At 54.9% G+C, this 69,550-nt stretch overlaps 1 protein-coding gene and 1 long non-coding RNA gene across 6 annotated transcripts; one reads left to right on the top strand and one right to left on the bottom strand.

Moving 5' to 3' along the window:
* Window positions 1-11,114: 11,114 nt before the first annotated feature.
* H6PD (hexose-6-phosphate dehydrogenase/glucose 1-dehydrogenase) lies at window positions 11,115-42,259 on the bottom strand. Of its 5 annotated transcripts, XM_040645750.1 has the most exons (8): window positions 41,568-42,259; window positions 40,935-41,086; window positions 36,113-36,346; window positions 31,708-32,344; window positions 30,533-30,650; window positions 18,562-18,831; window positions 16,088-17,420; window positions 11,115-15,124 (listed from the first exon to the last, which is right to left on the bottom strand). In XM_040645750.1, exons 3-8 carry the CDS (start codon window positions 36,136-36,138, stop codon window positions 15,034-15,036), a joined length of 2,475 nt encoding a protein of 824 aa, XP_040501684.1. In that variant the 5' UTR covers window positions 36,139-36,346; window positions 40,935-41,086; window positions 41,568-42,259; the 3' UTR covers window positions 11,115-15,033. The 5 variants fall into 5 exon arrangements, with proteins under 5 accessions (XP_040501684.1, XP_040501685.1, XP_008692981.2 ...); XM_040645751.1 differs by lacking the exon at window positions 36,113-36,346 and having other exon boundaries at window positions 41,568-42,258; XM_008694759.2 differs by lacking the exon at window positions 41,568-42,259 and having other exon boundaries at window positions 40,935-41,561.
* A 1,788-nt stretch (window positions 42,260-44,047) lies between these two features.
* Window positions 44,048-46,120, top strand: LOC121106402. The gene is made up of 2 exons (XR_005839018.1): window positions 44,048-44,109; window positions 45,617-46,120. It is a non-coding gene; the product is annotated as an uncharacterized LOC121106402 (long non-coding RNA).
* The last annotated feature ends 23,430 nt before the right edge of the window (window positions 46,121-69,550 follow it).

Raw genomic sequence — 69,550 nt, 5'->3', positions numbered from 1 at the left:
AAGCCAGCTGCCACACCCTGCAGGGCTGGGGGCTCAGGGGGCTCAGGAACTGCGATCAGGTCCCTCCCTCTGCAAGCGGCAGGAGGCAGGAGAGAAGGGGGATCCCTGGTTGAAAGTGCACGTGAAGGACCTGGATTCACAAATCCCTCCTGACGGGCAGCAGCCAGGCTGTTTCCCCACCCACCCTGGGTGTCCTGGGTTCCGTTCACCAGGGAGAGTGCAGGGGTGTGGGCGAGGGGCGTGCCTCCGGAAAACTACCAGCCTAAGTCTGCCCTTTGAACAGAGACCTCAACCCCACCCCCTTCCCCACTTCCCAGGGCTGCCTCTCCCCCCACAGACAAGAGACCGCCCCCCCCCCCAGGGAACTGTCTTGGGAAACGGACCTGTCCAAGAGATTTGGAGGGAAGGGGCACCTGGGTGGGTTGGTCGGTTAAGTTTCTGCCTTGGGCTCAGGTCATGATCTCAGGGTCCTGGATGGATCCCTGCATCAGACTCCCTGCTCAGTGGGAGCCTGCTTCTCTCTCTCCCTCTGCCCCTCCCCCTGCTCATGCTCTCTCTCTCTCTCTTTCTCTCAAATAAATAAAATCTTTTAAAAGAGAGAGATTTGGAGGGAAGAATTATTAATTGGAAATGAAAAGACAAGGTAGTACTTAACTACAGAAAATACACACACGCACACATGCAAATACCGGAAAGGAAATATAACCACAGTACACTACAGGGCTGAGCTGTAAACATGGTTAGAGAACCATAATACTGGAGGCAATGACTACCTGGCTCACTCCAACACTGTGGTTTAACTCTATTCTGAAGCTGGGAGGAGAATGCGGGTTCTCATCAGAACGGGGTTATAATATTAATGGCCAGCACTTACTGAGAGCCTGCGTGCCAGGCCCCAAGTGCACGCACGTGCTGGGCTCACGTGGGCCCGGGGGAGGGGGGAGGACTACTGCCCACACTCCAGATAAGGAAACTGAGGCAAAGAACTTGGTTGGGGGTTGCACGTCGTAAGTGACGGAGTCTGTTTTGGACCCCGGTGATCTGGCCCAAAAGTCTGCATCTTAACCATTATTCTGTGTAGTTTCTTAGACTTGAGATATTTAGCTAAGGTCAAAAATGAAAAAAAAAATGAAACAGGAGTATAGGCAGGGTATTGAGAAATATGGCAATAAATATTCAAAATCATGGCTAAAAAGAGTTGCAAGTAGTCACCTCTTGGGTGTTACCACTGGGCGTGGGGGGTGGGGCAGGAAATTGCTGGGGTGTTTGGTTTTACTTGTAGCCTTCTGGTATTTTAAAAACTATTTGCATGTATTATTTGGATTCAAATACAAATGAAATCAAGAAAAGGAGCTTCAAATGGCACAAAAGGGACCTCCAGTCTCCCCCACCTTCCCCCAGAGACAAGCCCAGACCTGGCTGGCTTCCTGGGTGTCCTCCAGACCTGCCTTCTGCTAACATGGGGCCGGCACGCCACACGCACCCAGGTCCCCCTCCTGCATCTCTCTCCTTGTCTGTCTTGGAGATGGCTCTCATCCGGGCACCAGGGTCTCTCCAGCGTCCCACTGTATGGTCGTGGCTGCACATCTAGCCAGGTCTGCCAGCCGCAGGGGGCCCTGGTGCCTGAGGACGTGTATGGAGTCAGCCACCAAGTCGGGAGCAGAGCCATCAAGCCCGGTGGCCTTTTGTCCCAGGCAGAGTTCAGACCCAGGGAGAGTGCTATCCAGCCACCGGCCACTGTTGGCACAAGCCCACGATGGGGTCTAAGTCAGTAAACCAGGTGTCCCTGACCATCAGAGCTTCCCTGCCCCCTTCTTGTTTTATGGGTCATCTGGCTGCCCTTGTCCTGGGATTTCTGTGTGCTACGGATGCCCAGCGCCTCTCTGGATGAGTGGTGCTCTGGGATATTGGGTCAGCCAAATGCCAGTCTGGTCCTCCCAGCCGCCCCCAGGACTCCCCTCAGGAGCGAGGGAGTCCCCTCCCTGTCCTCTGCCCTGTCATTGCTCCATCCCCCCCGGAGAGAGCGAGGGAGCTGCATCTGCTCAGGATCCAGGAAGTCTGGGTAAGGTCCCCAGAGTGCCCACTCAGAACCCAGAAGGAGGAGGACCGGGGTGGAGTGAGCTGAATTTCCTTTCTATTTAAAGAAAAAAACCCAAGTCAATATTTTTAGGTGCCAGCTAAGAAATAGCTTCCTTTGCACAGGGTCTTCCTCTGTGGCGTGGCCGGGTGGTAGCTGACCCAGCCTGCAGAGTTTGGCGGGGGAGAGGGAGGGAGCAGGCGGGGGTGGGGGTTTCCGTCTCCCTGAGCGGTTCAGGACAGATGCTGACATCTGGTTTTAAGTGAGGGCTCTGTTTTTTCCTCACTCCACCAGTGGGTTTGCCTGGAGCTCCAGAAGAAACCTTCAGGAAATTGGTGGCAATTTCGAACCCAGGCTCCTTCTAGCCTCTGGATTTCGTTCAGATACCAGACCACCCAGGCGGCTGGCACTTAGCGAGAGTGGGCTGAGCCCTGTCTGGAAGCCACATCTGGGAGACACTCCGCAGCGGATGCCTAAATCCAGGGCCATCTGTAGGATTGTCAACCTGTGTTTTTCCGTGCCCAGCGGGGCTGGCTGCAAGAAGGTGCTTATGTGTGTTTGTGGGGGTGGGGGGTGAGGTGAGCTCTGTCTCCCAGGGCAGCTGAGAAGGACACAGGGATAGCGAAGACCCAGAGAGAAGCACTGTGCCCCCCCTCCCCAGAAGGTTCTGGGCTTTGGGACAGCAGATAGGGAGGCAGAGCCTCAGTTGTGCTGAGGGAAGGCCCGTGGGCAAAGCGAGGGCAGGGGAGAGGCTGAGTGGCCTGCCCGGGCTGGGCTGCCGGATGGACAACTTTGCTGCTGAACCGGGTCCATGGCTACTACTGTGGCCGTTATGGGGACAATGAGAAGACTGTGTCCTCCAAGGGCCCAACACATGCTGTGGGTAATGTGAAATCCAAACAGCTGATTGGTGGCCACTGGGCCCCCTGTCCCTGGAGCCCTGCGGTCCCCTGCCCCACCCACAGCACCCAAGAACACTCTGTTCAGGGGGTCCGAGTCTCCTGAATGCAGGGCCACGTCCCAGTCGCCCCCGTGGGAGATGAATCCCTGCACGAGGGAGATCTGCAAGCATTAGAGGAACAGTCTTGGTGTGTGGGCACGTGGCCTCCGCTTTCCTGTGGCCGTGCCTCTGGCCCCCCAGACATACTGTGGGTCTTTTGTGGTGAGGGCCCCACGGGGGGAAAGCCGTCTCTGCGCCTCCTTCCCGGAAAGCAGGGCTTGTCGTCCTGGCTAACAGAGGAGGACACCGGGCTCACAGTGGTCCAGTTAGCCCCATGGCTCCACAGCCGAACAGCAGGGCCCGCATTTGAACCCAAATCTTTCTGACTCCAGGGGCCAATCCTTTACCTCCCAATGTGCTGTCTTCCTCCCAGGCGTCTTGGCCAAGGACAGTGGGAATCCCGTGTGCTCGCTCCCAACATCCTACTGAGGGGGCAGAGATGAGCGCAGGCAGCATGGAGCCTCTCTGGCTGCCAGGTGCAGCCTCGGGTCTGAAAGGAAACCGTTGTTGGCAGCAGCCCCTCTGAGAGCGGGAGCCGGCGGTGTGGACAGAGCCGCGAACACTGGCCTCTACCGCTGATACAAACACACGGCCACACGGCCTGACGACCTGCTACCGATCCAGTCACTGACAGAGTCAACAAGCACCTACTGGGCGCCAACTGTGTACCAGGCATGGGGGGCCATAGCGATGAGGAGTTGGCCCTTGCTGGGCTGATGGGGAGGGAGCCAAGTGACAGATGACAGCTTGGTGTGGAAAGGGAGGCCCGGCCACCTCCTTCCCAGCCAAGTCCCGACACCCATCGCTATTTGTGGAATGAATGACTCCGGGGGTGAGCTGGTTTGGCAGCTGGGCCGACCCTCTTCTTGCTGAGCCCTCACACCACAGCCAGACCTGGCGGGACCCCTTCCGAGTGAGAAGCTCCTCGATGAGCCCCACTGCCCGGGAAGTGATGCTCAAACTTTCCCCCCAAACCACTCCCACCCACCTCTGGTGGGAATATTTTTGAAGTCTTGTGTTTTATATTGGAAATGGACGGGACTTTGCTTTTTGCCCAGGGTTGGTTGTTTTAGCGTAAAAATAATATTTTTGTTCAACTCTTGCTGCAGGTCTGTTGTTGTTTGTCCCCTAGGACACAGTGCTTTGTTGGTCCTGTGTCTTCGAGTCCTCCCAACTCTGGTGGTGACCCAGTCGGAGAAGCTGGGACCGATCTGGGACAATGTCCATGCTCCTTGGCTGGCTTCAAGGCCTGAGGTCTGGCCTCTGTCACCTCTGCTGTCCGTATGCACCACTGGGACGGTCCTCTCCCGCAGCACAGGACCACATGCGGCCCCTCACCCAATTCAGGCTGCTTTAGGCCCCCTGCCTGGGGTTCCCCGGATGGCCCCCCACCTCCTCTCCAGGCCAATGTCTACTCATCCTTCAAGTCTCAACTCAGCATCCCCTCCTGCAGGAAGCCCTCTCAACCCCCAGGTAGGGCTCAGTGTGCTGCCTGTATCTTCCATAATGCCCTCTAGTATTGGGCTTGTTTACAATGATGTTCCTATCTGTCCACACTGTATTATCCAGGACTCTTTCATTGCAAATGACGAAAATCCAATCCAAGTAGTTCAAGCTGGAAAAAAGATGAGATCCGATGGCTCGCAAAACTGGGGAAGGCATGGGAGGAACAAGCCTCAGGGCAACAGGGATGTTAGGACCCTTCTGTGCCTCTTGTCTAACTGGCTTCTTTCTCTGGGCCAGCAGCCCTGGCTGCCTGTTCCCCAGGCAGACAGACAAACAGCTCCTAGTCACAGGAGAAAACACTATTTCTACCGGCTCCAGGTAGAAAAATTCCAGGGACGGTGTCTCGGCCCAGGGGCCAGGCTTTGGGTGCACGCACATTCGGGTAATCTGAGCAGGGCTGTGAAAGAAGGTCTGGGCCCATCGTTCAAACCTCGGGGGCTGGGGCAGGCCTGGGCTGTGGGTGGGGGAGGAGGGCTGTTCCCACCCCCCAGGCCTGAAGGGGAGGGACACACAGGGAGCCCTTGCTGCACCAGCACCGGGACCTTCCTTCAAGGGCGAGGCCACCCTTCGCAGCTGGGGTGACAAATGACCCACCCCTCTCTTGTCCTATGAATGGACCCGGCTGGAGCCAGAGCTGCGGCCTGTGCAGACCAACCTCTCAGGGCCTGGATTGGGTGGGAGGAGGCCAGGAAGCCAATGGAGGTGGGAGCAAACAGGTGGAGGGTGGGGGAGCAAAAGGCACCCTGCTGCACCAGCCTCCCCTCGGGGCCTCCCTGGGGCTGCCAAGGGGGCCTGCTGGGCCCAGCCTCCGACATGTGCCCTCCTTCTGGAGCACGGGGGAAGGGGCGCTGGGAAGGTCGACGCCACAGTCCCACAGCCCCTTGGCACACACTGGGCCGCTGGGGTCAGGGCCTGTGGGTGGCCCGCCTCCCTTCGGGCTTTAGCACAGATAAACACACCGTGGGCGAGGCTACAGCAAAGCCTGGCAGCGGGGGCAGAGCTGAGCGCGGACATGTCCGGCTGCCTCGTGGGAGGCCTTTCCCCAGGGTGTGGGGCAGGCCCCGGTGTCGCTCTGCTGGGCTGGGCCGAGCCACCTGGGGGACCTGCCTCCCGGAGATGAGCTGCTGAGTGAATTCTGGAATGGGAGCGGGAGGACAGGACGGCCTGGAGCCCGCTGAGAGAGGAGGGAGGGCAACAAAGGAGTCCCTTGTCCGGACGAAGGAAGCCTATTTCTGGAAGACTCACCTGAGCACTGGTTCTCGGGAAGCTTTCCACCAAGCGGCCCTCGGCCGTGGCCCTCAGAGGGGAGGCCGCAGCCCCAGCCCAGCCCATGGCTGCCTCCGTGTCCCCTGAGGTCCAGCCCAGGGAGCTCCCCGCCTCAGGGGACCGGCTGTCCGAGCCGGGAATGTCACCCGGTTCAAGAGACAGCAGCTGCACCTCCTGGGTCCTGGCCCCCTCGCCGCGTCTCGGGCTTTGTGAAAATCGCGCACGGGGTCCCGACGTCTGCAAGGATCAAGCCGCGGCCGAGAAGGGAGAGGCAGCGGGGGCGCGTGTTGGAGGCACTGAGGGTAATTTTAGCAGTTGGCTGGGGGGAGCCGTGTCTGTGTGGGAGACCGGAGGCCACTCCCAGGTGTCGGCCGGTAACTCTGCTCTCAGCGCCGGTGGGCGTCAGGGCAGGCCGCCCGCGGGACTGGGCCTCTAGACACGGCCCTCGGTTTGGGTTTCTCGGGGGATGACGGCTTCTGAAATAACTTTATAATTAGAAAACCTTTCGGGGAACTGTTTCCTTCTCTGGAACATGGAAAAACTGCTGAAATTATTATTTCTATTAACCAGACTGCCCTGATTTCTAAGGACCGACAGGTACTGAGTGAGACGTGGAAAGCTTTCCAGCACGTGACAGATCCATGTGGGTCTGGGGCCACCCCCCCCACCCCCATCCAGCCGGCTGTTCAGAGAGGGGCCCGACTCAAAGCCCCGTTAGGAGAGACGGGGCAGGAATCTGACCGGGAGAGGGAGCGTGGGCCTTGCCTTGAAGCTACGTCCACGCAGGACGTGACAAAGACTGAGAAAGTCTCAACTCATCACATCCAAGAGGGGGTGCAGGGGGGAGGCTGACGATGGGGTCGGGGGAGTGAGAGCGTTCTCCAGGCACCTCCGGGTGGGGCCACCGCGATGACCCACGCTAGACACACTGAAGTCGTCCCCGGGCCCCCAGGCAGAGCCATGAGCCCCACACCCTCTCTTCCTCTGGCGTCGCAGGCCGTCCAGATGTTGTGACAGGCAGGCAGCCACCTGCCCTCCCAGGACAACCTCCCAGGCACACACAGGAGGGTTGGCCAGGTTAGACCCAAGACACCCAGGTAACTTAGAATTTCAAATAAACAACAGATAATGCTTTAGTATACTGTGTCCCAAATGTTGCATGGGACATGTCTACTAAAACTGTATTTTCGTTCTTTATCTGAAACTCCAATTGGCCTGCATGTCCTGTAGATGTCCCTGCTAACTCTGACGACCTTAATGAAAGCAAGCTGAGCTCGGTGGGCTTCTGGGAGACACGGCCCCGGCTTCCCTGAATCGGTCGTGCTGAGGCTGCTCCCGCTCCGGGGCCTTCCACGGACAGGAGCCGGGCACTTCCTTGTTCTTTCGGATCTGGTCTGAGTTGGGAGCAGTGCCGGCGGACGTAGCGAGGAGGCCACTAAGGAATCTGCTAGTGCGGAGGGCATTCGTGCACAACAGTCTCGGTGTTCGGATGGTGGGAACTGGCAGAGGGGACCGAGGAGGAGAAGGCGCTTCCCGAAGATGGGGTGGGAACTGCAAATAAAGGAGAGACTCGAGAGTACACGGAGCACGGGCTCCATGAAGACAGGGTCTTTGGTCCCTGCGGGATGCCCTGGGCTGGAACAGAGCCTGGCCTTGAGCCAGCAGCTGCTCAGTATCTAAGCCGAGCGCCCCTTCTCAGGGGCCTGGCCCCCTGAGGCTGGGCGGTGCAGGGCTGCGTGGTCAGCCTGCGCCCCCCCAAAAGTGCAGGTGGAGGGTTGCATGCAGCCAGCACACCGTGGAGCCCTGGCCTCGATGAGAGGGGGCACAGAGAGGGAGGGTGCGCATTCAGGAGACAAAGGAGACACAGTTATGCCTCCATATTCCTGGATGGACGGGAGAAGGGGAGTTTGGGTGTCAGAAGTGTGGCATAGCTTGGGAAGGAGCCCACAGGAGGCAACATCAGACAGGAGCCAACTGGGAGAAACAGAGACCCTGGACCATAGCAAGATAAGAATCATAGAGCTACCAAAATCCAGAGCTGGGGGGGTGGGGGGCAGGCGATGGGAAGCTGTGTGAGAGCCGGTGTCTCTACCTGTCGAAGTCAGCAGACCCCCAAATTGAAATTGGGGCACGGAGTTAAAAAGCCACATTAAAACCCAATGAGGACTCCAGCGTCTTAATGTTTTCAGAAACTTTTCGTGTTCAAGAGATGTTTTTGGAAACAGTACGTCTCGTGACGGAGCATTTATGTGGAGTTCAGCAACGCCTTCAATTTCAAGTAAAATTATTAATGCGCTAATGAAATTGAAACGAGCTTTAAGAGAAGGATCCTATCTTTACAAAATATTTTTATCTCTTCTATCAGTGTCCATGTCTTGCAAGAAGTTCACCTAGTGCCACTGTTGCTCATTTCCAGGGGACTGAACCACAAGGAATTCTTAAAAATGTTTTTTTACATTTCTTTGTGTACTTTTGGGCGCTGTTTTAGAATTCAGTTATAATAAGCATGCGTCATTTTTACAAAAACATGTGTGATTTTGTTTTTCTCTCCAAAAAAAGCCAATATGCGAAGACCTTACAGTGGTAAATGCTGAGTGGAGGTGATCTGCGTGGATGAGTCTTCTTACCTCTGCTTCTCTCTATTATTTTTTTCTTTCAGTTAAAAATAAATGCATACGGAGCAGCAGGGAAGGCATAACTGGTAGCATGAACCTAGTTTTGGGACTTTTATTTCCAACGATGCCTCTTCAAACAAAAATGTGATGACAGTGTCCACAGGGCCGCCAGGGCTCGGGACTAGAGAGGGGAGGGGAGTCCTAGCAGGGGTGTCACACATGCCAACGTCCAGTTGCCACACTGACCTCCTGGCCTTGCTCTCCGCCTGCAGTAAGCGACAAAGGCCCAGGCGTGGGGGACAGACCTTGCCTCGCTTCTGTCCTGCCCCCATCCCTGTCATCCCAACACGAGTGCTGGGCCCTGTTGCAGCCGCTCCAGCCCGCTGTGAACATGGGAGAGATGCAGTCTCCCCTGGAGGGGATGACACGTGCCACGCTCCCCTCAGCCACGCCTGCCTTGTCCTCTACCCAGCAGGCCTCTCGCATCGGCTGCCCTGGCTTCGAGAAAGTCTGCCAACCGTGCCCTGGGGAAGCCTTGTGGTCCCAGGTGCCGGCCCTGTTCTCCTCTCCTCGCCCACAGACACCCGCCTCCGGGCCCACAGCAGACCGGGAACCTCTCTCAGTGACTCACCCCCAGGCCCCTGCTGGGGTGGCCTCCCTGCGTTACTGAGACGGCCCTACTCAGTAGCTCCCCCAGAAGGAGGCACAAATGTCTGGGCGTCCTGCGAACAGCGACATCTGGGGCTGTCCCTGAACTCTCGCAGCCGTAGCTGACGATTCGCGCCCTGCTCTCACGATCGGCCTCCAGCCCGTCGTGTACCGTTTACTGCCCGGAGACACGCGGAGCCTCTGCGGTCTTGGTCTTCAGCGGACAGCTGGGCAGATGGGGGAGAGAACAGAGGGCAGCCAGCGGCGTACAGCCACACTAGCCCCTTCTGTTGGGGGCCTGGCAGGCGCGCGGACGCCTTCCAGGGCTCTGGCTGTGGTTCTGCAGGGCTGGGGGCAGACTCTGGAAAAGACATGGAGGCCAGAGCTTTCTGAGCTTGTCCAGCAAGAGCTCCTTCGACCGTCTGCACATCCCTGCCTTCTGCCCTTCTGACTTGCTTTGCCAAAACGTCGGTCAATCAGGAAAATGGTCGAGATGAAGCAATAACCAACAGCCGAAGCGGTATAGCCCTGGGCCCAGCCAGCGCCCGCGGGGCTGCCGCGGCCTGACACAAGCCTGGCCCCAAACGGAGAGATCGGCCCTCCCGACTGGCTGCAGCCCCCTCTCGGGTCAGCGCCGGGTTTTTGCTGGGCCTCCTGCAACACCCAACAACCCTCCCCCGCCCCCAGCTACGGTGCCTCGTGCGCATTCCCTACCACGGGGGACACCCCTGTTTCCACTCACTGAAGCCCCTGCAAATGAATGGTCAGCAGGCGGAATCCCGGCCTGACTGGACCCTGGGCCTGGACACGACTCCTGGGCTCTGCTCCCCGTGGTGGAGCCCGATTTGACCAACTTGGGCCACAGGTCCCCCCGAACCAGTCGCTGCAGCTGTGGGCATTGGGTGTCCTGACCCACCAGGACGCCCGGACACAAGTACCTGGAGGCTCCCCGGGCCGGGGCGGGGGGAGGGGGAGCAGGTACCCGTGACTCCCCGGGGCCGCCTTCACAGAAGCCAGCGGGGCCCCATAGTCTCAGTGTCAGTGGGCGGAGAGCCTGCCTCCCCAGGTCCCTGTAAGGACAGCACCACTGTCCCGGCGGAGAGTGGGAAACCCACACTGGTTTCTCCCAGCTTCGGGTCGCTTCCCCCAGGAAGCCTGTTCTCCACGTGCTTCCCAGGCAGAGGCATGGCCAAGAGCTGACTGCAGTCTCTGGTTTCCAGCCTTCATTACTGCCCGCAGTCTTCCCTTCTTCCCCTGGGGACTCTGGCATGTGTCTGTCCCCCGTGCCTCTTGGTCCCTGGGGACATCGCCCCTTCTGGGTGAGCCTGTGGCTCCTGTCACTGCCTTGTGAGGTCACCACCTCTGCTTGGGTCCCACAACCAGCAAATCTCTGGCTCGTCTACCCCCAGGGGTTCTGCAGTTTTATTGGACTCCCCCCCAAATATTTATGTTCCTGGGAACATGACACAGGTGGGAGGTGAGAATCGGGCAGAGGACACAGAGAAGAGCAACAATGGCATCAGGCCCTACGGCTTTCAGCGGTGCTCCCTTGTGGCGTCTCCCTCTGGCCAATGGCTTCCCCAGCTGGGGGCTGCCAGCAATGCCGGGGGAACGGCTGCGGGACCCATGAAGTCCGGTCACCTGGCCCACGGCGGTCTCTCCCAGGAGGCCTGTGGGCCTCAAGCAATGGGATGTGGCTGGTTTGCCTAGACACACCTGTGTGTGCAGCAGGGACGGACGCAGGTCCTCCCTTCAGGACCTCACCGTCCCTTCCCCTCCGCCAAGCCCCACACACAGCACAACGACCAGGTCCATAACCCATACACCCCATCTCCCAGAGGAAAGAAGGAGGGCACGGATTCTGGCAAAACAACTTTATTGTTTAAAAAATAAATGTTACATTTGACATACAAAAAGTCATTTTAAAAACTCTGTTCTGAATGTGTCTCACTGTCTGAGACATCTTTAAGTGTCCACCGCTTCCATAAAAACCAGGGGCAGTTTCTCCTGCTGCTTGGTAGAGAGGGGTTTTCACGCCTACGGTCTCCCCACCGCACAAAGGACACAGTCCCTCTGAGAAAGGAGCTTCCCTGTCTCTCTGCTCGCCGGGCAGAAGCCCAGTATGGAGTGTCCCAGCACCAGACAGAGAACGCCCGGACACGGTCCCGATTGCAACACACCCTGGTTTCCACGCTGGCCCCACCCCCCCATCTAGCTCTCTTGCTGTCACCAGATCAGCTCGGCCTTCCCGGCTGGAGACAAGGCCCAGCAGAGGCCCCGCTGGCTTCGGGACCGGGAGGAGGAGACTGTACAGGTCACACCTCGGAGAGCTGGATGGGCTCTGAGCCTTCACCTGGAGCTAACCCAGGGTCCTGTCCTTTCCTAGTTAGGTATCTCATGACATTTTATAACTGACCTTTCTAGACTTCCGTAGCGGTACAGCTAAAGACCCAAACTGACAAATTTATGTAGCGTCTGTTTACACTTCCACTTTCAAAGCGAACTACTAGCCATTCAGTATGCTCCCCTGGGCTCTCAGCAAACGAAAGTGTGTTTACCTGGCCCCACACCAGAGGGACAGAGAAGACGCAGAGACTTCCTGTAAAGCACCTGAGAGCAGGGTAAGGGTTTAGACAGAGACCATCCTTGGGAATCAACACGCAAGCAGAAGCATAATTCATCCAGACCTCCGCCCTACCCACCTTCGGGTCACACACAGACACGGCCCCCACGTGTCTGCTTTGCAAACAGAAGCTCTCCGAAGCCTCCCGGGGAGGAACTTTACCCAAAGGGATCATTCCCCCAGCTCGTTAGAATTTCGGAAGTGCCGCCTCCGATCTCTTGCTGTTTCTGTCTCGTGCTGGCACCAGCACTCGGGAGTTGGCACCTCACTTAGCAACGAGCCGTGGAAGCCGTGCTCACACCCCACCCCAAGAAGACATCTGCCACCGCACGGCCCCAGAAACACAGGCCGGTCTGGGCTCCCACTTGCTGCATCGGCTGAAGACACGTGTGGCAGGAAGACTGCCCTGAACGGGGGCGAAGTTCTGCCCTAGCGTTGACAGGGCACGAAGGGACCGGATGGAGACTGCACAAGGTGTGACACAGGGCACCCCACAGCACACGCCAGCCCGGGCCGGAAACACGAGACGGAAGCGGGACAGAGACGGTGGCGCAGGTGGGCTCCCGCTCAGCTGAGGGAAAAGAGGGCAGGCAAGGCCCCCAGGGGAAGAAATCCACACTTCCAACCAGGTGACAGCTGTCATACACCCAGAGACTCTGAGGCCGCGGGGACCGACTGAGACGTTCTTCCCTGCGATCCGTCAAGACGCCCCCTCGGGTTCCCGACACCGGCCCCATGCTGGTGCAGCTGGAGGAAGGGCCCTGTTGCTCGAGGAGAAGAGAGGTCACCAGAAGGAAGCGAGCAGCCCCTCGAGTGCCACCAGCCCGGGCTGCGGCTGTGGGCCCAGCAGAGGGTGGTGGGAGGCAAGGTACGAGCAACAGAGGCTGACAGCAGGGGACAGCTGGCAACACTGGGCGGCAGCAGCCCTCCCAAGGCCCTCGGCCCCTCTGGGTTTGTCTTTCAAGGGGCAGATGGGCGCGGATGGCGTTGGCCACCACAGGCCTTTCCCTGGGCCTTGTTCGTTCTCGAACATGGCACCAGGCAGCTTCTCCACAAGTGGACTACGTCTGCAGGGCCCCGTCTGCTCAGGATAAAAATCTAACTGTCTAAAACTGACACAGTTTGCTTCTGGGAGACTACTGCGTGTACTTTTGTTGAAAAAAAAGTTTTTGTTGTTCCTAAAAACCAAATTGTAGGAAACCACCCCTTAAGGTCTTGTGGAAGCTTCTCCCCTCCTTTCTCTGTCACGCTGCCCTCAGCTCTCTGTCCAAACGGGGGAAGGAGGGAGCGAGGCCAAGCAGGAGCAGCTCTGGGCCCGGGGACGGCCGGCCTTCGGGGGACAGAGCCCGGGGGAGCGCTGTGCACCGCCAGGCCGCGGCCAGAGCCGCACTGCGCTAACCGGAGGCCCGCGTGGGGATGAAGCCCTGTCTGCACGGAGGCAAGAAGCAGGGAAGGTCCACACGACACGACCATTTTAACCTGCGGTTGCAGAGAACGGTGCTCCCAGATCAAACTCGGAGTCTAGCTCACAGCAAGCTGCAAAGTCCCTCGGCTCCTTCCCCCCAACGAACGGTGATGCGCGTGCCCGCCGCTCCCAGGTCTGCGAGGGCACACGGCCTTCGGCCCCCCGCCGGTGACCGCCCCTCCGGGGACGAGAGCCCTGGGAGGGAGGGGGCGCCCCGGGGCGGCAGCCGGCCCGCTGTCCGCAGACTTCAGTTCCAGCGTCAAAGCCGTCCGTAAACAAGGACGCCTCCACCTCCATCACCGGCTGCTCGGCCGCGTGGAGCAGACCAAGCCGCAGAGCGCGTCTCGTGGGGCCACAGGGACGGAAGCTGCGGGACGGCCCGCCCCGGCTCCCGTCCCAACGTGCTCCCCGGTGCTCCCCGCGTGAGCACCTCGGGGCCCTCGGCTCGCAGACGGGCTTAAGTTTAGGGCAGCATTTTTCAAACGATGGATCAACTCAATCTAGTAGGTTCTAAGCAGCATTTCTCAAACATGAAAAGTAGAAACCGGAGGGTCTCTCACGTTCTAAGGTGGAGAATTCCTTCATGGAACTGTGCGTGAGGAAGACTCACACTCAAATGCGATCGGATTCCAGAAGGAGGTGTGCTTCCGGCCGTGCGCCGGGGTCCAGAAAGGTGCAACACCATCCTTCCAGGACCGGACAGGGGAGCAAGCGGACGCAGGGGAACAGAGGCCTGTCTCCCGCGGTTTCGTGGTGTGGTTTCAGGACAGCACGTGGCCGCTCTGCCCCACCCCTGCCCCTGACGCACGGCGCCTTCCCAGGCAAGGCCCTCCTCTCAGACGGGAGGTCCTGAGCTCAGGCCGCACTGACTCACTCTTATCCAGAAACGGTGACATCAAGAGCCCGCTAGACCTACATCCTGCCATGATTCTCCGCCGTGTGCAGGCCCCGCTTAGTGTTGCAACCAGACGGTGACGTTCAGGAACACTCGGGGGAGTGCTCAAGGCCGGGGCTCGGCGCAGGGATGGTGCGAGGGCGCCCCCCGGTGGCCACAGTCGGCACCTGGCCCGCAAGCACCAGCGTCCCCTCAGGAGCGCCGGGCCCCAGCGCAAAAAAAAAAAAAAAAGCTAAAATGCACAACGCAGACCCCCAGAGAGACTGCCCGACCCCGCACTGGGGCTCTTCTTTGCCAAGTGAGCTCTCTCGGTGTCAGGAGAGATGCCCTGTCCAGGCGGGTCATGGGAGGCCAGGGGACTTTTACCACGAGTGCCTTTCACAGAGAGAACCCCCGCTCAGGCACCAGAATTCTTTTAAATCCATAGCCTTGAAGAAAGTGTAAACAATCAAAAGCAGAGAAATACATCTGGCAACGCTCCCCCCCACCAAGGAAAGCCCTCTGGGAGACATCAACACCTGCCACAAGGTGCGACTTCAGAACAAGAGAGCAGTCACACGGGAAAAATCGGTCTCATTCCTTCACAGTCCGGTCTCGGGAGCATGACTACGTGGGCAGCTGAAATACTAATTAAATGTGTGAGAATATTTTTTAAGAGAATTTCAGAGACACCCCCCACACACCATTACTGGCCCAGTGCTAATCGGGAACAGAGCACCAACCTCCTCTGAACAGAACTACCCGTTTGCTTTCCCAGGTGGTCAGTGTGTCAGCGGTGACGTGAGAGGCGGCGGGAGGGGCCAGCAGGCGGGCTCCATGCCCCCGAGAGGTCGTGCGAGGAGGCTGGGCTGCCGCCTGCCCCGGGGGGCTGCAAGCGGGTCAAGTCCCTGAGAAGCTGGTGGGCAGCCAGGAGGAGGCCCGGCTCCTGTGTGCTCAGATCAGAGCACCTGGATGGTCTGGACCACTTCCATCACAGCTCTCCCCACAAATGACGTGTCCCCATCACAGAAAGACTTCACTGGATCTTTCCTGGTAAAGCAAGAGGGTATACTGAGAGTGGAAACGCCCACCGGAAGTCCCCTGAGGTGTAAAGGACCCTCTGGAGTGAGGGATCCCTGGAATGGCCGAATCTTCCATGCCCACTATGTATCACGAAGGGGCTCGGCTAGAGAAGGGAGAGTGGGCAGCCCCCCCCCTCCCCCCGCCACACACACACGCAGAGAAGTTCATCTACAGAGAAAGGGAGCTCCAAACAACAGTTGCAAGATTTCTGGGACCTTTGAACTTCCTAGTGTTTCTTGTGGTGTTACTGCTACTGTCCTTCATCTGTCTGGGGGACGGCAGGGAGACAGAAGGAAAGGGAACCGAGAGAGACAGAGCACGAGGAGGCAACCACAAAGAGGCCAGGACAGTAGGCTAAATGTCAGAGGCTCAGGAAGAAGGGGAGGGATGGAAGAAATGCCAACTCAAGATTCCGGAGTTTCTAGCATTCTACTTCACGTGGGCTCTGTACCTCATGGGACACCCGTGCTCCCTTCTCTCTACTCTCCATAGTTTTCCTTCTCACAGGAGCCAGTTCAAGGATCGCCCCCTCCAGGAAGCCTTCCCTGATTAACCCTAGCCATTCTACTGAAGTCGGGAGCTTGCACAACGTCCTATTTTGTGCTGGCTGGTGTTATTGTGTAACTGCTGCTGGTATGTTAAGGTGGATATTTCTCTCCTGACTTGGACTGGAAGCTTCTCAAGAGCAGAGACTCTGTTTCTTCCTTGTGTCTGTGTCTACCCACCACAACTAGATACAGACAGTCAAAGAGGTTGGGATAAGGCCTCCTCCTTTCCTCTCTGGGGGCTTAACCCTGAGGTGTCAGGTTCCAGAGAGCCAGGGCAGGTGGCAGGACTAAGGGGACGGGGACAGCACAGGGGAAAGCAAGCGGGGGAGCAAGCAAAGGCCAAAGGCACGATCATCCCAGAAAAGCCTCATAGTCCATATACCAAACCAGCTGGCCGGAGCTAGGCAGGACACCCGAAATGGGCCACTTCTTGGGCTCATGGCCCACGCGGCTCACCAGCATGGTGATCTCACGCTTCATCCTGCCCATGACCAGGACCGCCACCTTGCGGGCCCGGTTGATGAGGGGCAGGCTCAGGCTCATGCGCTCGTGCGGCTTGGAGGGGCTCCTGGTCAGCACCACCAGCTGCGTGCCCTCCAGACCGGCGGGCGACTGCGGGAACAGGGAGGCCGTGTGTCCGTCCATGCCCATGCCCAGCAGCACCAGGTCGAAGCTGCTGTTGGTCACCAGGGCCGAGATCTCGCTGGCGTACATCTGGGCGCCCCGGTCCTCCTCGGCACAGAGGCGCTGGTGCAGGTGCACCGGCATGGGGTGGACGTTGTAGTGGGGGACCCTGACGTGCTGCAGCAGGTGAGCCTGTAGGCCCTGGAAGTTCGACTCGGGGTCCCGAAGTGGGACGCAGCGCTCGTCCACCAGCCACAGGTGTGTGTGGGCCCAGGGGAAGCCGTAGTGCCGGGTAGCCAGCTGCTCGAACAGGGGCACGGGGCTGGAGCCGCCAGACAGCGCCAGGTGGAACTCGCCAAAGCGCTGCACCGCCCGCACAGCTGTGGCCTCGATGTCCTCAGCCAGCTTCGCGATCAGCTCCTCAGGCCAGGCCGAGATCAGCGGGCTCTCCCGGTACTTGGCCTGGAGAACCTGGAAGTCGCTGGGCTTTGGAGCGGAACCTGGCCCGGGCACCAGCTGCTCCAGCTGCTGCTGGGAAAAGCGCAACTGGGTGCCACTGAACTCAAAGTCCAACAGGTGCCCGTTCTCGGTTCCTCCCGGGTAGAGGCGCGGGACCTCGTGGGCCAGGCTGTCCAGCAAGGGGGTCCAGAAAACCCAGGAGGCCAGCAAGTTCTCCGTGGTGATGAAGGAGTCCTTGCGGCCGTGGAAGATATGAGATATGAGGACAGAATAGGCGTCCTGCTCCCTCACGGGGCTGTAGGCATAGTAATCCGACAGAGGGCGGCCAAAAAGGTGGAGTCCGGGCCGGCCCTCCACTTCCTTCCAGCTCTTGGAGGGCAGGGAGGGCCTGAACAGGTTCTGACTGACCAGCACAGCCGGGCTGCCCAGCTCACCGTGTCCAATGTAGAAGATGATCTGCCGAGGCAGGCACTGGCTCTGGTCCGCCACCCAGCGCTTCTCGTTCTGGGCACAGTAAGCCTGGTTCCGGAACAAGATCCGCACGTAGCCCACTCTCTCATCCAAGGCTTTGCCAGACATCAGGAGGAAAGGGATGCCCTCCCAGCGAAGGTTGTCCATGTGAACGAGGATGCCTGAGGTGACAGGGCACAGCGGAAGTGACACTTGGGCACAGAGAACCCAGGACTTCCCAGTGCACCTGCCTCCCCTTCCCTACCTCCCTGTCAGCCCTTCTCCTCTCTGAGCCCCTCCTCTGGGCAGACCGCTGCCTTTGGAGCACCCCCGGCCTTGCTATGCTCAGCCTTTCTAGCATCTTCTCCCCGCAGTCAGTGCTCAAAATGCAGCCTCAGGGCCAGCTCAGACACCCACCTCCATGAGACGCCTTAGAGTCCTGGCCTTCCCCTGCTCCGAGCAAAGAGAACTGAAGTCTCATGGTGGGGGAGAGGGGGATGCTTCCATTCCCCCGGATGTGCCTGCGGCAAGGCCAGACAGCGAAGAAGGGGCAGGCCAGGGCTCGGAGCCCACAGCAGGGTGGTGCGCAGGTAAGGGGGCCTGTAGCTGGCGGGGCATGGTGGTAGGAGCCAGGGGCTGAGTGCACTCCTGACTCGAGTTCCAAGCCTGGTTTTCCCATGTACTATCTCCACATGACCCGGAGCAAGTTTTGGAACTTCAGGAGCCTCTGGTTTCCTGACCTTTGAGTGGGGATAGTGACCATGCCTGCACCACGGGTTTGTGTCCCCGAGGGTCATACGAGGGAGCACACAGCAAGCGCGTGGCACACGGTAAGTGCCCCGTAAACGGCCGCTGCTCTTGTAGTGGAGTTCATCGCCTGCAGCCTTGGGGGGCCAGCCCTCTCCAGGAACGCTCTGGGCCCGGGGAACTGTCCACAGCGTGGCTCGAGAGGACATGTGAGCAGCAGCGAGACTGCCTGCTGGAGGTGCCTTGGGCTGCGGCCGGACAGATCTGCAGCCTCACTGGGGGGCTGGTTATAATTGGGAGCCAGGTCTGAACCTGGCTAAGAGAGCTCTGGAAGTATGGGTGGATGCGGACAGAGCTGAGACCACCACTGGGGTGCCCTTCACCCAGAATGACCCAACAGGTGACCTGCTGCTGAAAGACAGTGGAAGGCCAGGGAAGTGAAGGAGCTTCCTCCTTGGCGACGAGCACCCTTGTGAATAACCCCCCTGAGGTCTCTTCCAACCCAAACCAAAGGGTGTCTGGACTTGGAAAGCTGCTTCCAGTGGGGGGCAGCCCTTGCGTGGCCCCAGGGCCCACCTGCGAAGGTCGGCGTCAGGCTGTGGAAGCCGTCTGGCTTCCGCTGCTCTCTGCGCACCTGCTCGCTGTACGCCTGGTACTGGCCCAGGACGGCACTGCCCTTCTGCAGGCCCCGCAGGGCCCGGAAGGCCTGAAGCTTGTGCCGCAGCACGGCCTCTGAGCTGCTGACGTCGTGGGGCAGCTCCATGGCCACGAGGGTGAGGACCTCCGTCAGGTGGTTCTGAAGCACATCGCGAATGACGCCGTACTCCTCGTAGAAGCTGGTGCGGCCTACGTGGGAGGAGGAAGGGAAGCAGAGGCTTTGAAGAATCGGCAACATGCCCGACCTCCCCGAGGCACACCTGGACCCCCACCCTGCACCCACGCCCTTCACGCCAACCCTGCCACCGGCGTCCTCATCCCCCAGGCCAGAGAGCGTACAAAACTGATTTATGCCAGAGCAAACCTCAACGAGAGAAGGAAGGAGGGTGTCTTTGAGCATTCTGAGTGAAGCTGTCAAACTCCTTGGGCCTTCCCAGGAATCTGCATGGGGAAGGGTCTGGTGCCAGCAAAGGCCAGAGGGCATTTATTTGCAGATGTGTGGCCAGACCCCTGGCCCCCCGCACAGGCATCTGTCAGCAGGTGTGGTGCCGCAGGAGGCGGCGGCATCACCACAGCGAGGGCCCGGGCTCTGGGGTCTGGGTGCCACTTCGTACTGTGTGATCCTGGGCGTTCCCTGACGTCTGGGTCTGTTTCTGCACCCCGCCATTCAATGAACTGTTAACAACAGCCACCCCATCACCAAGAGCACAACTGTGCAGGCAGCAAGCAGGTGCAGAGGTCCCCGCCCTCGGCTTTCGGTGGGAGAGAAAACAAAGTCAGTAAGGAAATTACAGGGGTGCCTGGGTGGCTCAGTTGGTTGGGTATCTGACTTCTGGTCTTAGCTCAGGTCTTGATCTCAGGGTCATGAGTTCAAGCTCCGCATTGGGCTCCACGCTGAATGTGGGGCCTACTTAAAAAAATAAAAGAGGGGCACCTGGGTGGCTTAGTCACTTAAGCATCTGCCTTCAACTCAGGTCATGATCCAGGAGTCCTGAGATCGAGCCCCATATCGGGCTCCCTGATCAGCAGGGCGTCTGCTTCTCCCTCTCCCCCTGCTGTTCCCCCTGTTTGTGCTTTCTCTTTCTCTGTCAAATAAATAAATAAAATCTTTTTTCAAAAATAAAAAATAAATTACAGACAGGGAGAAGAGGGCCCTCTGAGGGCTGAGGAGTCAGTGCTGCAAAAAGTCAGGGTAAGACTGCGTTGAAGGAGCCCTCAGGTGCAGACACCCCGAGACAGGAAAGAGCTCGGCTGTGAGGGTCTACGGGAAGGTGAGCAAGACAGGCCAGGGGAGCAGGGGCTGTTGGCACTAGGGTCTACATTCAGGGAAGCCAGTGGAGAATCTGAGGCAGGAAAAGACAAGATCTGGTGTATGTTGAGAATAGATCCCGGCCTGCTGGGGAGAGAATGGATACAGAAGCAATGGGCCCAAGGAGGAGGCTATGCGGTGGTCTGGGGAGGAGGCTATGTGGTGGGCCCTAGGAAAGGCAACTGGGCTGGAGCTGAAGGGGCAGCAGACAGCCGGGGGGGTGGACGATCTGCTGCGGAATCAGAAGTGACTGGGCTGCTGCCCACTGGCGGCAAGCCTGAGCCCAAGGGGAGGAGCCAAAGGTAACTGCTAGAATTGGGGACTACGCAAAGGATGGGCAGTGGTGGGGGACCCCGGGAGAGGGCCATCTGACGGAGGGGAAACCACGAGTTCCGTTCTGTGTGTGTCTGAGCTGAAGACATCCAGGTGAACACAGGTTGGCAGGTGGACCAGAATGGAGAATAACACAGAGGACACGGAGCACAGAGCCCCGTGACGGCAGCTCAGTGCTCACCACACCCCTCCCGCTCGCCCTCCCAGGATCCTGCGGGGCAGCTCCCACCATGACCCCGGCTCCGGAGGGAAGGGCCGAATGTGTCAGGCCAGCACAGGCAAAGTCAGGAGCTGGGCCAGCACCCACGACACTGCACTGCATGCTCCAGAACTCAGCGTGAGGCGTGACTGCCAGTGACTCACACACATGCAACCCCACAGGCTCACAGCTTAGGCTTCAGTGCACAACAGCGCACAGGGTAGGGTTCATACTCGGCCCGCGGGCCGACACCCAGGCCAACTCAGAGCATCCCTGAGAGAGCCGGGCATCGCGGCAGGAGGAGCAATCCTCCATCAAAGGCCTTGTGTGAATTTGCTGGAACTCAGGACTGGTTCTTTCACCCACTAACTCCTACCTGACCTTCAGGTCTCGGCTTCTAGAGAGTGTCACTGACCCCTTGGCCTGCACTCCTGGGGGCCCTGTCTTCCGCAAGCCCAGCTGAGGGACTCGGTGCCCGTCTGTCCTCTTCCTGCCACACCCGAAGCTCCAGCCGAGGAGGAGCTCACGGGTCTGTCACTGCCGCATGCCCCGCACCTGACGCAGGCCCACGGCCACGCCACGGGACACGGGACAGCAGAGAACAGGAACATCCACAGTCGCAAAATCGCAATGTCGAGAGAAAGAAACATGCTCGCTTTGGTAACATAAAGTCTAATTTTGAAAATAGGATCTAAAATGACCAGTGTACACAGAACTTCGCTAAATGAAAAATGCAGTTGGAAATTAGGAATTCAATGGATGGGTTTTATGGATTGGAAACAGGTGAGAAGAGTCAGTCATTAGAAGACAGATCTGAAGAGATGATCCTGAATGCAGGATAAAGGGACAAAAAGACCCACTCTCTCTCTCTCTCTCTCTCTCTCTCACACACACACGGTATGCCTCTTCTTCAAAACTAAACAATATATTGTCTAGGGAATCAGGCCGACACAGAAACAATAAAGAGAAGCAAGGGAGTCACCTACCCAAAATCTGGAATAGTAAAGAAGAGAAAATAGAGAATTTGGGGAAGGACACAATAAAGCTCTTTTTTAAAAATGGCTTGGTAGGTACGCTGGTATTTGTTATATTGTACTTCTTCATGCCACACATATCTAGTAAGAATTCTTTTTTATCTAGTCAATATTTAATTCAAACAAGCAAAAAGAAGCGGCCCCTCGTTCACACCTGCTTGGCCCCGCACAGTCCCTTGCAGGGGTCACCCAGGGTACTCGGCACCAGTCCTGAGCCACCTGCCCCAACCAGGCCCGTGGTGCTCGCTCACGCCAGCTGGACGGCGAGCAGGACCAGCCATGACTGGCAGAACGTGCCCTGAATGCAGCCCAGTATGCCCTGCCCGACGGAGCACCCGTGTCGTGGGACAAGAAATGAAGCCAGGAGCCTGCTCGTAGGAAGGCACCTTTGTCCTCAGTGGTAAGAGTCTGACTCTTTTGTTCTCAGCCAGAACCTGGGGGTGCAGCTCGGCCAGCCATGCTAAACCCTGAAAGAGCAGGACAGTCCAGCCCCATGGTGCCGGCCAACATGCCCAAAGCTCCCCCGCCGCCAGCCGCTGAAATTATGGGTTCTGGTCTTCAAAGTTCTTACGGTATGGTTGAGAAGACGTCGAGAAGGGACAATAATCACAGTAACAGTGTCTATCAGTCCATTTACTCCTCACAATCATGATCTATAAGGAGGTCTCACTTTTAAAATACAAATTTTAATTTTAAATATACAAGGAAACTGAGGTTCAGAGAAGTCAGGTAACTTGCCCAGGGCCACACAGCCGGTAAAGGGGTAAAAATGAGATTAAATCCAGAGCCTGCCATTCTTACCACCCAAAGACCCCCCTTTTAACTTCCCACCACTCCCATCTAAACACCAACACAGGTGAACATTAAACCTGGGAGTGGAGCAGAATGGCGTGAGCACCGCTTAGCTGGCAGGAGTAGCTGCAAGAAGCAAGCAGAGCTGGGCTCCGGAGGGAGGATCTAGGTCAAAGGTCAGGGACCCCAATGCCTAGTGGGGCAAGTAAAAGTGGGAGGAGGATGGGGCAGGGCTGGGGCTCCTCAAGACCATTAAATATGCCTCAGCTGTGGTCAGGTGGTGCCTCGCGGGACGATGGGCCCAGTGTGACCAAATCTTCCAAATTTTTAGGAGAACATGAAAGTTTGGATGAAGTAGAATCTCATTTTTTTTTTTAAGATTTTACTTGTTTATTTATTTGAAAGAGAAAAAGCAAATGAGAGGGAAAGGGAGAGAGAATCTGAAGGAGACTCCGCACTGAGCACAGAGCCCGACGTGGGGCTCGATCCCATGACCGTGAGATCATGACCTGAGCCGAAACCAAGGGCCAGATGCTTCACTGACTGAGCCGCTCAGGTGCCCCAGAATCTCATGATACTTAAGTGTGTGCAAATAACTGATTTTTTTAAAATGCTGTATATCTCAAAGAAATACATGTGTGAGCGGACTCTGCCCTGGGCCGTATCCTTGCTGCGGTGCGTATCGTGAACCAGAGGGCAGGGGCCCCAACACGCAGTTCGTCCGACAATGGTAAGCCTGGCCTGGCAGAAGCAGCCCGTCTGTGATTCAGAACAGCAGAACTTAAGAACGATGGAAAGGGCTTTGGAAATGAGGCTGAGAGGTCTGAGGGGCTATTAGAAGTTCTTCACCTCAACCAGTTACACGGAATTACCGTGTGATCCAGCAATTGCACGCCTAAGTGCAGCCCGAGAGAAATGAAAACATACGTGTGCGCAGCCACCGGTACACGAGCTAGTCACGACGGCCGAGGAGTAGAAACAACCCAAACATCCGCCGACTGATGAAGGGATGAATAAAATGTGGTCTATCCAATTTTTTTTTAAAGATTTTTATTTTATTTACTTGACAGAGAGCCAGCAAGAGAGGGAACAGTGGAGAGTGGGAGAGGAAGAAGCAGGTTCCCGGCGGAGCAGGGAGCCCGACGCGGGGCTCGATCCCAGGACTCCGGGATCATGCCCTGAGCCAAAGGCAGACGCTTAACAACTGAGCCACCCAGGCGCCCTCTATCCAATGTTCTGTTGAATATCATTCGCAAGAATAAAACAAGTCCTGGTGTGCGCTGGCACAGGGACGCACCCCGATACCGTGCGCTCAGCGAGAAAAGCGAAACACAAAGGCCACCCGCCGTGTGAGGTCGCTTAGATGCTGTGGCAGGGGCGGATCCACAGACACAGAGAGGGGTCGGCGGCTGCGTGGGGCTGGGAGGGAATGCGGATGAGGGTAAGGGTATCTTTTGAGGATGATAAAAACATTCTAAGATTGACTGCGGTGGGTGCACGGCTGTGAATACACTAAAACCCACTGGATTGCGTGCTTTAAATGGGTACACTGTCTGATACGTGAACTGTATCTCGAATAAGACTTCTTAGAGCAAGCGTTAGAGAAGGAAGGGGAACCACGACAGAGATGCCTCGGAATGAGGCCATCTCCGATCTACTGGCGAGACGAGCTTACGGAGAGGGGGCTCGTGGTGATGTAACCAGCAGGGCGGCATTCAGGCAAACGCGGGAAGTAACAGCGAAACGCAAAGAAAGACATTAGTCAGGGGACGGGTAACAGCTGGGTGGTGTGTGGCTGGATCTGAGGGGCCGTTCAGAGTCGTGACCTGGAGTGTGGTCTCTGGAGCCAGGATGTACGGGATCAAGCACCCGCTCCGCCGCCTGTAGCTCTGCGACCCCACGTGAGCGGCCCTAACTCACACACACGGGGGATAGTGGCATCCCTCCCTTGTAGGGCTGCCGTGAGCATTAATGAGTAGACACATCTATGGGGGTTGGGCAGTGCCTGGCACACAGGAGCCGCTGGTAGACCCCGGCTAGGATCTGTGTTATTACAGGACCTGCAAGAGAGGGGCCACCGGCCAGGCAACGCAGGGCACCGTCACCATCTGGCAATAAAGAAGCCAGAAAACGTAGCTGGTGTTTCCTGAGAGAACGTCAATGACGGTTTACGTTCGAAGTCCGCTGAGCCTGCAGTGTGACACCCAGTGACGATCTCTAGAAGGCCGGCTAGAGGTAGGACTGGAGCTTGGATAGGCAATGAATGCCACAGATATGCTGGATTTCATCAAATCCAAAATGCCGACGGTGAAAGCGTCACTGCTTTACAAACACTAAGAAAGAGACAAGCCGCCGCCGACGTCAACCACGGTGCCCATCAGTGGTACACGCAACCTCGGAGATGTTCAAATGTTTAAAAAAAAAAAAAAGTGTGTCCTGGAATCAGCGAATTACAGGTTTAGGAGTATAAACGGGATAGTTAAAGCTTCGAGAACAGACGAATTGTTGAGGGAGAGAACACAGCAGAGTCTTTAAAAGCCCCGTTATCTGTTTGCTGTTCATCAGTTTAGCAAATCCCCCAGCAGCCCTCTTTCTATTTTTATCCTCCCTCAATCCATGGGGAGAACGCACTTCACAGGTTTACTACCCGCTGTGTGAAAGAGAGCTTCCTTTAGTCCTTAATTTCAAGCATCAGGGGGCGCCTGGGTTGAGCACAGCCCGGGGACTTCCATCCCTTCTCGATTCCTTCTGTCTTTTCACCTCTCCGGGAGGGGCCACGAGGCCAACCACAGGACAGGAAGTCAAGTCAGGGGCCCGCGTCTCCTGAGGATGCCAACCGCTCCATTTTTTCCCTAGTGACCACCAATTATCGTGGACTGATGTTTCCTGAAAATGATCTATACTGACTCCTGGTATCCTTCCCTAGATTCAAAGTCGAAGGTGAAAAACCCACTGATGTATGAACAAGAACAGAAAAAAACTTGACCAGGTTGGACACCTGGAAGCAAGATCCCCCATAAACCTGGCTTCCGAACGGCTCAAGTCCAGCTCTACCCACGATCACAAGATCACCAGCATGGGAGACCCACTGCTTTGCCCCTCGGCTGTGCTGCCCCTCAAACCTTCATGGAGTAGCATCTCATGGCAGACAAGCGAAGCTGTGTCCCACGTGCTTGAAGAAGACTCCCACGGGGCTCCTGGCTGGCTCAGCCAGTAGAGCATGCGACTCTCCATCTCAGGGTTACGAGTTTGAGCCCCACGTCGGTGCAGAGATTACTTAAAAATAAAATCTTTAAAAAAAAAAAAAAAAGAGGATTCCCACAAACCCACCAAACTGGCAAGGACAGGAGGGACAGCAGCACCCAATGCAGACAAAGCTATAGGATAACTAGGTATGGACACACTGTTGCAGATGTTCTAGAAACAGTCTAATAAGATGTAATAAGAGCTATAAAGTCATTTCCACCGTGTGGCCTAGTAATTCCACTTTGGAAGCATACTCAAAGGAAAAATATTTTTTTAAATGCTCATAAATGTTCTAGAATGATAGTGGTTGAACAACTTTGTGAATATGTTAAAAACTGCTGATTTGTACACTTTAAAAGGGTAAATTTTAGGATATGTGAATTATATCTTAATTTTTTAAAAGCTTGCAACGTACTATTTAAATAGCAAAAAGTGAAAACAGCCAAAATGCCTCATAATAGGGCAATTCATTTTCTGTGATACAAATAAAATTGAACAGAAATACTGAGCTTACACGTTACACAGATTGTCGAAACGTGGAAGTTTAATACCTATTCACACACATACATGAGAAAGAGAGAGATGACACCAGGTGAAGAATGGACATAAAGGAGTGTTACAGACCAGCTAGGGTCTATACGTCAGCCAACACAAGTCACGGAGACATCACGGACAGCGCGGAGAACGCTGCCCCTGCCTCTCCTTGCCAGTTTGGAAGAACAGCATTTCTATTTGTAAAGTATTTCCATGTACGTTATTTCATTTAATCCTTAAAACGACCACAAGAGAGAGGTAACGGGGGTTACCATCATTATACAGAGATGTGCTGAGGAGCGCACCCTTCAGAACTGGGACCAGAACCCCCCTCCCCATTGCCTCCACACTGTGGGAGATCCAGATTTTCCCAGGAAAACACGGAGTTAAGAACAACAAAACTGAAAGCTATCTGTGATTCCTCCCGATACCTTCGGGGATAACTAAAAATAAAAATCGGTGAGGGCCAAGGAGAGAGCAGGTCTGCTGGCAGGCCGGTGCTCTCTCCGGTCAGGAAGCCTGGCAGCTGCCCTGAGCTCACCTTGCAGACAGCCCTGCAGGAGGGGACACACCAGGCTGGACAGCGGGACAGCTGGTGCGCACCTGGGAGGACCCGGGCTACCTTGGTCCCGGTGTGAGAGGCACGACCCAGCCACTCCAACCCTCAGAGGTCAGCATGCACCACGCTCCTCCCCCCGCATGTGGGCTCAGGGACCCTCCCAGGCAGGGACAGCTACACCACCCTCGGGAAGTCTCCCTCCTTCTTCCTGCCAAAAAAACAAACAAACAAAAAGCCTTCCACCCAGAGGGGAAAGTAGGGCAGCAAAGAGACGCAGAGACGCTCCAAGCACATCCTGGCAGGAAGGCCAACTGCCCAGGGCCTAGACAGACACTGCGGCCACAGGCACAGTGGTCCGAAGCTGGGGTTCTGAGGTGCCACAGACCTTGGATCACACTCCTGCACCCCCAGAAAAGAGGGCAGCCCAGCCTGGCCGGCTGCCCCTCGGGCCACTCGTGACGCAGCCCTCCTTCCTACGGGGCCTCCCAGTGGCCACAATGAGGGCCAGCAGGGGTCATCTCCACACGGTGGCTGAGTGGCCCAGCCAAGGTCACTCTTCCTACAGCCCAGGGTGCTGCAGCTTCAGGAGACCCCGATCCCCCCGAGTTTCTGTGGCTCTGAGATTGGTGTCCTAGACGAGACTGAGAGGAGCGGGGGCCCTGGGACCAGGGAAGGATGCTCTTCCTTTCCTCCCCCCTTCCTCCTCTTCCCCTCCTGCTGTGCGGTGGCCGAGACACTGCAGCAGACTCCTCTGGGCCCCAGGCTGCGGCAGGGAGGAGAGCTGCTCACACGGCCGGGGAGGGCGGGCAGCCAGCCTCACCCACTCGGATGTTTGGGGGGTGAGGGGAGACATCCAAACGACCTTGCTGCTCAGAAGTCCCCTTCCCGGGGCCTGCGGCAGCTCAGGACCAGGACTGCTCCGTTTCCCAGGCCTGGCATGCTACCAGGAGCTGGGCCACTCTGGAGCCTCCCCACACAGGAGTCAGCAAGGGCTGCGCAGGCAGGGGTGGGGTGCTAGGTGACTGCGCTGCACTCTGCCCTCCTGAAGCTTCAAATCAGACTGCTGGGCTCTAAATCCCACCTCAGAAACTTCCAGGCCATGCTCAGTCTCACTGCAGCAGCGTGCCCGCTAAGCACACCCAACCACAGCAAGCCATCATGACCTCCAGCAGGAGGGCAGTCCTTCCTCCTGCCCACTGCCCATCCCCAACCCCAGAAGGCATAGCCCAGGCCCTGATGTGCAGGTCACAGGGCTCCCTGGCCATGGGCGGGTGCTGCAGGGCCCCACATCTCCTGTCCTCTCTCTCCAGCCTGAACTAAAGTCTGTCTATAAGGGGCTCCCTGAGGGATGGGTTCCAAAGCAGCACCCAGAGGGGACAGCGAGGATCAGTGTTCAGGCCTCCAGGGCTACACAAGGCCACTTTCTCAGCATGCAGAGAATGCTTGTCCTTCTGGGTCCCCAAGGCCCAGGAGACGAGGAGAACTCACTGTTGCCAGAGTTCCTACTTACTAGGGGGATGACCAAGGAGATCCAAGCCCCAGGACAGCTGCAGTCCCACTGGCCCTCTCTGACAAGAGCAGGCAGCTGAATCAGCCTGCTGGCCACACCCCTACTAGTTCCAAGCCCCTCAGGGGCTAGCGGGTCCCCTGCTGCCTGCCTGCTCTGGGTCTCCCTGTGCCTCTGGGCTGGAGTGAAAAAGCGTTATGCTGGCGGGCATGGCAGCAGTGAGACCTTCCCCTCAGAACCCACACTGCAGGCAGCTGGGCCTCCGCTTTGGTCCCACACAGCAGCCTTGAAGGTAGAGTCACTGTGCCCTCCCTCCTTGACCTCGGCTGTCTGCTGCTATCCAAACCTCAGATTCTCCCTGCCTCAGGCCAAGCCTGGGCGAACAGACCTGCCCAGGCCTCTGCCTGCCTTTCTGTCTTGCCTTCTCCTTTCCTTTCTCCAAAATCCAAAAGTATCTTTGCCGGGATAAGCAGGCCTGCAGTTTGCCTAGCCCCTGGCTCCGTAGGGACCCCACAAAAAAACAAAAACAAAACAGAAAACACTAAAAACCTACACTGACATCAGAAACCAAAAGGGCAATGCGGTGGGAGGGTTGGAAGGAAAAAGGGGCAACAGTGCAACCAGTAACTCCAGACACCGCAGCTCTTCCCCAGCCCAGGGTGGGCACAGGAAGGACTTGCCAGAAACGGGGGAGGAGTCTGGTGTCCTAGCCCTGCCGGTGGCTGAGCCAAGTGCAGGCAGAGACTGGTGCTGGCCTACAGAAGGGTGACAGCAGCACCTCACCATCCCACCCCATGCTCTCGGCGCCAGATCCGAGGTTCATCTCTCTGCAGATGAAGCAAGGCCCAGCACTCACCCCCACGAGGACACAGGCACGAGGAGGAAATTCACGGCCTGAGCCTCTGCTGAGGACAGGAGGGAAATATGGAAGGGTCAGGGTGGGTTCCTGTGACCCACGAAGGCTCCACGCAGTGGGGAGAGGGCCTCCATGCTGGTATGGGCTCCCGACTGGAGAAACCGAGCTCCCGTCAAGGACAGCAAAGCCCTCAGAGGCCTGGCTCCCGGAGCCCCCACCCCTCCCACTGCCTGCCTGTGTCATTCATTGTGGAGTCTGTACCAAGATACCCTCTCCCCCGTGAGCCTGTGAGGTATCAGGGGCGGAGGCTGTGCCTCACACCGACAGACAGCACGGCCACAGCCCTCACACAGAGCCTCCGGCACTGGAAACACACTTGAAGAGGGAGGGAGGGAAGCTGCAGAGAGTTACCAAGGGAAGGAGAAAGAAGAGGAACAGGCAAATAGCAGGAGACAGACCTCCCGACCCCCACCTGGGCCCAAAGGGTCTGGGGCCCTCCAGTCTGCCCAGGGGCACAGTGTGGGGTGGGGACAGTGGCCTCGGACACTCCAGCTCAGACCGCAGAAAGCAGGATGGACTGGATGCAGCCATGCCAGAGGCAGACCACACCCCGAGGACCCGGCCCCACCACTTCCTGCCCCGTGACCTTGGCCACACCACCAAACCGCATCAGTGGGTGGAGGCTAATAACAGGACCCACCTCATTCTGCCACTGGGGAGACTGACACAAGAATTCGCTTTTACTGTCTTGGGTCAGAACAGATGCTTTGAACGTAACAACGTGCTCCCAACAGGTGGTGAAATCACAGAATGCCAGAGCTCCGGGGAGCCTCGGGAGCTGCCGTCACCTCACCTCCCCGATGAGGGAAGTGATGAGGTCACCCAGCAGGGACAGGTCCCACTCTCCCAGGTCAACACTGCTCATTCATTCCGTATTCATTCGGCACATCCGACGCGTGTGCCAGGTGCCAGAAAGGAGGGGCCTGGCGCCCGTGGTCTGGTGAGAGAGGCACATCGGGCCCGGAGAAGACCCAGAAAAGCCTGGAGGGCAGAGAAGGGAGGCACACGTGGCGCTCTGAGAGCCTGATGGGAGTGGACCTTGTCGAGAAGGGCCCTGAGCAAAGCTCCCCGAGAGCGCGGCAGCCGAGCTGGGAACCGACACACAGGAGGGACGGGAGGCGAGGAGCAGGTGAGCAGCAGCGAGGCCAACGGTGCCACGGGCACAAGTCTGAGCAGCCCTCGTGCAGCTCTGAGGTCTCCACCACATCCACATAAAACTCAGGTTAACATCCAGGCAGCAAGGACAGGCGGGCTTTGCCTGCAGGCATGCCAGGCTTTGGCACGGTCCAGAGCTGGGCCCACAGCAGGCCCCGGAAGGAGACCACATGCCAGCAGACACCCCCCTGAGCAGCAGCAGCCAAGGCGCAGAGGCTGGGCAGACAGCCTCCAGCCCTGCCCGACCCAACCCCTCACCGGGCACAGGGCAGGTGGGCGCCGCGGAGCGGGGGACCATTCACGCACCTTCTGCGTCCACGGTCTCCTTCATGATGATCTCCACCCGCTCCACGTGGTGCCGGTTCCAGAGGCCATCCAAGGCCTTGCGGTTCTGGTCCCGGAAAGGCAGGATCTGAGCCACAGCCTGCCGGGGAAGCAGACCGGTTATGCTGCTGGTTCTCACGGTGAAGAAGGAATCCTGATGCCAAGGAAGGGCCCCAACTTCTCTACTCCCTGCTCGGAGAAGATGCTCTCAGGAGCCATTGGCCCTGGGCCTTAGGACTTCACAGCTCCAGACGGACTCCAAAAACTGTTAAGTGACCTCCGCAAGGGTTGCCAGCTTTTTATTTTGCAAGGAAAAAAGTATTTAAGATTACTTATCTTCTATTACCATCAGCTTTTAATAAAAGAGACATTTTAACACCAGAAACGGAACAAGAAAAACTTTAGATTGGATACATTCAGGAAGTGCTCTTTTCTCATTTTCCCAGAAGCAAGCGAAAACCTCACCAGGTCAGACACTGGTCTGAGGTGCACTCTTTGGGAATGTTGCAGCTCCAAACGGGGCTGGCTAGAAGGCGACGGCTCTGTCCTGGAAGACTTATGAGGTGCCCACATACATGACCCTGGGCTCACCAGCCTGGTCAGTACCAAAGAAGGCCACGCTGTGCGCTCTCTGCTGCCGTTTCTAGAAGAGATGTTCCGGAGGCACTCGGAGGGCACGCTCAGAGTGAAGTGGCCAGCCAGCCCTCACTGGCCAGTATCTCAGCCCCAGCCTCTGCCACAGTACCTGGATGGAAGGCATGGACTTAGGGTCCCTGATCACTGTAAGATCTTGTTTCCAGCCTTCCGGCTCAAAACAGAACTCAGGAAGACAGAGATACTGAAAAAAGGCAGATGGGTGTGGAATACGTTAGTTCCCACACCATGACCCCCTGGAAACCAGGTGGACACCTGCACAGAGGACACAGGGCAATGAGAAACAAAGTGCTGGCCACGTGGACGAGGGCCACCCATCCTGCCCTTGGTGATCGGCTTTTCCTTCAACCTCTCACCGCCTGCCCACCTTCAGGACAACCATGGGAGCTCCGATTTCACAATGGCTCCAGGCCTAATCCCACAAGCAGCAGTGCGGCTCTGTTGATGGGGTCTACCCGTGCCTGGCTCACTTCAACCCTGGCAAGCTCTCAGCTGAAACTCACCTGCTTGCCCAGGTAATGGTCCACCCGGTACATCTCCTTCTCTTGGAAAAAACTCCCAAGTTCCGTGGCCAGCTGCTGGGCTGAGAGGTGGTCATGGCCAAAGGGCTTCTCCAGGACAACCCGCAGCCAGGCGCCTGGGCCCGGGCGGCAGCTGCTGTTAATGTTGCGGGCAATGTCCGCATAGGCAAAGGGTGGCACTGAGAAGTAGAAAATCCTGCCAGCCTCCCGGAGGCCTCTGTGTTGGAGCTGTGCCTCAATGTCCTTGCTCAGGGCCATATAGTCCTCACTCGTCCTCAGGTGGCGGTACTGGCTCAGCTGCTGGAACTGGCCCCTGAGTTCGGCACAGCGCCCGGGTGCCACGTCCTCAGGGCAGGAGAGGGACTCCAGGACCTTGGCGATGAACTCCTGGCCCTGCTTGGTGGACGTCAGAGCAGCCCCATGGAAGCTGAAACTGTAGCCCTTCCCCACCTCATCCAGGTACAGCTGGAACAGTCCCTGCCATAAGTACTTTTTGGCCAGGTCCCCAGTCGCTCCCAGCAGGATGATGGACACATGTCCCTGGAGCTCCTGGGCCTGCAGGCAAGCCAGAAGGGCCATGTACATCGCCACCGCGAGCATCTTCCACCAGCCAGGGCGCCTGGGCAGAGGTAAGACAGACAAGGAACAAGGAAGGATCAGACATGGTTCAGGTGGCTGGGATGTGGAGGTAAACACATTTCTAGGCTATTAAACATTTCCTGCCTGGCAAAAAACCACCACGTGTTTTCTCAGAAAAATGTTAAAATCCCAAAGTTTGCCCCTCCCTCCACAGCAGCTTGGCTTCTGTGCCAGGAAGCTGGTGGGTAGGAAGTCTATTCTGTAAACAGGGACTATGCCCAGGAAGGTGGTAGGCCACTTGCTAGAGTCGGGCCTCTGTGCTGCAGGAAGCACCAGGGAGGCCCACAGGGCGGCCACAGGATTGGAGCTGTCCACTCTCTGACCACGGCCAGTCTCGTCCACGAGCACAGGGCACCGGGACCATCGGCACAGCTCAGGAATACGTAGCAGGGCCTCAGGTGATGGCTGGAACTACGAGAAGATATGATCACCCCCTCCCACTCCTCCCTTTGCTTCTCCCATGTCCCCTGGGCTCCAAGCACAAAATGATTACTAGTAACTGCCACAGTGTAGTGATTAAAAACATAGACTCTGGGGGCGCCTGGTGGCACAGTCATTTAAGTGTAAGCATCTGACACTTGGTCTCAGCTCAGGTCTTGATCTCAGGGTCGTGAGTTCAGGCCCTACACTGGGCTCCACACTGGGCATGAAACCTACTTTAAATAAGTAAATTAATTAAAATAAAATAAAGCAATAAAATAAAAATGTAGTCTCTGGAACCAACTGAGGTTGAATCCCAGCTCAACTCCTTACTGTTGGACCTTGGGCAATTATTTCACCCCTCCACACCTCAGTTTCCTCATCTGAAATGGGGGTGAGAGTGACCTACGTCACACAGTGTTATAAGGACAAATGAGTTAACAGTTATAAATGCTCAGGACACTGCCGACCACCTACGAAGCACTACAGAAGTGGTAGCTGTTACTACGGTCTGCCACTGACAGCAGCAACCCCGAACCAAGTCCTTCTGTGCAGAAGATGTCGCTGCGTCCAGAGAAAAGCCCTGAAAAAAGACCAGTGGAGTGGATACTATGATAGTTTCCCTTCCGCAGAGAGCAAAGCTGAGGCCCGGGTGGTGAGGGAGCCCGGGTGAGGAAGCGGGGAGCCAGACAGGCACCTCTCTGGCCCCTGAGCTGCCACCCAGCAAATACACGCCTCAGCCTCCCTGAGGGAGCCTCACATCTTGGCTGGTTTCCAGCCTCATTTAAAGCAGCTGACATGTAGGAAAGGTCAGAGGCCGCGGACCCGCCACAAATGCCACCAGAGGATTTGCGTACACTTGTCTTCTGTTCTGACCAACGCTGTGGGGCTCAATGTGCTCCACTCGTACTCCACGGCTCTCCTGTTCCAATTTCCCAGCAAGGCCAGTGCTTTGAAGGAAAGGGAGAGGCGGAGACAGGGAAAGTAATCACGGTCAGCAACTCGGCTCTCAGAAATAGCGGGGCAATGGGGCCCAGCCTGGGGCGCTGGAGCAGTGAAAGAGGATTCGAGATTACTGACAGCAGGTGCTCCCAGACGAGGGAGTAACACAACCCTCAACGATGAGGATCTAATCTGTTGTTCAGGTAGGGAAACTGAGGTTTAAAGAGATACCTGGCCAGCTTACCATCCTGCATCCCTATACTGTCCTCCATCCTGAGGGACCGGAGCGGCCCTCTAAAAGCAGCACCCCCCCCCACCCTACTTTTCCTTCTGCCTCTTCCTCATCTCTCTCAGTCAACAGCCAAACCAAGGCGAGGGGCCAACAGCAGTATCTGCATACCAGACATTTCCACTACTGGGGCTTTAACCGGAGGATCCAGGGACCAGCTGAGTGGCCTCCCAGGCTTCCCCTTCCACTCCCTTCACCTGCACACTCACTCCCAGATCAGATGGGCCACAGGACCATTCTACTTTCTTCAGCTTCCCAATCCCCGTTCTTGGCCTTTCCTGCATTTCTTTCTTAACTGGCAATCGCCCCTGTCTGGAGGGAAGAAAAAGCTGCAAGGTCAGTGCGGGAAAGAGGCGGTGAGAAATCTGAAGCCCAGAGAATAGCCTGGAGAAGCAGGAGCCTCCAGCTGGCAAGCTGCATCTCCGAGCTCCTGATCCGACACGGGCAGCCAGGGCCCTGGACATGCTGGGGACAAGAGGAGGAGCTCAGGAACCTCAGAGAGCCCGGACAGGCAGGTGAGGAGCCCCAAAGGCCAGTACCTCGACCCCAAGCCCAGAAGACTGCAGAACTGGCATGTCCCAAAGCCGGAGCCCCCAGTCACCGTGCTCACCAGCTTCCTCAGTCAAGCGGAGGAATGTGGCATTTGGGTCTAAGGACCAGGCTCGAGACCACCTCCTCCGGCCGTGGGATCTACTTAGGTCACCTACTCAGCTTGGGCCCACATTTCCTCACTATAAAACAGGGCGAATACCACCAAACCAAATGGGGGGTTGGAACGACGAGCTGAGGTGACACAGGTGACAAACCCCTATGCAGATGTTAACTGCCTTAGCTAAACGGAAGGCCCCTCCTGGCTCCTAACGGGGGCACAATGCCACTGTCAGGGACATGTGCACGTCCCTCGTCTCACTGGCATTCACGTCCCACTCCCCAGCCTCGTCCCGATACCCTGCCCTGAGAGGGGGCAGAGAGCGACGGGTACAGCTGTCCTCCCTGCTGCCCCCACGGGGACATAAACAGGCTCAGAGAAGCCGCCCGCCCAAGTCAAGAATGGGGCCCCAGCCCAGGAGCAGGGGTGAGGCAACAGGGAAAGCAGATGGCTCCGATCCATCCACTGGTGGTCTCAACGGCTGGCGTGCCACCAGGCTCTACCCGCCAAGGGCGTTCTGCAGCACTGCCTCCCGCCTCTGCGCCTGCGCGGAGAGGAACAGGCCCAAGGACACCTCCTGAAGTTACACACTTGAAGTGAGCCCCGAAGCATGGATGTGGCCTTCCAACAGCTGGGACTGCCATGGACGGTTTCTATTTTTAATTAAAAAGTAAATAAGAGGGGCGCCTGGGTGGCACAGCGGTTAAGCGTCTGCCTTTGGCTCAGGACGTGATCCCGGTGTTATGGGATCGAGCCCCACATCAGGCTCCTTCACTATGAGCCTGCTTCTTCCTCTCCCACTGCCCCTGCTTGTGTTCCCTCTCTCTCTGGCTGTCTCTATCTCTGTCGAATAAATACATAAAATCTAAAAAAAAAAAAAAAAGTAAATAAGAAAACTGTTGTTGAAAAGTTTGAAGAGCTCTGGCACCGGAAGGACAGCGGGCCCAGCCTAGGCCTCCCTTCCTTGTCCACGACAGGAAGAGACTTCGCTGGAGGACTGCACTTCCCTGCCCCCAGACCCTGTGTTTTCCACGGAAAGGAGATATCCCCTCTCTTACCAGCGAGATGCCAGTGCTCCGCCTTTCCACGGGGCAGTGAGGGGCTTGGCACCTTAGACCCGGGCAGCAGGGCCCCGGAAAGGGGACTCAACAGGAAACGAGGAGCTGATAACTACGTGTCATTCAGAAGTTAACACTCTAACTTCAGCGTGTGGAGGATGCAATTTCATTTACTACAATTATTATTCAAGATACTTGCCAGAAACACGCTACACTAGGAAGCGCAAGCACGGTGCTGCGGGGGCCTCCTCGGGGAGGAGGCGAGACCTTCTTCGGACAGGCTCATCTTAGTGGCAGGCCTGACAGGGCACATGGCCACAGTCCAGGGCATCCTCCACGGCTCCCACACCAGCCGCAGGGGTTCCCATCAGGCATCCTGGGGGGACTCACCTTTTAAAGTACAGCTCTGCCAACATTCCCAAAGCTGTGAGTGCTGACCTGGCCAGCCAGAGGGTCTGGATCAGAATCAGGGTTCCAGTCTTTGTTTCTGGGGAGCACCCCTGCAGCCGTGCCTGACCCGCCCTAGCATGGACCCAGCGTGTGCGGGCGCTCCAGGGGCAGGGTGGTTTCTGGTAAAGGACAGGAGGAAACAGCTCTGGTCCTCTATTCCCGGCAGACAAGGGGCTGAGAAAGGAGCGCGGGAGGTAAAAGTCAGTGGCTGCTGCAGCACTGTTCCCTTTTCCAGTGCCACACTGACACCTTTGATCTCTACGTTCTATTTGCCAAGCAGGAAGGAGGGACGTTTTCTTCAAATCACAGCCTGGGAGTTTGGAATTTCTGGAAGAATGTGTGGGAGTGAAACAAGAGTTCAAACTGAAGATCATTTTTAACCACAGTGGGAGGGGACATGCCCAGTCCCCTCTATAATCACTGACTCAAGTGTTTTTCCTGCGCTCTCCTTGTTCGGGACCATTGGCACCAAACACAGCCATGCAAGTCAAGCCCTTCAGCTGCTAGGAGAGCTGTACCCCTTTCCCTACTTGTTCCCTTTGGCGCTAGACTGGGGACAAGAGTTACAAGATCAGGCTCTGGGGCCCTTTTCCGTCCCTGATCTCACTGAATCCTTACATCCATCACCTCTTTAGGTGTCTTGGGTCCCTGTGACCCCAGGGGTGGGCTGGAGCCACCTTGGACCAGCCCACAAGATTCAACTGCTGCATTTTCAGCAACTTTTCAAGCCAGGTGTTAAACACAGCCATTATTAAAAACCAAATCACACAAATTTATAACAAAATAAACTGTATTAAAAATAAAAGTAATAAATACTTTTAATACTTAATAAATTACTGCTCATTTCCTAATTATTTGACTGCATTTTACTCTCCACCTGTGCTCCTGACATTGACATCTATTGTATCCGTAAGGTGAAGATATTCCATACTGGGGCGCTTGCAACGGCCCGTGCAGAACTACTGCACCACAGGTATTGGCAAATGCTGTGAATCAGGCTCCCCATCACCAGCCCCCACCCCGGAGAGTTGTTACACATTTACCAGCATACACCACCAGGCTTTCATCTCCATTCTGGGCTTTCTCCCCTCAACTCCAGCCTCAATCAACTGCTACTCTGACACCATTAGCTGGACGCCTACAAGACCTACTATGTTCAAAATTGAACAGACTTCTCCCCCAACCTGCTCCAAATGCAGATTTCCCCAGCTTCAGTAAATGGCAACTCTATTCTTCCAGGTGCTGAGGGCAGAAACTTTGTGGGGGGGAGGGGTAAGTCACCCAATCTATTAGCAAATCCTGTAATTTCTATCATCAAAGCTTATGCAGAACACAACTAGTCACCACCTTCCACCACCGCACTCTGGTTCTAGCCACCATCACCACTGTCTGGGTTAGTAGGAACCACCTAATTCACCTCCCATTTCTGTCCTTCCCTGAACATGATACTCGCCTTTTTATGGCTTCCCACCCATCACCTCTTTGATCTCTTCTGCCTCTTGCCCCCTCCAGGCATCAGCCTCCCATCCTCCTGCCTCAGGGCCTTTGTACTTGCTGTTCGCTCTGCCTGACCTACTTTTCCCTGCCGATGTCCACAAGGTTCACTTCCACACTGACTTGAATTCTTTGCTGAAATGTCACCTTCTCTGTGAGGCTTTCTCAGTCGACTCTGCAAAGTTGCAGACCCCCCACCTCCATCTCACTCCCTGCTTTCTCTCCGCAGTACCCATCAGTCTCTAATGCGCTGTCTGTGGAAAGTGTATTTGTTTGGTTTATTCTCTGGTGCCCCTCCCCTCAAAAATGTAATTGCCAATGAGGGCAGGGGGTTTTGTGCTTATCTTCAGGATCCAAAACAGGTGCGCTGTAAGTATGCGCTGAACGAACAAATAAATTCCATCTGCAGAAGACCCCTGTCCCCTGTGTAGGAGCTATCTGCATCTGAATGATGGCACAAAGGAAGACCTGTCTACTGCTGACCCCAAGCGCTGTGACACAGTACACGTTAACAGCAGCTTCCTAACTGTAACAACACTATTAATAATAAAAGAAACACTTACGAGTATTTCACTATACGCCGGATACAAGAGCTTCGTTCACATTCATCAATGGAGTTAAATTCTTGCCACAACCTGAGATAGGTACCACTATTATGCCTGGTTTTAGAATGAGTACAGAGGAAACCAAGGTACGAAGAGGGGAAAATAACTGATAAAAGGGCAGGCAGCTCAGAGGTGATCGGATGTGAATACAGGCAGTCTGGCTTCAGCACCGACCTCCCACCTCCCAGGAAACGCGGGACCACATCCCCCAGTGGTGAAATTTAAAACACTGTATTGGTGGGGACACCGATTCTGCTCCACTAAGAGGCTGGAACAACAGTGACGTAAACAGTCTATTTCTCTCATGTGTCGCAACCACAGAGTAGGAAAACAAGTCGATAAGAAGCACAAAATGAGGCAATCCATATAAAGCGCGTGGCAGGATACTTGGCATAGAGTAAGCACCTAAGAAATGTTAGCTTCTATCATTATTAAAGCAACAGCATCATGGGTAAAGGTACTTTTCTTGCTAGCTTCTTGGAACTGCTACAAGATGAATTAAGCAGCCCACAATAGAAAAAATGCCAAGCAACAGCTCATCAACAGCTTCATGACCTTCCAGTCATACTGATGAAAAATCAAAGAAATATCGTGCTAAAAAGGTTCAAAGTCTCCACTCCAGCCCTTGAGGGATTTATAATCTGGCCCAAAGAATAGGGGCATAAACCCCCTCACTCTGTAGCCACAGGCCAAAGGCCATAGGCCTTTCACCTAACTACCCGGTGCCTCTTCTCCAGCTGTGAAACGGCAATCCAGCCACCTCATTTCAACATTGGGCCAAAAAACCCAGATCATGGCTGTGAAAATACTTTAGGGGGCAATGGTGTTAAGAGCTCTGCCAGACAGACAGCCACCTGGCTCCCAACACAGGGAAGCAAAGAGCAAAACCAGACTTCCTGCTCTGACACGGGGTTAGGGTCTGGCAGAATCCATGCGGGAAATCTGGCATCAATGACATCTTACCTTGTTCAAATTCCACCAATACAGTGAGAAGAGCCTAGACCACTGATGACCAAAGGTGCCTCTTGGCTTCCCTTTTAGATGACCTAAAACCATCTGACTGTAAGAGTAACTTAGTGAACTCCAGTCTTTGGATAAAAATAACTTGAATGTTCGCCTAGAGTGGTTATTTGCTGGGCAGTCCTGTACCTCAAAGAAAAGTTACACAAAGTACGGTCCGAAGAATGAGCTCTGCTCATGCCAAACACGGAGCATTTTTATCTCAGGTGCTCCTAAAACTTACCAAAAGATTAGCCTTATAAGCTCAAAAAGTCTATCCACCATCCATCACTGCAGAGAATGTAGAAAATAATTTCAAATATGCCACTCTACATCAGTCTCCCCTAATTTGCTCCCTTTCATGAAGCCACCGGCCCTGTTGGGAGGACAGGGGGTTGGGTGAGCAAAGAATTTAGGTTTATGATCTTTCCAGAAGTTCTCATTTCCGACTACATTCAAGTTTAAGTGAGCTGGTTTTCAGAGATACGATTCGTTCACTTCTGGAAAACTATTCACTGGATGGGTGTCTTGCAAACTTTGATTGAAACCTGAGGGCTAATGCCACAGATTAAGCTGATTCCAGGAAAAAAGCACCGTTGTTCCTCCTCTCATTGAATTAACTTCCAGAAAGCCTAGGAAAAAGGACGCCCCGGCCCTTCTAAACTAGCCTTGAGGGGCCTGGCTGCCTCCTGCAGCCAAGAGATCTGCAGGGGAGGAAGTGAACGATTTATTTTGAGGGCGCTGGGCTGGGAGGGAACTCGGGCAGACTCTGGCCCCCGCCGGAGTCGGAGCACAGACGCGAGACGCTTCCCAGCAAAACGCCCGAGGAGCTCACGCCGCGCGGCCAGCCTCCCGGGCAGCGGGGCCCACCGACCTCAGGCTCGGCCCCGCGCAAGCGCGCAGCCGCCGGCCGGCTACCAACAAGGCCCGCGCCTTAGGAGCCGAAGACCGAGCGGGGGAGGCAGCTTACTTCATCTCGCCCGTCAGAGCCGGGAAACGGCGGCGGCGGCGCGGAGCGCACGGCGCGGCGGGCCGGGCTCGGGCCAGGCCGGGGCTCCGCGCATCCTCTTCCGCAGGCGCGGCCCACCCCGACAGGTGCGCGTCACGCGGCCGCGCGTCGGACGCGCGCTCGGGTTTCGCCGAGAGGAGCCGGGGGTGACGGGCGCGGAGGGCGCGGGGCCAAGTCTGCCCGGCCGCCCCTTCCCTGCCCCACCCGAGCCGCGTCAGGCCCGGGAGCGCGGACGCCCCCGTGGCCCTAGGCCGCAGACCACCGCGGCCTCGGCGCGCGCGCGCGCAGTGGGGCCGACTCAGGAGCGCGCGCGCGGTCGGGGCCCGGGCGAGGGGCGAGGGGCGCGGGGCGCGGGGCGGAGGCGCAGGCGAAGCCACGCCCCCTCGTTCGGTGTCGCCCGGAGGTGGGGGGAGGCGGGGCCTCCCGACTGATTTCTTGGTTAGCGTGGATAGGGCGGGACTTCAGAGCCAAGTGGACGGGCAAGCGGCCCGCCCGCCCTCCGGTCCGCGGCGCAGGACTCTGCTGTCCATCTGAGGGGCTCCCTGTGAGACACACGAATGGCGGGGGGAAGTGGTGGTGTGAAGGAAGCCGGGAGCCCGGGTGGCTGGGACCTCCCCGGGATCTGGCATGAGCTGTGGGACCTGGAACGGGTTACCTGGGCTCCTCGGGCCTTGCTTTTCTCCATCTGTACAAGGAGCAGCCGCTGGGTTCATCCCGCTTCCCTCAGCCCCGAAGTGGTGATTTAGGGGTCGCAGAGCACGCTATGGCCATTTCTGCTTACACCCACGTGCCCTTGAAGACCCAAACCTGTTCGAGGGGGACAATGAGACGGTGTGCCTCAGCGGTGACCCGGCCTGTGACAAGTACTCAGGAAATGCGGGCCCACACCTGTGTGGCTTTATTTGCAAAACAGTAAATGGGACTAGGCCTTCGCTGTAGGGTGGTGGCGGGGTGCGCACATGAGATGACATGGTCAGCTGCTCTTCCAGCACTCAGTGGCTGGTACGGCCAGCCCTCTACCCCTGTCCTCACCAATGTCGCGCAGTCTCTGACCCTCACTCCGCAGCAACCTCGTGCCTGCTTTTCTCCTAGCCCCATAGAGCTATCACCGCCCCTAGCCCCCCGCCACCCCAGCCATGACAGAGGCAGCTGCTCCTTCCTGAGTGAAGATCCTGAGTGACCTTGGGTTAATGAAGGCAGGGCCACCCAGGACCGCTTCCTGGACATAAACACCCCCCCCCATCCCTACTCCTGGAGCATCTTAGCTCTGTCCCTTCCCCAGACTCACCTTCCTCCCAACACAGGGAGAGGCGAATGCATGGTCACCTCTGTTGAAGAGTGCAGACCACCCAGAAGAGGAATTCTGACTGGAAAGGAAAAGCTTGTAGCAGCTTTTTTATTTCATGAAGGCTCTATTAGAGGTAGAGCATTGAGAACTAGCAGAGGGAACTTGGCAGTGGCCAGCAAAACTAAGCGAGGCCAACAGGCGTGATTACCACAGAGGATATTGGGCAAGAGGGTTCCAAGAAGGCTGGGAAGCTGAAGGGGGTGGGGCCCCACCGTCACCAAGGCCAGGGGGCCATCTGGAGGCCTGCAGGGAGCTGCCAGGCCTCAGGAAGAATTAAGGCCATACTGGGTGGGACCTGGGTGGAGGTCAAGGAGCCAGGTACCCACTGGGCTAGAAATAGGCAGGAGGGTCTGGGGTAGGAGCCAGCCAAACCAGTCTGGATGATGCTAGGACTCTTGGCCAAGAGCCTTCCCATGTTTTGTAACCCTGGGTGCACCATGCCTCGCACAACTGTATAAACTGGGGCCAGGGGAGATACAGCTGAGAGAAGGCAGGTGCTCAAAGACTGACACAGCCGTCACAAGGGTGATCTGTGGGTACCTTGATGGCATCTTTAAAAATATCCCATGGGGGCACCTGGGTGACTCAGTCGGTTAAGCACCTGCCTTCAGCTCAGGTCATGATCCCAGAGTCCTGGGATCAAGCCCCGTATCCGGCTCCCTGCTCAGTGGGGAACATGCTTCTCCCTCTCCCACTCCCCCTGCTTGTGTGCACGTGCGCACTCTCTCTCTAATAAATAAATAAAATCTTAAATAAATAAAATATCCCATAGCCAAGTCAATCATAAGCAGCTTTTTAAAAATGATTTATTAATTTATCTTAGAGAGAGAGAAAGAGAGAGCTCATGCACATGCAAGCAGAGGGAAGAGCAGAGGCAGAGGGAGAGGGAGAGAGAATCCTCAAGCCAACTCCCTGCTGAGCATAGACACCCCCCCCCCACACACACGCAGACAAGGGACTTGATCCAACCATTCCAAGATCATGACCCGACGTGAAAGCAAGAGTTGGCTGCTTAACCCACTGAGCCACCCAGGTGCCCCAATTGTAAGCAGCTTATTAAGAAAATGCATGTGTCCACTTAGGTGTCAGTGGGGCGGGGTCTGAGGAATGACGTGGAATGAGCTTAGGATGTCACAACTGTTCTCCCCACGGGTCCTTTCACTCCTGCACATCACAGAGACATTTTCATTTCTCTACCCTCCTCCCTCTCTTTCAAAGTGCTTATCTCAGGCTCGTCCTGACTCTGTACCTTCTAGTCTGATCTGGACCATTGCTTTGCTTTCTTTCCATCATGAAAGCAATTTGGTCTCATCCAGGTGCAAGAGTATTGCAGCCCCCCCAAACGCACAATTCTAGAACCTTGTCCATTTGGGTCTGTGACTGACTTCTGCACATTTGCCTCATTTGTGTGCTCCCAGCAGCTACAAGGCACTCCAAGCTCCATCACGGGGGACCGGCTGTGCCCCAAACCCTCTGAAGGAAGCCAGAAGAAAGGAGCAATGCCGGGTGGGGCCCCCTGCGACCCAGACTGTGTCTGTGGCTTCCTCCCTCTCAAGGAGCACCCTACGGCTCTCTTCGGGAAGCTGATTTTTTTTCATCTTCCTAAACTGAGGGGTAGGCAGAAGTCAGGGTTAACTCAGCCTGCTTCACAGACATGCAAAGTGAGACCCAGAAAGATGAATGACTCACAAGTGATGTCTGTGGAGTTAGAAATAAAATCACGTTGCCATTTCTATTTTCAGAAGCACTCACTAAGTCAGCTTTGCTTGCTCGCTCGGCGGTTGCACCGGGTGGGGAGGGGGAGAACAGGTGTTGTGGATTTTAAGCCACAAGTAGATCTTTTCATCCCCAGACGTGAGAAAGCTCAGCGCTTTTTTCCCCTAAAGATCGGCTTCATAAAGTCTACGTGAAGTAGTTCCGTGTTGTTTTCCTATTGCTGCCGTGACAATTTGCCACATGGAGTGACTTAAACAATGCAAACGTGTTATCTCACAGCCCTACAGATCAGAAGTCCAGCAAGGGTCTCGGTGGGCTAACACCCCAGGGGCTGCAGGGCTGTGTTCCTTTCTAGGACAGCCCTTTTCTTGCTCATGTGGATGCTGCCAGAAGTCAGTTCCTTGTGGCTTAGGACTGAGATCCCTGTTCCCTTGCTGGCTGTCAGCTGAGGGCCACTCCCAGCTTCTAGAAGCTACCACATTCCCTGGCTTATGGTCCCCTTCCTCAGTCTTCAAAGCCAGCCACAGAAGGTTGAGTGTTTTGATCTCTCCTCCTTTTTTGGGTACATCTCTCTGACCCTTCTGAGAAAGGGTCTCTGCTTTTTTTTTTTTTTTTTAGATTCATATTTATTTTGCAGAGAGAGAGAGAGAGAGAAGCAGACTCCCTGCTGAGCATGAAGCCTGATGTGGGGCTTGAACCCATGACTCTGATATCGTGACCTGAGCTGAAATCATGAGTCAGATGCTGAACCAACGGAACCATCCAGGTGCTCCCTTTGTTCAAGGCCTGTGCTTTTAAGAACTCACATGATTAGACTGGGCACACTCGAATAATCCAGGATAATCTCTCATTTTCAGAGTCCCTATCCTTAGTCACATCTGCAAAATCTCTTTTGCCACGTAGGGTGACATTCTCACAGGGTCCAGACGTTTGGGCCTGGACGTCTTCCGGGAGTCCTTATTCTGCAAATCACAAACGATCACGTTCCAAACTCTCAAACCCTCCTGATTGTCCAGGATCTTGAGGACTTTTTGCTAATAGTTTCACGAAAATATAATTCACATACTATCTAATTCACCCATTTAAAGTGCAAAATTCATTGGATTTTAGTGTGTCCACCAAGTGGTACGACCATCACCAGTATCAATTTAGAACATTTTTATCACCCCAACAAGAAACCATGTACCTATTAGCACTCACTCCCCATTTCTCCCCAGCCGTCTCGGCGCTAGGCAGCCTCTAATCTACTTCCTATCTCTGTGATTTGCCAATTCCGGACATGGCATATGCATGGAATCATGGAACATGTGGCCTTTTGTGTATATATATGTCAGACACACACACACACAGTGTGTGCCTATGTAATGTTTTCAAGGTTCTTCCGTGTTGTAGTGTGTATCAATGCTTCATTCCTTTTATTGTTAAATAATATTTGATTGGATAGAGAGGCAACGTTTTGTTTCTCCATTCATTAGTTCATGGACATGTGTTATGGGGTATTTCCACTTCGAGGTATTATGAATATAATATGTCTGCTATAAACACATGCATACATGTTTTTCTGTGGACTTGTTCTTATTTCTCTTGGACACGTACCCAGCAGTGGAACTGGCCAGTCTTATGGTAACTCTACAGTTGCCTTTTTTTTTTTTGAGGAACGGCCAGACTATTTGGCTCAGTGGCTACACTAATCTGTGTTCCCACCAACAATGTCCGAGCTTTCCTATTTCTCCACTTTCTTGCCAACACTTGTTATTAACTGACTTCTTGCTTCTAGCCATCCTCATGGGTGTGAATCGGGATCTAATTGTGGTTTTGATTTACGTTTTCTTGGCGGCTTTTAACATCGAGCATCTTTTCATGGGCTTGTTGGCTGCTTGTTTATCTTCTTTGGAAAAATGTCGAGTCAGATTCTTTGCCCATTTTCCAATTGGGTTGTCTTTTTTTCATCGAGTTGTTACAGTTCTTTCTCTCTTCTGGGTATAAATTCCTTCCCAGGTGGATGGTTTGCAAAAATGTCCTCCCGTCCTGTGGGTTGTCTTTTCACTTGCTGATGATGTCCTTTGAAGCATAAGGAGTAATTCTGTAATGACGTCCAGCTGATCTATTTTTGTTGTTGTCGCTTGTTCTTTTAGCGTCATTCTTCTATGCGTTCAACAGTTTTAACTCTTACATTTAGACTTTTGGCCCATTTTGCGTTGATTTCTGTGCATGATGTGAGAGGCTGCAGGTCTAACTTCACTCTTTTGCACGCGGCTGTCCGGTTGTCCCAGGATGCTTCGTTGGACTGTCTACAGAACACGCTCTGAAAACATCTGTTTGGATAGTTTATGCAACACTGACGTGATCAAAATCCCTGCCCAGTCCCGTGAGACAGGCCCTAGCAGAACAATGCCTGGCAACTAATGGACCCTGAAGAAATGCTGACAAATGGAGGACGTAGAAGGTGGGGAGCCAGAGTTACCGGGTTCAGGTGTTGGAGTCCCCTTCACGTTGCCCATGGCCGCGAGTCACTCCGAGAGTGTTTTCTCCAAGCGGCCACTTGGCAGCAGTCTGAGGCGGTGCCCTGGTGCCCTTGGGTAGGAGAAGTAAGCCAGCAATGCCACTACTGTCTGAGCCAGATCTCAGGGGGGACAACATCCCAAATTTTGTTCTGAAGCTGCCCTGGGGGTCAGGAGTCACGGGAAAAGAAGAGAGAGGATTGGGGAGCAGCCGGCCTGGAATGTGAACCCGGACAGGGGACCTCGAGTAATAAAGCAAGAGGTTCCCAAAGTCAAGGTCAGTGTTTCTTGCCTTAAGCCTCAAGAGTCAAAAGCAGGGAAAAGCGCTCGGCTGGCAGATGAAATGAAAAGATGAAAGTCCTGGCAGCCACCCCAGCATCTCTGCACCAGCCAATCTGCATCGCATCCTTCGCGCCAAGGGGAGACGCAGCCTGGGGACAGCCAAGCTTCTGGGGCAGTCGACGGATGAGCCTGGGGTCTGGGGAAGGACAGGGCACCCTTGCAGGGGAAATGTGATGGTCAGCAGGCCCTCACGAGACAGAGGCTGGCTTCCCGTTGGCTTCTCCAGGAAGCAGTCACCATCTGCCTCTCCCAGCCCTGACACTGCAGTAGTCTTGTCTGGGGCCGGGAGCTGGGGAGCCTCTGGTGAGCCAGCAGCTCCCAGGTGGCTGCAGGGTCACGGCAGGGGATACCTCCACAGTCGTCAGGCCCCTCCACTCCTCCCCTCCTCAGTCGTGGAAATACAGGTAAGGTGCCCCTCATTCACGACTCCAGTGCTCCATGCCAGGCCGCGTCGGCTCGGGAGACACAACCGTGGACAAGGCCCCTGTTCGCAAGGAGCTTCCATTCGACTCCAAGTGGAGGGGTGTGGTGGGGAGATGTGAAAGAATGAGGACAGAGTGGCAAGTGCAGTGACCACAGCGAAACAGAATGAGGGGGTGGAATGTGCCCGAGGCAGGAAAGCATGTGGCATCTCTGAGGGACTGAGAGGAGGCCCGAAGTGGCCCAAGACGGCTTGTAGGCACCCGTGAGGAGCGGGGCTTTCATGCTAAGGTACAGTGGAAGGCTCTGGGGGATTATAAGTAAGAGAGCAATGCAGTCAGTTTTCATTTTGGGAGAGTCCTGGGGGCTCCTGGGCCACGGGCTTGGAGGAGAAGCACATTGAGAGAGTCAGGGTGGGGCAATTATCAAAGGGTCCAGACAGGCGGAAGCACAACTCCAGGGTGTTCCAGAATGTATTATTATTATTCAGGTATGGCAAGGCCAACAGATGAGGAGACACTGTCATTGGAAAGGTAGTGTGTGACCGTTGCCAGGAAGGAGGACACGCCACGCCACCCACACAGGGTCACGTGGGGAAGCCCCAGGGTCAGCCAGAAGGTAGAAGGAGCCAGGGAAAATGTGCACAAGGGCCTTTATTGTGGTTTCCATGGGAAAGCATGGGCACGGCAGGGTAAGAAGGCTTAGGATTAGCTAGTTTGGAGAGTTTCGGCGGGCTCTGGGGCGCGGGAGCTGCCCCCTGGTTGTCTGTACCTGGTTCTGGGTGATTCAGGCAGGTGGCTCTGAGTGGGACAGCCTCATAGAAGAAGCGGTTGGGAGTGTGGGCTCTTGATTGCTTGGTTTGTGTATGAAATGCACACTCCAGGGTAAATCATTTATGGTCTCTAGAGACTGGAGGGCAGTCCGTCCGGAGCCGGCCAGGCCACAGACCACAGAGCATCAGGGAGCTCCTGTATGTCTTGGAGAGAAGGTTGGGAGAAGACACTGGCAGGACTGGCTGATGGGTTAGACATAGGGACGAGGGAGGAGGAACACCAAGGATGCCGCCTGGGTTTTGATTTAAGCAGTTGGGTCCCTCACTCTCGAAGCAAGTCTTCGGGGGCCAGGAGACATAGCTCCCCCACCGCACGGAGCTTCAACTCTTGTAGGGGAGACGAGCTTCAAGTAGGGAAGGTTGGCAAGTCAAGTCAGTGGCATTAGGCTCCCTAAAATATGAGTGGACCTTGCCTGAAATCACAGAAGAATTGCTAAAATGTATTGCATAATACAAACATTCATAGTAACCATTTAGAAGTCCTGCTTCTCCGTGGACTTACATTCATTTCAGAAACCATGACTTCCGTGATGAGGGGCTCTGCTGCCATGGTCCAGGAATGCAATGCTTCCCCTAAACCCACCTTATCTGTCTTCGAAAATCTCTTCATAGGAATTTAAGATGAAGCCTTTCAAAAATACACTCTTTCAGGGGCACCTGGGTGGCTCAGTCGATTAAGCGTCTGCGTTAGACTCAGGTCATGATCCCGGGACACGGGATCGAGCCCCTCATCGGGCTCCCTGCTCAGCAGGGAGTCTGCTTCTCCCTCTGCCCCTCACCCCACTGTGCCCTCTCTCTCTCCCTCTCAAATAAAGAAATCTTTTTTCAAAATAAAAATAATAAAAATAAAAAATATATATACACAGTTTTACTCCATGCAAATAATTGCTTTTTAACTTTCTCGTTTTGTAAGATCGTATTTCATTAAATCCAATTACATATAACAGTAAATAACTTCTATTATTGCTGTGAATCAAGATTTCAGCAACGGCACCCATGACATACACCAATTTCTGTGTGGTCAGATTTGATGGTATAGACTTCCCAAGAGGTGGGACTGCTGATAGATTTGTATCTGTCGCAAGGCTGTAAAGAAGTCTCTCCCTGGAATATAACCTTGACCTGGTAAGGGACCAGAGGGGCGGGGCTGTTATCACATCTAATTAACACTGTCGAGTGCTTGCTGATTTAGATGTCACACAGCATGTACTGCGAGGGTGGGGATATTGATTGCTGGTGAGAAATTTGATTGTGTGGTTTGGGGCAGGTGACGAAGGGCTTGAGAGCTTTCCCTGACCAGCCCCCCTGACGCTGGAACACTCCCATCACATCAACTGGAAGTCACACATTTGAAATGATCATATGGCGCCTGCAAATATCTATGGTTATTGTTTTTTGGACTCTGTTTTATGGGAAGTGTCTTGTCAACCGCACTACAAGCACTTCGAAAGTGAACTGTCTGGTGACAGCTCTATCTTACGGACACAAATCTCTCTGCAACACCCAGCACCGAACTACTTGGGTTTTTTTAGATTTTATTTATTTGAGAGAGAAAGAGCACGAGTAGGGCAGGAGAGGCAGAGCAAGAGGGAGAAGCAGGCTCCCCGCTGAGCAGGGACCCCCCCCCAACTCGGCTTGATCCCAGGACCCCGCAGACCCCAGGAGCCGAAGGCAGACACTTCACCGACTGAGCCACCCAGGTGCCCCTCTTTAGTGCCTACTTGGGTTAAATACTCTCTATGATACACGCATAAATGGGTGAATTAATGAATATAACATAGCTGTCCTCTGGCAGACCTTTGTCAGATCAACTTTTCTTTTTAACATATGCCAAAAGTCAATTTGGTTGTGTATCAAAGGACACTATCGAGAGAGTGAAAAGACAACCCACAGAATGGGACAAGATTCTGCAAATCATATGTCTGATATGGGATCAATATTCAGCGGAAAGAAAGAACTCTTACGATCAACAGAAAAACCAAATAACCCAATTCAATCATGAGCAAAGGACTAGGAACAGACATTTCTCCAAAGAAGACAGGGATAAGGTATACCATGGCCCACAAACACAGGAAAAGATGCTCAACACCGTTAGTCTTTAGGGAAATGCAAACCAAAGCCACAGTGAGAGCCCACTCACACCCACTAGAAAGGCTATCATCGAACAAACCAACCAAGAAAAGGGAAACAAGTGTTGGTAAGGATGTAGAGAAAGCGGAACTCTCAAATGCACCGTGCCTACGGATATGCAGCAGCTGCTGCAGAAAACAGTCTAGAGGTTCCTCAGAAAGTTCCACACAGAATTCCCATATGATGGGACACCTGGGTGGCTCAGGGTTAAGCGTCTGCCTTTGGCTCGGGTCACGATCCCAGCGTCCTGGGGTCAACTCCCGCTTCTCCCTTTCCCTCTGCCGCTCTCCATGCTTGAGCTCACTCTCTCTCTGACAAATAAATAAACAAAATCTTAAAAAAAAAAAAATCCAGCATATGATCCAGCAATTCCATTTCTAGGTATTTACCCAAAAGAATTGAAAGCACGGACTCCCATACTTGTACGCCAACGTTCGTGGCCGTGTTAGTCACAACAGTCAAAAGGTAGAAACAACCCAAGTGTCAGTCAACAGATGGACAGATAAATGAAATGTGGTCCATCCACACCATGAAACAGCATCAGACACAAGAAGGAGGAACATTCTGACACCTGCTACTACACGAATGAAAGCCGAAGACGTTTATGTTTAGTGAAAGAAGCCAGACACAGAAGGACAAGTATTGTATGATTCCACTTACGTGTGACACCTAGAACAGGCACATTTAAGGGGACACAAAGCAGAATGATCATTGCCAGGACCCAGGGGAAGGGGAGATGCGGAGGAAGTGTTTAATCGGGACAGGGTTTCTGTATGGGAACATGAAAAACAGTTTTGGAGATGGATGGTGGTAATGGTTCCTCAACATCGTGCATGTTTAATTCCACTGAATTGTACGCTCAACAATGATTAAAACGGTAAGTGTTATGTATACTTTGTCACAATTTTAAAAAGCACCAAAAGGGAAGGTTAAGTCACACTGGGGCAGCATCTTGTGGCCAAGGAGCTGAGAGGCTCTTGGCTTGCGTAGCATCATTTAACCAGGTGGCCCCGTATCTCTGCTGCACCCCAGGATTCAGACAAGCCAGTCATCCTTTTACCTTTGTCTGGGAGGGTGGGACACACGGAGATTTATCCCAGAGGCTGACATCTGCCAGAGCTGGGACAGCAGCCAATGTTCATGCGGCAGAAACAGGAACTTCTTCAAGGGACCAGACCCTGTCCCCACTGCTCCCCGACCCTCTCAATGCCCCAACAATGCCTGTCCGGCTGTGATTTTATTGTAAAAGGTAATTAAGTATTAGCTTTGTCAGACACTTTGCCTTGACGACCAGTCCAGTATGGGAGAGTGTTGAGGACATGTAAGCCCCTGGCAGTAAATAAAAAGGCATATGAAATTCAAACACACTCCGGGGGCTCTGAAACACAATGTTCCCAGAACCCGTGCAGTCGGGTAAGTCGACAAGGATGCTGTCCTTATTCTAGAATTAAGCACCACGTGGATGAGGCCCCCAAATGAGCTTATCTGTGTTAAGTTCCAGGACACTGGGTGATGTGAGAACGAGGCTCTCGGGTACTTGAAGAAATTCAAATTGCAACTAGAACCCTACTGAGTGGGGTGCCACGTAGACAGGTCTTTAGAGGTGAGTCGGGACTTGTAAATGGAGCCCTACTTAACGCACGTGCTAATTGTGTTTCCCTGCAATTGGGACATCAACCCTGACATGTCTCAAAGCTTTTGTGTGTAGCTGGTGAACAGTGGGACTTACCGGGTGTCCCCGTCCTGTGGGGTTGCTCTAACTGCCCCGGGGATGGAATCCAAGGATGAAATCTGACTTTCCTGGCCTCTCATTCCAGCCAGGATTTTAAATGTCCAGTCCCATATACTGGTCAAACGCCCAAAGTTACAGCTTCTCCCCATCCCCCAGCTCCTGGGGGTGGGGGGAAGGGCTGGTGCCTGCCTGCACCTGCTAGCTGTAATCCCTGTCTCCTCCAGAATCACAGTTGGGGCAGGAAGAAGACAGAAGGGGACAGGCGAGGTTTACCTGGACTGGGAGGTCATGGGTCGGCATGACTGCTCCCCGGGTTCAGCTGGCATCTCCTCTCCCTGCCCTGAGATGCGAGATGCGAACTCATCCTCTGGCTCCCCCTCCAGGCCTTCCCATCTCATCTGGCTGGGGAGATCGAAGGACGCTCCCAGATCCACAGACCCACGGCTGGTCTGCAGAAGCTCCCTCCTCAGACCCGCTGTCAGGGAAAGAATGTCACCACCAGGGGCTGCTTCAGCCAGGCGCCCCCTCCCCACCTTCGGATTTCTCGGGTGAGGGCTGCCTCCCCGGTCGTGGGGGATCTGTGCCTGCCTTCCAGAAAAATCCTTCCAGTCAGCCGGAGGGAAGGGAAAACAAGCCCCCGCTCCTCCACGTGGGGGCGATACTCACAAGGCGCCGACCGCTGAAAACGTTCTTCCCCGACCCGATGCGCTGCCTGCTTTTCCTCCTCAAAGCAGGGGACGCAAAGTGGTCCAGCTGTCCACGCCTCACTCTGGAACGGGGAATCGTGGCCTCTAGAGGCCGAGGGGAGCCCGGGTCCCGTTTACCATCCCTCTACACACGCTTTTCATGACCAAAGATGGAAGGCAAAGCAAGGATTTCTTTCTCTCATCTCCTAAGAGTTTTGCTTCATACTGAATCTAAAAGGTGGAAAAATTCTCAGCAGAACCTCAGAGACCCATGCGAACCACTGAGTGACTTCGGGGGGGCCCAGAAAATTGCTCCAAAACACCAGTCACGGGTAAGAGCTCTCGCAGCTTGTGAAGGGTCTTCACGGCCCACACGGAGCACGGGCAAACTGGAATTCTCCGATGGATGGGTTTTACAGGAATATGAGTAATTCCACCAGTGCCTCCTTCCCAGGTACTGACACACAGATGCAGCCTAATTAGAAGGCGACCCAGGGGGCGCCTGGGTGGTGCAGTTGTTAAGCGTCTGCCTTCGGCTCAGGGCGTGATCCCGGCATTGTGGGATCGAGCCCCACATCAGGCTTCTCTGCTATGAGCCTGCTTCTTCCTCTCCCACTCCCCCTGCTTGTGTTCCCTCTCGCTGGCTGTCTCTCTCTCTGTCAGATAAATAAATAAAATCTTTTAAAAAAATAAAAATAAAAATAAAAAAGAAGGCGACCCAGGCACCCCGACGGCGGGCCCCTCCCCGTCATTTTAATCCCCCATCCTAACATCCTGCCTAGCGCGTGGTAGGACCTAGACACCGCCCCAGTGGGATTACAGTCTAAGGATGGGACGTGGGGAGATCCAGAGAGCAGCTAGTTATTCTTCAAGAAGTTTACTCTTTTCCTTAAAAGCAGTCTTTTTAAATTAGATTTAAGATATAAAAAAGTCAATCTGATGCTTTATGTTATCACTCTTCTGATATATTAAAGTGTGCCCTCGGTGGCTTAGAACCGTAACCAGAAAAGTCTATCAAACAAAACAGTAGGCATGTTACAAGTGCCCATATTTTTAAAAAGTGAGCCCTTCACATCCTCCTTCAGTAAAGGCCAGGTGCCCTAATAAACGAGGAAAGAGGACACAGTGTTCTACTGAGCCTATTTGCCTACCCAGTATCGATCAATTCGCCCGTCCTTTTAGTAACAGACACTTGATTTTATTCATTGTGACAACATACACAGTTATTACACTGCATTTCAAGCGTGCAGCTAAATATGGCCCCATGACTAAGTTCTAGCCTATGAGATGTAAGCAGAAGTTGTCAGAACTGATGAAAAGAGGGACAGACCGCTGACATGTGCTTTTTTCATATTCTTCCACCAGCTCCTTGCTTCTTGCCTGGAATGCTGATGTGACAAGCGGGTCTTCAGCAACTCTTTTGGCTCATGAGGCAACTGTGAGACTGGAAGGCTAAGAGTGGAAGAAGAGAAAGATAGGAGGAGCTCGGATCCCTCGTCACCCAGTGGAGCCACCAAAATATCCCATGACCTTTGACCTCTACATTTTTTTATGTGAAAAAGAAATTTCCATTTTATTTGTCTCTTTATTTACAGCTTCTGTCATTTACACAGTTCTTATCTGTCACATCCGTCCTAAAGGATCACTTAAGCATCGGTCTTTTTATTTTTAAATAAAATTTTGGAAGAAAATCTTTCCAGAATGCATCGCACGCTCTCTTGCCTTTTTAAACCAAGCAGGTAGTGAACATAGAGGGTTGCTAGACAAAATACAGGACGCCCAGGAAATTTGAATTTCAGATAAGCAACAGATAATTTTTTGGTATAAGCACGTCCCAAAAATCACATAGGACCCAACTCATACTAAAAAAATAATTCGTTGTTTATCTGAAATTCAAATTTAACTGGGAGTCCTACATTTTTATTTGCTAACTCTGCCAATGCTAACGGCACAGCCTTTTTTCCTGCTGTTACTCATGACGATGTGTCTGGTGAGACTTTGGGGGCCTACTGAGGCGTGCAGGGCCATTAGCCCTTCCGTGAAATGGACCCAGACGGCGTGCTTTCCGTTCTTATTCCCGTCTTCAGAACGTTTCCTTACCTTCTTTGGTTGTCAGTCTGTCAGTAGCTTTGTTTGTTGCTCTGAGCAGGCCTGCCTGTCCTACCCCTCCCGCCTTGATGACCTGCCCCGGTAACCTGTGGACAAACAGCTTTCAGAGCTGCTGGAGCTGGAAGTCTGGGTTCTCCCCCAGGTCCCCCCACTTTCAGCGCTTTGACCTTGGGTAACTCATCAGACCTGTGTGAGCTTGGATGCCTGCCCACATAACAGGGGCTTGTTAGAGCTGCCTCCTGGGCTGTGTGAGGCTTCAACGTGGGAAGTGATGGGGCAGTGCCTGGCCCTTAGGACGCCCTCAGCAAATGCAGTCATTGCTGGGCGGTGGGCTGAGCACTGGGATTATCAGACTGGAGAAGCAAAGATCTAAGGAGAAAGCTTCTATGAGTAAAATATGAGCAACAAGGATGCGGAGGAGGGCAGCTGGGGGCTGAGGGCTGAGGTCACAGGAAAGCATGAGGACGCACACCCGGCCAGGGCGGGTGGTGGCGGTGGCGAGCATGGGTGTTGTTATGTGACCTCCAGCACCTCAGCATGTGACTATATTTGGGGTGCGGGTTTTCAAGGGGTGATTATGTTACAAGGAGGTCATTAGGGTGGACCCTGATCCGATCTGACCGGTGACCTTAGAAGACGAAAGGTTAGGACACAGACTTGCAAGAGGGGCAACCACGCGAGGACCCGGAGAGAGGACGGCCATCTGCACACCAAGGAGAGAGGCCTCAGGAGAGACTAACCCTGCCAATGCCTTGATCTCAGACTTCCAGCCTCCGGAACTGAGAAGATAAATTTCTGTGTTTGAGCGGTGCCATCCGTGGTGCCCTGTTACAGCAGCCCCTGCAAGCTAGCAGCGGTGTCAGAGCAGAAGGCTGTGGAAAGACAGCCGCAGGCCAAGTGCCTGGACGCAGTGGTGGGTCCCTTTCTGCGATAGATATTATTATTGTTACTGTTGTCCTTCCTGATGTCGGGGAGCTCAGCACTGACCACCGTCCTCCCCGTGAAGGGGACAGAAGCCTAAGTGAAGGACAGACCAGAGTGGCAAGTGCCCGGCTGGGGGAGTGTCTGGGAGGGCGTGAGGGGCAGGGACACCGGTGCTGGTTTGGGGAACCAGTCGGAAGAGGCTCCGAGGGTGGGGGGCAGGTGAGAAGGCGCCAGCCGGGGAAAGTTCCAGGTGAGGAAACTGCAAGGGACATTTTATTTATTTTTATTTTATTTTTTGAAGATTTATATTTATCCATTTGTCAGAGAGAGAGAGAGCACAAGCAGAGGGAGAAGCAGGGTCCCCACTGAGCAGGGAGCTCGACACGGGACTCAATCCCAGGACCCTGGGATCATGACCTGAGCTGAAGGCAGACACTTCACCGACTGAGCCACCCAGGCATCCCTACAAGGGACATTTTAAAAAACCCAAAGGAGGCCGTGCTGCTGGAGCCCCGCAAGAAGAAGAGTAGCCAAGAGGGGGCTGGGGGTGGGTGAGGTGGGCCTGGGCCCCAGGGATGCTCGCACGTACGCTGAGATGAGGGGCAGCTCAGAACGGCTGTGCCGGGAGAGAAGGAGAGCTTCTTCTGGCCGTGTTGGGAGCAGCAGGGGTGACTCCCAAGGGCATGATCTGAGCAGCCAGAATTCAGGCTTCTGGGCAGCCAGTGTTCACATACGCAGGAACACTGGAAGTCCCCAAGTGGTGGAGGTCACAGGTTTGCCTGGAATTGATGAAGAATTCCAGCAGGCACAGACGGAAAAAGATAGTATGCGCTTCTCCCGCGTGCGGAGCGCGGCCCTGGTGCTGAGGACACGGCAGGAAGGAGACAGCCAACTTCTGTGCTTTGGGGACGGTGGCATTCCAGTGCAGTGTGATTACAGATCGGCAAGTGTACGATGCCAGGTGCCATATACCAGCTCAGAAGAGAAGTAAAGCGGGGCGAGGCACGGAGTGAGGAGGTGGGGCTGGTGCACCGTCTGGAAGAAGGGAAGGACTCTCCGATAGGGGACATTTGGGCACAGACCAAAAGATGTGGGTTCCATAACCAGGTGGTCATTTCAAGAAACCCAGGAATGCTTCCTTGAGCTGGAAATATTTTTCCTCGGGCTTCCGGGGCTTGGAAATGCCCGCCAGCCCTCTGCAGCTCTGGTTTTCACTCTTCTGTTCAGCACGGACACTCCTGGGAAGCGTCTCAGCCTCAGCCGGTGAACCTCCAGCAGGGACAGGTTACCTATCTATGCCGTGCAAACTCACCTTCAGCCCAGGGTGGACAGAAGTTGTGTCTCTCCCTTGCTCTGCACACAGTAGGTGCTCAACAAACACTTTTTATTTTTAAAAAAATTTTTTAAAAGATTTTATTTATTTGTTTGAGTCAGAGACCAGAGGGGGAGAGAGAGAGAGAGAGAACACAAGGGGGAGCAGAGGGAGAAGCAGGCTCCCCGCTGAGCAGGGAGCCTGATGCGGGGCTCAGTCCCAGGACCCTGAGGTCATGACCTGAGCTGAAGGCAGATGCTTCACCGACTGAGCCACCCAGGCGCACCAACAAGCACTTTTTAAACGAACAAATGCGAATGCCCACACAGTGCCTGTGGAAGCCGGCAGATCTGATGTTCGAGCATTTATGAATCTGTTCAAACATACCCAGAGGCGGATCGGGAGGGTAGGAGGTTGGTGACAACGAAGACGCAGGAGGCAGAGACAATGTCACTATATGGGGTGGAAGGCTCGGTGCTCATCAGAAGAAGACAACGTCTTGGGCTTTGTCATCCCTGGGCCCTCACAGGCATTGCCCAGGGCGGAATGAACTCCACATGGCACGGTTATCAGCATACACGGGGTGGGAGAGTCAAGGCGGAAAAAACCGTAATCTCCCGTGGAAAACAGAAGCCGCCCTCTCGTTACCCCCTCGCTGGTGATGGTGGTTTGTGTTGGGAAAGAAAAGGGCCCAAGCGCATGGAAGTCATCACAGAAGGCTTTACTCATCCGGAAAGAAAAACCACTGTGGCACATTCGACGTCCCTGGTCCCAACCCAGATGTTTTGCTATCCAAAGGTCCGAGGGACTTTTTATGAGTTAAGATGTAGGGAATCTTCCTGAGTCAGAGGGCAATCTGGAGCTTATCTCCAGCCAACACCCCTCCCGGCCCTTCCAGGGTTCTACCTCACCCCAAAAAGGGAAAGACCCTGAAATCAAGTCTCGAGTAGTATTTAAGAACAACGGCCGGCGGGAATACTTTCCCTAGGCGTCACCCAGTCTTCTGTTGTTACGGGACATAAAAGAGAACTGTTGCGTATTAACCTCCCGTAGGGCTGCATCCGCCTTCCACCCCCGTGCGTGCAAACTGCTCGAGGCCAGCGTGGGAGACCCAACGAGGAACCGCACGTATTTTTTTCCAAGGTCTAAGTCGACAGGGTCATTTGTATGCCAAAGATACGAGGACTTAGGGGCTAAGGAGAAATCTATGATGTGTTAGAGCTTGTTCCTGAAGAGAGGGAAAGAATTGGCGGATTTGCTAAACCAGCATGGGAAAGGCGACGTAAAACACGGGACCCATAAGGCGGCAGTTCCCAAAAAACGACGTGGTTCCTAAATTTCTTCTTTCCTATTGATTTGACTTTTTAAAAGATTTTTTATTTACTTTTTTGAAAGAGTGAGAGAGAGCATGAGCCGCAGAGAGGGAGGGAGAAGCAGGCTCTGCTGAGCAGGGAGCCCGATGCGGGGCTCGATCCCAGGACCCCGGGATCATGACCGGAGCCAAAGGCAGATGCTTGAACCCCCTGAGCCACCCAGGTGCTCCTTTCCTATTGATTTAAAAATGAATGCTCGTTTCATGTTAGTTACTGAGGGGCAGGTGTTCTGCTAATCACTAGTGACGCGGTGAGTCGTGCAGAGACATCACCCCTCCGTTCTTGGGATGACCCACACGCTCTGCACAGTTGCATGTGTGGAAAGGCTGTAGAGGCCACCCGAGGCAGGCATGGCAAAGAACAGTGTCCGACCATAGATCAGCACATTCCGGAATGCCCAGTAAGTATCTGCAAAAGTAACAAATCCGAGGTGTGGGTTGGGTAGAGTATCAGTGGTGTCAGGTTGAGAGAGTGGGGTCTGCCGCCCCAGCGCGAGTAAGCAGAAGTGTGGTTAAGAGCACACATTCTGCAGCCTGATGGCCTCCCTCCTGCCACGTGGTACCTGTGCGACCTACACGTCTTTGTGCCTTAGTCTCCTTGACTGTAAAACGGGGGTGATGATGCAGTGCCTGCCTCAGAGGGTTGGTGTAAGAATGAAGACAGTCAACACAAGCAGAGCCCTTGGAAAGAGGCTGAACATTCCACAGATGTAGCCACTCAATTCTTCTAACCAAAGGGGCCCACGTTACAGCATCTTTAAAGACTGAGATGGGATTGGCAGGCATCACATCGCATCACTATTGGTTCTCACAGGAAAACCTTCATCGGATAAGGTGGGTTGAATAATGGGCCCCCCAGAGATTTGTCCAGCTGGAATGCGTGAACATGACCTTATTTGGAGAAGGGGGTTTTGTAGGGGTAATTAAGGATCGCAGGATGAGACTGCTGGATTAGGGTGGGCCCAGAAGCCAAGAACAAGCGTCCTTATCAGAGGAGTGACAAAAAGAGAAGGGAAGACGCCCAGAGAGGAGGCCGTGTGAAGGAGACAGAGATTGGCCTGGTGCGTCTACAAACCAAGGAATGCCAAGAATTGTGGGGCCGCCACCAAAAGCCAACAGAGAGAGAAATGCAGTGGATGCTCTCTCAGAGCCTCCAGAAGGAACCCATCCTGCCAACATCTTGATTTCAGACTTTGGGTCTCTAGAACTGTGAGACAATACGTTTCTATGGCTTTAAGCCACCAGTTTCATGGTAAATTGTTATAGCCGCCCTAGCAGACTAATGCAGATGATATTCTGGGTCTCAAAACTGGAGGAAGCCAAAGAAAGAGCTTCCTAAGCTTTATGCATGGCCTTGCCTCTGGCAACAAGAAAGTGACGATATTCCCACCACCACCACCTCAAAGACGAAATTCCTTGGCCTAAGTCCGCCTATCATCCAGGGAGGGGAAATCGTGGGGCAGAGCAGAGAGAAATCCTCAAGGTCATGTGAGGAAGTGGCAGAGGCAGATGGCTCACCAAAGGGAGGGTGGTGACAGGTGCAGAGGGAGGGTCCCAGGATGAACAACCTGCAGATCCAAATTCTAACCCAGGTGCTGTACTAGCCAGGTGACTGTGGGTGAGGCCCCACCGTTTCTTGGGTCTCGGCTTTCCTATCTGTGACATGGAAGGATTGGGCTCTGTGCCATCTGGGGTCCCTTCCACTGTGACACTCCATGACTTGACTCTGTGGCAACCCCCCCGTGGCTGCCAGGGGTGCAGCATGGAGGACAGTGCCAACAGCCTGACTGCGGCTGGTCCTTGGCTCTGTCTGCCAGCACGGCCTTACCTGTTTGCCAAGGCCCCTGCGCAAAGAAGGTGGGTGAGGGCGGCGGGCGCGATGCGGTGCCCGTGGTGGCCGTGGTTGCACTGCAGCAGCGTGGCCGAGTGTGTCCCAGGCAGGACGCAGGCAGCAGAGCCTTCCCTCCTGGTCTGTTTAGAAACAAGTCACACACACCGCGTCTTCCTTCAGTAATGAAATGTACATGGAACTGATGCAATTGGTCGCTCTGAACTATCTATTTATGAGTCTGAGTTGCCCTCCCCCACTTTCTCCTTTATTGTCCTTCCTCAGACTCTGAGTTGGCATTAAATTCAAAATCTGGGGATACTTACTTCTCCCCGCACCCTCTTCAACTTCTGGGTTCATCTATCCTGCGTTATCTCTTGTAGATTAGACCAGGATGCGCTATTTTAACCATATCTGCATTTAAAGTGCTTCTCTCTGGTGGAATTTTCCCAGTTAAATCCCTGTCTCCCTCTCAAATGATACTAACTTGCACAGAGGCAGGACCAAAAACTTTTAAGAATCACAGACATGTCAGGACAAAATTTACACTTTGTGGCCATCTTGTACATTTCATGCGAACACAAATCGCTTAAATGGGATTTTCTTGAAGGAAAGCAAAAATAGACATTTCCAAACTGTTGAAAGTTTGCCAGTGGACAGAGAGGAATTTTCCTATTCTTTTTACCCTGGGTCTTCCTCTGTCCTTTTTTAGTAAAGTGATGGTGTGGACTTGTCGGAGGCAAAGCCGACCATCCCTCGGCTCCCTCCCGGGCATCAGGCTCCAATTCCCAAACTTCAGAATAAGTTCCACCTTCTCCAAAATGTGGTCCCAGAAAGGAAGGAATTAAGGGATTCTGCAGTCCCAGTCTTCTCCTTCTTCTTGTTCTTTTTTTTTTTTTTTTTTTTTTGTAAGAAAAGCATCTTCAGGTGAACAAATGCGGGAGGTGGAGCAAAGCCTTGGACCTGGTAGTGAGCAAGTGGGGAGGGAAGGAGGTTCTTCGTCGATGTAGGAGCTAGGAGCGGGCATGTTGCAGTGTCAGGGGTTTAAATTAAACGGAGGGGAGGAGGAGAGACCATCCCTGCCGCCTGCAGCGTTGACTCCGGGCATCATTTCGGGTGCAGGGACCCAGCTGACACTTCTTATTTCGGGTCCTGCCTCCCCAGCAGCATTCTGCAACTTGCCGGCATCCCCGGGCAGCACAGCAAAGCTGATGAGCAGAGGAAAGAGGTAACTTTCGGGGAGGGGTGTGTTGGTTTCTTGATGCTAGATCAGCTCATTTCAAAAGCTCTTTAGGCAGCCGGCAGGAAGATCCCCTTTCCTTTGGGTTTTAGAAAGCTTTCTCCTCTGAGAAGCTTCAGCCCTCTCCCTGCACTTTGCGGAAACTCTGGGCTCAGTGAAGTTCTTCCAGGTCCTTCCCCGCATGGCTTTCCAGCTGAGCCGTGCAGGGAAAGCTGAGTCAGTCGCTCACAGGGGTACATTTTTCAAAACAATTTCAAAATCCTGTTCGAATTATTATTTTTTCATGGGTTTTTTTCTCGTGTTGGTTTCATGTTTGTACCTTGCGTGTTAATTGAGCTGCAAAGAATGTAAGTTTGTGGAGGAAATTTTGGTGGGGGTTTTACGGTTACAAAAAAAAAAAAAATTCTACTCCATTGCAGTCCTGCTGCAGTCCCAGCAACCTGGTTTCGCTGCAGAGGCTCTCATGGTGCGGTCTGCTTCTCCTCTTTACCCTTGCTAGAGTCCGAGTCTCTGACTCCCACCTGCCCGGCTTCTATAAGCCCCCCGGCCCCCATCTCCTTGCCCACCCACCATCTGCAAAGGACCCCGTAAGTGAGCTGATGTCCATGACACTTGGGGTTTGAAGGAGAATTTGGGCACTGCAGCTTTAAGAATGCCGTATTGCGAAATCTTTCTCCTTCAAGTGACTGCAGGAAGCTCAGCGGCAATGGGAGGAGGCAGCTGGGGGGGGGGAGGGGAGGGGTAGGAGGGGAAGGAGGAGGGGGCGAAGGAGGGGAGGGGGAAAGAGAAAGGGATACCCACTCTCTGGTCAGCCCGTGGATACCTCAGCCTGGGGAGCGCTCAGCCCTGGGCAAAATCCAAAAGCCCAGCCAGGACGGTACTTTGAGTTGGTTTCCCTCTCCCGCATGCTTGGGGCAGGGGACCCCCACAGACTTACTGATGAGTTTAAGCTCAGTCTTCGCCTTGGTGCGCGCGTTGGTGTCTGGTTATCTGGCTCTTTAATTTATGGGGAGTCGGGGCTAGGGCATTTGGTCCATCTCTGTTGTGATGTTTCCCAGCCTGGCATGAACCCTGGGAACACAGACGTAGCCTTATTCATTGGGGGTGGATGTTTTCTTCTTTTGGGTAAACTGAGGCGAGCTTTGGAGGGAAACTCAAAATGCAAATCAAATATTTGCGATCACAGGAGCAGAGGCTGCTGCATTTAAGCACGGATGGATTCCCCCTGTGTTAGTAGTAGGCACTGATCGATGATGCATGGGGTGCCAGGCAGCTGGCGGGGGATGGTCCATGAGGGGCTTGTCTAGGTGGGAGGGCACAGAGGCAGCAGAAAGCACACTTTGGGCAGTGACTCTTTCTGGGGAAATAAACAAGCAGCCTAAGGCCCCTGAGCTCTGGTCTCCGGGACCAGACTCCTCCTCACCTGGCCAGAGGGCCACCCCAAAGCCAGCTGCTGTCTCCGTAGGTGCTGGCTGGAGGAGCTTCGAGGCTGGCATGGCATTCCCGGCCATGCAGGGCTGGGATCTGGGTCTGCACTGAGAGTGATGTCATGCAGGGCCAATGCCCGCACCTGCCCAGGTGGTCCCAGGCTGGAAGGGCTGAGCTCCTTCCAGTTCTCCCAAAGCAAAGGGTGTCCTTTTACCAAAAATGATAACAAAAAAGCCAAAAAAACACAAGAAAACTACGCTCAGCCTCACAATAAATCGGCCCCAAGGACACGCAGCAAACGTCTCTGGTGTAAATTACCCAGGCAAGCCCCTGAAACAGCAGCCGGGCCGAGGCTGGCGCGGTGCCACGACCTCCGTGGGTTCCTGCGTCGCGTTCTGGTTCTTGCTGCAGACAGGAGCCAGACTGGAAGGCTTGTCCCGAGAAAGCCTGCCTGCGCTCCGGGAGCAGCAGAGCGAGGGCTGAAGTTCCCCGGGGCAGGGTAGGTGCTCCTATCGAACCTCCCATAGGCGTTTGGGAACTGCGTGCCCATAGTCAAACACTTTATAGGGTCTCAGATGGCATAATCGCCCAGACCGGAAAAGCACTCTGCAGTGAAAGCACCCCATCCCCAAATTAGGAGTGTCTCGCTATCCTCTACTTTGGCTGTCCCCATGCCATCCCTCAGAGCCCTCTGTGGTGTTGGAGCCATATTTATACATTCCCCGTATATTTAAAGCCATCTCTGACCACGTATGACTTACAAATCTGGGGTGATAGGGAGGGTGTTTGGGGGACCCCCCTGGTGATATGCAGCAACTCTATCTTTCCAGATAAGCATCCTTGGCCGTGCAAGATTTCGAGCCTGGAACACCCAAACCAGTCACTGGGGTCCCACGTTCTAGGGGCTTTTGAGGTCAACTTTGTATGGTACTGACGTGTAGCCTCATTGGTGAGCACGCAGCACTTGCCCCCCCCCCCCGGAAGCTGCTAGGACATGCCATTTGGACAAACCTTGATGAGTTTTCCCTCTTTGATGGGGCAGAGGTGTCGGTGGCCTTGCCACCCTGGGGAGCAGAAGAACAGAGCCGGCTTGCTCAGGCCAACTCCTCTCCCGTCTGGGGCCTCCCCACGCAGCCCAGATGACAAAGGAGCATCCTTCACGGCTGCAGTTCATTCCTTTCCATCTGGAATTAGCCAAGAGAAAAGCCTGTGGTCAATGCAAAGCCAGTGCCACTGTGCCCACCCCCAGCATGCCATCCACATGTACTCGCCTATGGTCCCCTCGAGGAGGTCAGGGGAGACAGGAACTCATACCTGTGCTCTGAGGGGGAGCAGGGGACCCTGCGTCCAGGCCTCTGACTCCACTGGGGTCTGTAGAGTGAACTCCACTCGCTGCCAGTGTGAGATGAGTGAGGGGCTTCTCACTGCAAGGGGCCCCTCCCCGCAGGCAGGCGCCATCTGGGCCAGAGTGACCGCAGTGAGGCGGCCAGGGAAGAAGCAGTCAAGGTGACAGGAGACCCTCAGGGATGAATAGGTGGGGCAGGGCCTTAGCCCCTGCAGGCCCCTGGACGCCCTGGTGTCTGGGCTCTCGGGCAGCAGACGGGAAGCCAGCTGTTCAGAAGCTGGTAAGGCAGGAGCTGGCCTGGGACAGCAAGGGGCCAGCGCTGCCCAGGTTTCGTCAGGCGGAACAGCCAGTGAACGTGATGTGTGATGGTCACGGCACAGCCCTCTGACCCCCAGGGAAGATGACCCCCAGGGAAGACCCCCTAGCCATGGGCTGTAAGACGGTGGGAGTGAGGAGAAGATTGTCCCCCGCCCTTCTGAGGGTCAGATCCCCGTGGCCTTGTGCCTGACCCCACAGTGACATCTAGGTTGGGGGGCATGGGCATGGACTGCTCTTTAAAGAGAATTCTCTCTTTCCATCCCCCAGAGTCCTCCGAGCCGGGTCCGCTGTGGTCCTGTCATTGTTGAGGGGGGACATGAGGCTAGAGCTGGTCGCTGAGTTAGGTGGGGGGCTGTGCCTGGGGCGGTGGGGGGGGCACGTCTCGGTCGGAGGCTCCGGGGCACCTCGCAATGCACCAGTGCTGACTCAGGGCTTCTCCAGCTCTCCCCTCTCCCACCCCACCCACTGCCCCAGCCTTGGCCAGCCCAGCCCTGGCTGCCGCTGCTCCAGGGCTCGTTCCGCAGGGGCAGTTGGAACCCCAAGCTGCTGCAGGCCCTCCCCCGCCCTCCCCGCCGCCGGGGCCAAGTCAGCAGTGCCGGCTGCAGCAGCGGGCGGTGCAGAGGCCCTGCACCACTGCTCTGGCGGGCGGGCGGCCGGCACTCCTCTGCCTCGCTCGCGTCCCGACGGCCACCTCCTGGCGGCTGCGCACGCCAGCGCCGCGACAGCACCCGGTCCTGATTGGCGCACCGAGGGAGTCTCTGGCTTTATTTATACCACCTTTTCTTCACGACTCGACTTCATCAGAGTTGACGGCTGGGGCAGGAGGCAGCCTTCCCTGGTGGGGAGGAGGACAAACAGGGCTCCTGCCCTGATGGGCTCATTTGCCCCCTTGGACCAGCCATTTCCGCAGGCGCTTGGATCCCGAGCACCCACCGAGTGGGGGGCACGATTTGGAAACCTGCACGGAGGAGCGAGACGTGCAGCCCCTCGGAAGGATTAGGAGGGAGAAGGCTTTGAGAGCAGCAGGGGGAGCTGTGACCGGGACCCTGGCTTTGGACCTCCTGCTCCGGATCACGGACGCCGGTCTGGAAAGCAAGGCTGCCTTTCCAGGTGGGGGGTAAGGAAAGGATTCCCAACTCAGGCATCTTCTTGGGTGTGAGCAGAGGGAACTTCTCGGACCACATTCTTGAATGTTCCCACTCAGGATTTCTGGAAAAGCCTATGGAGACAGACTGAGGCACGGAGACGATGGGAGAAGGTTTTTTTCTCCCCAGTGTCATGGAGTTAGGAGCAGAAGGTTAAAGTTGGACGCGGAGGAAGTCCGGCTTCCCCTGCAGAGGGAAGCCAAGCCAGCAAATGTGGGTGGGGTCCAGGAGCTGCTGACCCTCCTGGGTGATGTGAGGGGCTTAGGTGGCAGGAGGCAGGGGTCTGGGGCACAGAGAGGACAGCCCCAGGGGGTTTAGACGGCACCTTCTGCTCGGAATAGCAGCCTCTGGGGCAGGCCGTCCTCTATGCCAGCAGCATGAAAGTGCTGCTCCACTGGTCCCCAGGGGCCTGTTCCTGGCAGACGCCCCGTCGCCTGGCAAGCTGGGAAGTGATGTCACGCTTCGTCCGTGAGCCTGCTCTTCGGGGGGCTGTTCATGGTTGTGAGACAGATCAGAGACTCGTGTCTCTCACGGTCCTGGACCCCGGACTTCCACAAGAATAGCCCCGGGGCTGGCAGCCACCACTCTTTTCAGTGTCCCCACTTCTGGAGGCTGCCCCAGGAGCCTGCATTGCGCTGGGAGGAGGAGGCAGGTGGGAGAAGGGGAGGAGGAGGAGATGGCAGGGGTCAGGGGCTACAGGGCCGGCTCTGTGCTGATGTCATCAGGTTGGGGGGCCTGTCCAGGCCCATAGCTGCCCCAGCAGGAGCCCTGCTCAGGAGCCCTGCTCAGCCTGGGACAGGCACTGCAGCTGCCAGTCTTCCTGCCAAGGACACGGGGACAGGCGGTTCTCCAGGGGACTGCCTGCACCCTCCAGGCAGAGCCAACTGGCCAGCTGAGTCCTTGCGGCTCCTCCAGGGTCTAGGTCTGAGGAAAAGGTCATGAGAATGAATAGAGGGCCTGGGTTTCCCCTGGAAATGGGATGCTGGTGGTATCCACCTGGCAAGGCAGCAAGCCCAGAATCCCGAAGGCAGGGAGTACCAGGGAGGCAGGTGGCGGATGGCAGGAAAAGGCTCCACAGTGCTGCTGGGATCCTGGGGCTAAAGGGCCAGACCCCAGCCCGTAGCTGTCCCGCTGACCATCTTTTGCTTTCCACCCAATGCAGAGTCAGCAGTTTCTCTGCCGTTCTCACCATTGCAAATCTGATTAAGGATCAGAACCTGTCTTTCCTTTTGTGCACGTAAACTTTAACCTGGCAAATGGAAGGTACTTGGAAATCATCTGGTCCAAGCTCCGGGCTCAGAGATGAGGACAGGGAGCCCCAGAGATCACTCGACTTGTCCAAGGACACAGGAGGCTCAGGGCCGACCTGGGGGTCCCTGGGACATGCTTGGACCTGGCATGTGGGACAAGGATGAAATCATCAGCACTGGACCCACCCCAACTCTGGTGAAATAGGACAAGGTGAGGAAAGTGGGGACCCGGAGCTAGCACAGACTTGAGCTCCTAAGGACCATAGGCAAAACTTACTGGCCATCAGGTAGTTCTGCCCTGGGACCTGGATGCTGCCTTGGAGCAGGTTTACAGCACCTCTGGTTTACAATTCTTATAGGGTGAAGTGCCGGGGTGGGGGGGCTGCTGCGGAAACACGGGGCTTCTCTATAGTGGCTTCTCTTTCCAATTCCGGGAAATCGGGCCTCTTGAGTACGGCGGCGGTTACCAGAGCTGTAACTCAGGCTTCGTCCAGCAGAGGGCGCCTTAGGACGTGGGACGGAAGCCCAGCCACTTGCGGCTCCCTGCGGGGCGGTTGGGTTGCAGAATGGGGGATTTTGGTTTTATTTCGTTCCACGCGATCAGGCAAGAGAATTGTTCAGGATTCTGTTTCAACTAATAAAGGAAGGGAGGGCTGGCCATCCTCGAATAAGGTGGCGAAGGACAAATGGGACTGCCCACCAGCAACGCTAACGGCCGCCCTCGGGTTTCAGGGCAGGTGGACTTGTGCCCACCGCTGCTTGGGGAAGTTGCCGAATGGCAGTAGCAAACCCAGACAGGGGTCCACATGGATCAGCCGCTGGGTTTGCTCGTTCTCATCCCATCAGCCCTCCCTGATGACCCACCTTTCTGTCACTTGGTTGGGCGCTTCTATTCAGAGTCTCAGCTCACTTTTGCGTCCACTGAGCACCCCCTCTCCTCCCCGACGGTCCCCCTGGTTTAGTGCTGATTTGGTGTTGTGAGTGGACCAATCTGAATACCCTTGAAACGAAATGCTGTGTACCGATGACCTTCAGCTGCGTGGAGGTGAATTCGTGCAGTTAGGTAGAAGACAGCCCGTTTTCCTGTGTCATGAGATTACCTCTCTTCTCCGGGATAGAGTCGGTTGTATAGGTTGCACGTTATCGTACTTACGTGGTAGCTTCTTTGTTCTCCAGTTGAGGGCAAGTCTAAGTCTGTCGTAAGTGTCTCTGTGGGCACAGCATGTGATTTTGGATAGAATGGCCACAGAGCAGGGGAGCTGCCGGGCCCCTTGTGACGATGTCAGTGCAGTTTGTGTCAGCATGACAGAGATGGGGACGGTTGACCAAGCAATTTGACTAGGGCCGTCTCCGATGGCACCAATAGGCCACGCATAGCTTTGTGACTCTCTGGCCATGTACAGTCATTACTCTGCTCCCCCTTATCCGCGATTTTGCTCTCCGCGGTTTCCCACAGGTCAGCCGCAGTCCCCAAGCAAAAGATCCTCCTTCTGAGGTATCGTCAAGGGTCAGTAGCAGCCTAAGGCTGTGCACAGTGCCTGGTCATCCGCCTCCCTTCACCTCGTCACGTAGGCATTTTATCGTCTCACACGGTCGCAAGAGGGATGAGTACGGTACAATAAAGTAGAGACAGAGAGACCGCAGTCACGTAACTTTCATGCCAGTTTTATTCTCCTAATGGTTCTACTTCATTGTTAGTTATTACTGTGCCTGATTTATAAATTAAACATTAACACAGGTGTGCATGCGTAGGAGAAAACATAGAGTACATAGGATTACCCAAGGCTTCGGGCACCCACTGGGGGTCTTGGAACATATCGCCTGCAGGTAAGGGAAGACTACTGTGTGTCTCCCAAGGAATTCTTGATCACACTTTCTTGATAATATGACTCAACCCAACAAGTATTTATCAGGCATCCACTGACGTAAGAACTGGGGCTGTGAATAGGTCCAAACGGAATAAGGTATAGTCCTTGCCTTCAAAATCCAATAGCAATTTCACTGTATGACAGTGTGGTGGCAAAGCACCGAGGGATGGAGTCACGTCTTAGTGGTAGACTTGACAGTTCTGTTTCTGCCAGAACCGGGTCCTGGTCAGGAGCGGACGCTTGGACAGGTGCCAGTGTGATAGATCACTTGAGCTCCGAAGCATGGCTCGTGGACGCATCCAGTCCTGGGGCTCAGATCCCAGTGCCTGGGTCAATGCCCACGGCTTGCTTTCTCGGGGTATCTTGCTCTGGGGTCTAAATGCTCGGGGGGGGGGGCATTTGGCCTGGGCTCCACGTTCAAAACAATCTTCAGACTTTTTTAATTTTATTTTATTTTATTTATTTATTTGAGAGAGAGAGAGCACAAGCAGGGGAGAGGCAGAGGCAGAGGGAGAAACAGACTCTCTGCTGAGCAGGGAGACCGATGTGGGACTTGATCCCAGGACCCCGGGACCATGACCTGAGCCGAAGGCGGGCGCTCAACCGATGGAGCCACCCAGGAGCCCCCTTCAGACTTCTTACATCAGTTCTAGTAAACAGCACAGTTCTCTTGTATTGGGGAGGGGGGGTGTTAAGAGCATTCTGTTTTAAAATATTAAGTGTTTGAAATATGCATTTTTAATCCCTGGTTTGACATTTCTTCCTTTTGCAACCACCCAGGTTCCCTACAACATGGAAGTGTTGGGTGTCTCATGCCCTCTGAAAGGCCGGGCCACACGTAACGCATTGCCATTCCGTGGTCTAAAGGTCACCTTGCCCCGCAGCCCACATATTGCAAATAGTCCATTCAAGGTCTCAGAGATATCAGGCTTCCTTCTGTGTCATAAATGTGCTTATTTCACAATAAGCAGTAGACAAGGCTCAAGGGTTTGTTTTTTGTTTTTTTTTTTAAGTACTAATTTCGTTTTTCTTCTTCTCAGATCGGGCAGGCTCATGATAAAATTGTGAGATGGGCCATGCTTGCCTTTCATGCCCGCCCTCAAAGCCTTCACCCCACGGGCCTACCTCACAGGCTCCAAGGGCCCTGGGTCACCATGGGGCCTCTGCTCTGCCTGGCGGCCTGGCTCCACGCTTGTGTTGGTCCGACCCATCTCTCTCTCTCTAACCTTAGAAGTTTGCGAATTCTGTTGGGGACACCAGTGCACATAGGTCTCTGGAAGGCACACACACTCTCAGCCGTTTCCTGGGGACGGCAGCGCCTTAACTCAAGGGCGAAGTTCCTCCTGGCAAAATCACCCCTAGGAGAGAAGGCTGGCGAGGGACACTTGAGCAGACCCGCCAGGGACCCACAGGCTGCCCTTGGTT

The sequence above is a fragment of the Ursus maritimus genome, unplaced genomic scaffold, assembly GCF_017311325.1.
Source record: "Ursus maritimus isolate PB19 unplaced genomic scaffold, ASM1731132v1 scaffold_32, whole genome shotgun sequence".
Classification (NCBI taxonomy): Eukaryota; Metazoa; Chordata; class Mammalia; order Carnivora; family Ursidae; genus Ursus; species Ursus maritimus.
The sequence above is the reverse complement of the archived record's forward strand: the minus strand, read 5'-3'. Positions and strand labels throughout refer to the sequence as shown.

What these genes read in the sequence shown, in the direction of transcription:
- H6PD (XM_040645749.1), bottom strand. Translation starts at nt 41,599, where the DNA reads ATGCATTCGCCTCTCCCTGTGTTGGGAGGAAG. An exon ending in CTCCCTGTGTTGGGAGGAAG is followed by an intron (nt 32,345 to 41,567) that starts GTGAGTCTGGGG and finishes ACCTCTGCCCAG; the next exon opens with GCGCCCTGGCTGGTGGAAGA. An exon ending in CCTGACGCCGACCTTCGCAG is followed by an intron (nt 17,421 to 18,561) that starts GTGGGCCCTGGG and finishes CTGTCACCTCAG; the next exon opens with GCATCCTCGTTCACATGGAC.